The sequence below is a fragment of the Miscanthus floridulus genome, chromosome 8 (genome assembly GCF_019320115.1).
Source record: "Miscanthus floridulus cultivar M001 chromosome 8, ASM1932011v1, whole genome shotgun sequence".
NCBI classification, from domain to species: domain Eukaryota; kingdom Viridiplantae; phylum Streptophyta; class Magnoliopsida; order Poales; family Poaceae; genus Miscanthus; species Miscanthus floridulus.
This window is the reverse complement of record NC_089587.1, coordinates 14,067,877-14,139,388: the sequence shown is the minus strand read 5'-3', so window position 1 is coordinate 14,139,388 and position 71,512 is coordinate 14,067,877. Positions and strand designations below refer to the sequence as shown.

General features: G+C 47.6%; 3 protein-coding genes and 1 long non-coding RNA gene across 18 annotated transcripts; 1 reads left to right on the top strand and 3 right to left on the bottom strand.

The window, feature by feature from the left end:
- Positions 1–13,285: 13,285 nt before the first annotated feature.
- On the bottom strand, positions 13,286–20,096 carry LOC136475793 (uncharacterized). 13 transcript variants are annotated; one of them, XM_066473396.1, is made up of 9 exons: positions 19,655–20,096; positions 17,738–17,875; positions 16,872–16,932; positions 16,575–16,704; positions 16,403–16,459; positions 15,869–15,961; positions 15,271–15,349; positions 14,269–14,310; positions 13,287–13,600 (listed from the first exon to the last, which is right to left on the bottom strand). In XM_066473396.1, the coding sequence occupies exons 4-9, from the start codon at positions 16,698–16,700 to the stop codon at positions 13,596–13,598; spliced, it is 402 nt and encodes a 133-aa protein (XP_066329493.1). In that variant the 5' UTR covers positions 16,701–16,704; positions 16,872–16,932; positions 17,738–17,875; positions 19,655–20,096; the 3' UTR covers positions 13,287–13,595. The 13 variants fall into 13 exon arrangements, 12 of the variants coding, with proteins under 12 accessions (XP_066329496.1, XP_066329493.1, XP_066329497.1 ...); XR_010763286.1 differs by having other exon boundaries at positions 13,293–13,600; positions 14,269–14,431; XM_066473399.1 differs by lacking the exon at positions 14,269–14,310 and having other exon boundaries at positions 13,286–13,600; positions 15,271–15,344; positions 15,865–15,961.
- A 14,181-nt stretch (positions 20,097–34,277) lies between these two features.
- Positions 34,278–36,620, bottom strand: LOC136471166 (uncharacterized). Of its 3 annotated transcripts, XR_010761959.1 has the most exons (4): positions 36,138–36,620; positions 35,315–36,033; positions 34,835–34,918; positions 34,278–34,347 (listed from the first exon to the last, which is right to left on the bottom strand). It is a non-coding gene; the product is annotated as an uncharacterized lncRNA (long non-coding RNA). The 3 variants fall into 3 exon arrangements; XR_010761957.1 differs by having other exon boundaries at positions 35,315–36,620; XR_010761958.1 differs by having other exon boundaries at positions 34,282–34,342; positions 35,315–36,620.
- Positions 36,621–63,480: 26,860 nt separating this feature from the next.
- LOC136475370 (uncharacterized) lies at positions 63,481–64,044 on the top strand. The gene has a single exon (XM_066472888.1). It carries the CDS (start codon positions 63,481–63,483, stop codon positions 64,042–64,044), a length of 564 nt encoding a protein of 187 aa, XP_066328985.1.
- Positions 64,045–68,052: 4,008 nt separating this feature from the next.
- LOC136468599 (uncharacterized) lies at positions 68,053–69,092 on the bottom strand. The gene is made up of 5 exons (XM_066467110.1): positions 69,054–69,092; positions 68,844–68,964; positions 68,556–68,756; positions 68,344–68,477; positions 68,053–68,205 (listed from the first exon to the last, which is right to left on the bottom strand). The coding sequence occupies exons 1-5, from the start codon at positions 69,090–69,092 to the stop codon at positions 68,053–68,055; spliced, it is 648 nt and encodes a 215-aa protein (XP_066323207.1).
- Positions 69,093–71,512: the final 2,420 nt, after the last annotated feature.

The following is a 71,512-nucleotide window of genomic DNA, read 5'->3' as shown; positions in this document are numbered from 1 at the left end:
TTGTATTACCATCTAGTTCGTATCACCCCCACCCCCACCGATTCATCTACTACCATGGGTATACCCCTCGATAGACTATCGACCAGATTTCGTCAACAGTGGCGCCCCACCATGGGGCGTGTGCGTGCTGATCCATGGTGAACCAGATAGGATCTCAAGATCAATGTTGTTTGCGACAACGTCCTTCGACAACAACGACTACGACCTACAGCAGGACTTGCCGTGCTTCCCGCACGAGCCTTCCTGCCAGATCGGATCAGCAAGCGTCTGCTGAAGAAGCAAAGCCGGTGACCTAGAGCGTCTCCATGCGATCCCGATTTGATGGCATCGACTATGACACCACGCAGCACCATGCAAGATGACGTCAAGTACAAGTCATGGTCAACCAGGAAACAAGAGCACATACGCATCAAGGCATGCAAGACAACTAAGTTAGCCTTGCGTGCATGGGCACATGCATCCCATGTACGGATCGAACTTCAAGCAAATTGATCGACGCTTTGCCCCTTGACCAAGTTTGACTATAGATTCGCGTACTCGTCCGACTACGGCTCCAACATGAGATCAAGCCTGTCCGAGCTGCCAAGCGAGCCGCTAAGCGAGCCGTTCGGACTACTTACTCTGACCACCTGCCGCGTCGCAACGATGATCGCCGCAAAGAATGACACCGTGACAATCGCAACCGCCGCCATGACGACAGTTCGGAAAGCTCAAGGGTCGGGCAATTTTGTCAACACCGACCAGATAACGCCATACGCCACCGACCAAACATTTGGTCTAAAGCTAAGTCACGCTTTAATATTCTTCTAAATATTCTCCAATCTTCATATATCGCCATGATGTTTCTCCGAGCTGTTTTCTCCATGTTTGCTCCCCAAACGATTTTCTTTCATGTATACCATCTTAAAGATGACATACAACTAAGTCTAAGGCGAACCCCCGAACAGTCAAGTTGATGCTCGGATGTCCCCAAAGACGGCCCTATCTCCGACTCCACCCTACACATGCACGAGCATCTGCCCTCTGCGTTATGGGTGGTCGGTAGTGGCTCCTTAGCGACGCTTTGTTCTTCCTACACGCACACAGACTCCGTGCTCCGCGTTATGGTTAACGGGCTAGCTAGGGCTGGAGACTCAGCTACACACTAACTGGTCGGACAGTTTATATTAAATATAAATACATCTTCATAATAACATAAAGTGTTCACACCAACTGATCGCCAAGCTGCATATGCTATTTCATCACCATTGCTGATTTTTCTTCGGAGTTCATATATTTTTATATCATGTACTACCCGTTCTACATATTTGTATTGCTGGATCGTCGTCTAGGTGATCGGACCACCTGGTGCTCAGACTTCTCCACCGATCATCTGGTCGAACCGCTAGGTTCATGGACTTCGTCACCAACAGTTGATCGGACTATTTGTTGGTCGCTTCTACTCAATGCTCACTTAGCCACCGACCAGTTGATCGGACTGTTCGTCGCTCGTGCTTCATCGCCAGCTACGCTGGGGACTCCACGGTGTTCGGACATCGCTAGCTATGCTGAAGACTCCTCGGTGTTCGAACATCGCCAGCTACGCCGAGGACTCCTCGGTGCTCGGACATCGCCAGCTATGCTGGGGGCTCCTCGGTGCTCGGACATCACCAGCTACACCGGGGACTCCTCAGTGCTCGGATATCACCAGCTATGCCGGGAACTCCTTGGTTCTCGGATATCGCCAGCTACGCCGGGGACTCCTCGGTGTTCGGACATCACCAGCTACGCCGTGGACTTCTCGGTGCTCGGATATCGTCAACTACGCCGGGGACTCCTCAGTGCTCGGATGTCGCCAGCTACGTCGAGAACTCCTTGGTGCTCGGACATCGCCAGCTACACCGGAGACTCCTCGGTGATCGGACATCGCTAGCTACGCCGGGGACTCCTCAGTGCTCGGACATCGCCAGCTACGCCGAGAACTCCTCGGTGCTCGAACATCGCCAGCTACGCTGGGGACTCCTCAGTGTTCGGATTCTTTATGCAAGCATCGTCAGCTAAGCTGAGGACTCCCTTGATGGTTGGATCTTGCTATGTCTCATCGGTGTGCTATCAAGCTGCTCCATGTTGTTCGGATCAGAGTGCTGATCCTGGGCAGCATGTTTGGGGTCTTGATACGCGCATGTTAGATGACATCGGCAAGCTTTCAGACTTCTTTTCTTTGACCCTGCTACAAGATTCATTCTTCATCTTCCAGCAGACTTGGGGACTAAGTGGCTACACTTCACCTGGCGGTGAATTTAGTGCTTATTTCTTCATTTACCCTCCTTATTGACAGAGTCTAAGTGGCTACACTTCTCCTAAGTGAAAGAATTTTTAAATTTTATCTTGAGCCCCTTACATCCTTCTAGCAAGCCTTTCTTGGCTAAGTCTAAGGTCTCCTAACCAGTTAAACTGGTCGGCATTGACTTTCACCGCCCAGGTCACCACTTAAACTGGTCGGTTTTGACTTCCACTGCTCGGATCACCAGTTAAACTGATCGGCTTCACATCAAACTGCTCGGACTTATTCAAGACAGCGTTGCTCAAAGGATACAAGGCGCTCGGGGACTAGCTGTTGGGGATATGACCCCCGATATCTACAAGACAAGACATGGGCCGCACCATCAGGGGTGGCCCAGCCCACAAGATCAAGGCGTGCACGACACTGGTCGACGTGCACCGTAAGATATTGTATAGTACCAAATATGATACTTTTCTTGTAACCCTACCCCTCCAGAGTATATAAGGAGAGACAGGGATCCCCTAGTCGACATCTACATACATCTCAATGGAATACATCAGAACACAGGATGTAGGTATTACATCATACTGACGACTGAACCTGTCTAAATCTTGTGTCTCGGTGCATGTATTATCATCTAGTTCGTATCACGCGCACCTCCACCGATTCATCTACTATCATGGGTATACCCCTCGGTAGACTGTCGACCAGATTTCGTCGACACTGACCCCCTGCCGCCAACGAAGCTATCCTTCATCGAATCCGCTCGCCCTCCACCGGATCTAGCCGTCCTCCACCGGATCTGGACGGCTTCCACCGCCGTCACGTCCTCATTGCTTGTGTGACCCGCACGCCGCTTGACAACGTTGCTCCGCGCGCCTGTGCCACCGTTGCCCACGTGCCGCACGCCACTGCGGCCCTGCGCGCCACGCCACAGCAACCAAGGTGGAGGGAGCTCGATGCCGTAGGGGGAGGAGCTCGCCCGCCAGGACACGAGTGCCCCAATCGGATCTGCCAGTTCTGCGACGAGGGAGGTCGGTGGGAGGAGAGGTGCGCCGTCGCCGCCGCTTGGGGATTCCACGTGCCACCGAGAGAGGTAGGCCGGAGTGGAGAGGGAGGCCGGAGTGGAGAGGGAAGCGAGCGTCTCGGAGAGGGAGACGGCTCGGTCTCGCGCAGACCGCGCACAGGGCCGCTCTGTGGGAGAGGGAGGCGGTCAGACAGAGGGAGAGAGAGGAGTGAAAACCCTAAAGTCTATGTATTTACACTTGAAGTCAGATCTTGGGCCTGTTGGGCCTCGACCTTTCTGGAGGCTGGTATCTTTAGACGACCGCCTCCGAAAATAGACCATTTTTGGAGGCGGTTGCCTTACGACGACCGCCTCCGCATATCCATTTTTCGTGGCGGTCACTTTCTGCCCGCCTCGGTAAATAAAAAATGACCGCCTCCATTGATTGTAGGCATTAACCGAGGCGGTTAGATTCTATGACCGCCTCGGTTAATAAAAGAGCATCGTCTTGTAAAATCATTTGTATAGTAGTGATAGGAGACGTGGAGTAGAAAAAACCTGCTCTCTACTGCTCCCATTCATTTGCCACAGGAATCACTTCAGAATTAATTTTTAACCTGCTCCACAACTTGCTCCCCATCAGAATCACTAATTCAAAGAATCAGGAAGTGAATCTCAAGAATCAAGAAGTGAAGCCTTACAAAAGTGGTTATAATGCTTTACCTTGTACTAAGCAGGTTTTCCAGCAAACTCATCAAAACTTTGCTTTCTATAAAGCGGGACAATGGTCTTCGGTAAAAAAAAACCTATCTTTCTTCTATCCATACGCACGTGTGGGAGCGAGTGCATGCAGGCCGGGCAATGCCACTTGATGCAGGAGGGGCACACGTGTGAGCGCCTGCGCTCATGCTTTCTTTGCGGAAGAGATCGAAGTCCATGGCCGGCCGGCGGCCGCTGCGGCGCTGCCCGTCCCCTGTGCGGGCAGGCCGAGAGAACAAGACGCTTCATGATGCATGCATGGCTGATATGGCTGCAGCAAGCCTGCAAAAGCCGCTCCACCATTGCTGCGCATTGGCATTGGATTGCACGAGCCTGTTCTCGTGTGCTGCAAAGATTTTTCGTCGACGCAGGAGCCAGGAGCAGCCCTACGCTAGTGTACGCTAGCTTGGCAATGGCAAACGCACATGACACAGGCTTTCGCTTCTGCGCGCGCCGTAGCATGCAGTCAGAAATATGAGCAGTGCGTCCGAGTTCTGACCGGTGTTTTGTTGTTGCTCCCGCTCGAGATCGATTTGTACGTCTGTAATAGTGAGTCTGTTTGATCATCATCCTGATGTTGGCACCTTCATCAGTTTGTAAAAGTTCAGTTTGTAATAGTGCAACGATATCAATTTGACCGGTATTCAGTTTTTTTCTGCCTGAGTCTGTCGCTGACTGGCCTGCATGCTCTAGTCCATCGCTGAGTGGCCTTAGAGCATGTGTGTGCCGTTCTATCTGTTCTTCCAGCGGCTACAAGGAATTGGTGTATATGGTATATCTACAGCCGGTTTGGAACGGAGAAATGCAAAAATGAGAAACAGAAAAAAAAACATAGAATAGAAAACAGGTGTTGGTAGAAAATAGAGGATTGCAAAATACAAGAATCCTCCATTCTAGTGAATAAGGACTTGCTCATCCCTCCATTCACATGTAGGAAAATTTTCCAATAGCTTGAAGTAGTTTTATATTTCCTCTATTGTACGAAGAAAAGCAAGTCTTTCCATAGGAAAGAAAAACTAAAACTTTATTCTTCCATTCCAATCACCATATGAATTGGATTCCTTTGAAATTTCTATGAAAATCCTTCAATCCAAACAAGCCATTACATTCCTATAGTATATGCAGGTGTCTCCGGTCTCCGTGAAGCCGTCAAGGAATCCGAGCGCTGAAGCTTGCATGATATAGAAGAACAAAGAATATTACGTGCATGAATAGCAAACGTCAGTACTCTTCTGGGCCGGAAGAAAATAGAGAAATAAATCAAAGTTGGAGCTCCAATCTGTGTATGCCAAGACGTGACCAAATAGAAGTTCATTTGGATGGTTTATGAAATGAATGATGGGCAGCCTTAGCAGAAACGTTGAGAAAACAACGCCGCGTTGAGGACTCCCAGAACTCTAGCAGGACGGAAGCACAGAATTGAAGTTGTCGTTCGAGCGATGGCTTTAATTGGGCCAATAATTCCGGAACGGGAAGATTCAGCCTGATAACTTTCTTAGGGACGGCCTTGGGCCAACAATTCTGGAACAGGAAGATTCAGCCTGATAACTTTATTCCCTACTCTCTACGAAGTCATTTTTTTTAACTTGGACTATATTTTGTGGAAAATATATTATTTTTTACAAGATCAAATAAACATAATATAAAAATACATTTCATGAGGAATTTAATAAAACTAATTTGGTGTTGTAAATGTTGGTGTATTTTTTTCTATAAAGTGGTCAAAACTAAGACACTGTTTAATAGAGATTCTCCAACAGCATCAGGAGCAGTTTGACATTTTTTTTTTGCCAAACAGGTAAAAAAAGGGAACAAATTCTCAAGTGGAGCCGCGAAAAACCCAGTCTTACAATACGCGGGTGCTGGATAGAGATGAAAAAGGCAGCTTCTCTTAGCTCCGTGGAGTAAGGAGGGGCGGAGGGAGTGCCCTCGCATGTTGGAGGAGGAGGAGGGCTGCGAGAGGAGGTGGGCCGGAGGACGACGGGACAAGAAAGACGATGGACACCGAAGGAGGAGGATGGTAAGTTGGTAACCGATGTGATGTGTGGTGACTCGCAGCTGTCGCCCTCAAGGTGATCGTGCACAGTCTGATTGCTTAGGAGTATTGCTAATCCGGAAGTTGAATGCGTTGCCGATCGATACCAGTTTCCAGCGAGCAAGTTTCTTTCGTTTTCGCTTGTTTACGTGAGCTGTAGTCCTGGGCACCTTGGACGTCGAAATTTTTGGCAAAATGTTACTGTAGTATTTTCATTGTTATTTGATAAATAGTGTCCAATCATAGTCTAATTAGGCTTAAAAGATTCGTCTCGTGGATTTCGTCTAAACTGTGTAATTAGTTTTATTTTTTATTTATATTTAATGCTTCATGCATGTGTCCAAAGATTCGATGCGATAAAAAATCTTGAAAATTTTAGTATTTTGAAGTGGAACTAAACATGACCCTAGTCTAATGAGGGCTCATCTGCTGGCTACAGCGAGTGACCGAGAGCGTTGCTCTCTCGATCTTCCTGACAGTGTTCCTAGTTACGTACATCCAGCCAGCATTTGGGTAAGCATATTATAAGATCGCGTGGGGGGCCGGGTCCAAAGCCCAAAGGCTGGAGACGGTAGTTGGGATATCCAGTCCATGGAGCCAACCATATTGGGGACACCGACACGGGCCATGCGAGAGCAGGCCCAGGCCCATGAGTAATGAGTTGGTGCAGAGCATGAGGTAATGTAGCTGGAGTACTCTATGATTTCTAAAATAAAATAATAATAAAAAAAAAACTGGAGTACTCTATGGGTGGGCTTGGTTGGTTTGCTTCACTCATCCAGCATGGATGGAGCGGTATATAGCTGAGCGAGAAGTCTGTTAGGTGCTTAAATGGACACATGCTTGTGGTGTATGTCCAAATCAAACTTCGCTATCGGGCTAGACTGAGTGGATACAAGATAAGGATGGTGAATCCACGTGTCAGTCTCATAGTCATAAGTTAGGCATGTTGTATTTGCTCATGCGGGCCAGATTTTTTGTGTGGATCCGCTCACACAAACCTCACCAAACATCTTCTTTTCTAAAATACGGCTCTGTATCCTGTCAGCCAAGATATATTATAATACAAGACACATCCACCAACCAAACGCATCATATATAAAGCACATTATTTGTGGGAAGCTGATAGTGCAAGACGGAGAGATTAATGCCCTCAAATCGCCGCAGTATATTAGTGCTATTACCAGACAGCAGCGGCCAACTTAGGGCACCCGCAATTGTATAAGTTAGTTACTAATTCTAAGCCAACTTCTTTAATAGTGCTAACTTTTAGCATATAGCTTATAACGTGGATTGTCCCATATGGCACTCTTACATTATCTTGAAATGTGTGTATGAGCCTAACTCTTGATTAAGAGCTAGCTTTTCCCTCTCTTCAATTAAAATATAAAAAAAATGTTTAGAGCTAGCTTATAAGTCATAAATTGCGGGTGCCCTGTTGTGTTTCATTGGTCGTCGCGTCCTTGTCTGACAATAACGATAGCCAAGGCAGACACTTGAGGTTGACCTTGACCTTGCCACGGCCAGATGGAATGTGTGTCACTGTGTGTATAGGGTCCAAAATTTCACAAAAAGTTTGTCTAATTCGGTAATTTGGGGGGCAAAAGGAAAAATAAATTTTTTTTGTATTACACTTATACCTATGATTTGTTGTAATATAGATATAATTTTAGATTCATATTTCTTCTACTTAATTATTGAATGTGTAGTCATAAATCATTGCTAATGCTTTGCTTATTTCTAAAGATTCCAGAAAACTATACTTCTTTTATTGAAGTCTGCAAGAAAATCTTAGCGAAACTTGATAATTTCAGAGGTAGCCCAAAAATTTCAAATACCGAAATAAAAAAAAAACACGTGGTACATGTACCGAAATAAATAAAAAACACACGTGACCCACGGTTTTCACGCGGCACGGGTCGCGGCGGGAGCCGGGAGACACCAAAATCAACGACATGGCCGGTGCCACTAGCAATTGCAAGTTGCAACACTGCTTGCTGCCTTGCTGGGCACGACAGGGGCCATGTACACTCCAATACAGTAGCAGTAGTTGGGAGTGCCATCGCTAAGCCGGACGAGGAGGAGGAGGAGGAGCAGCCTGTTTGCTTGATCGTATTTGGCAGCCAATGAATAGTATTTTTTTTCACACTAAACCAATTAATAGTACTTTCAATCGTGGTTTATAAGCCAAATGAGCCCAAATAAACAGGACGGAGGACGATGACGAGGGTGCTGGCCGGTGCACGAGAGGGCTTGGTCGTCGTTCTCCTGGCCACCATCGATGATCGACAGACTGACAGAGACAGATGGACCCTACCACACGTTTTCTAGTTTATTTTCTCATAAATCAGTTTTGCAGATTTTCAAAAACTAACTCAAAGACTAGCATGTTTGTTTCAGCTTCTGTCTTTTAGCTAGCATAAGTCATAAAAACTGAAACAAACAGCTCCTAATTAATAATATAATATAAGTATGGGAATCGAGAACAATCCAGTCGAGGGAACCAACCAATAATGTGGGACAGGGACGACACAGGCACAGACCATGCGAGATCAGAGTAGCAAAGAGAGGTCCATGAGTTGATGATGCCTCTGCTCAGTAGTAGCAAGCAGTAACAATAACACTCTCTGTGAAAAAAGTAGAGAGGTAAGGCCCAGTTTAGTTCCCCAAGAATTTTGCAAAATTTTTCACATTCCCCGTCACATCGAATCTTTGGACGCATGCATGAAGCATTAAATATAAATAAAAAATAAAACTAATTACACAGTTTAGACGAAATCCACGAGACGAATCTTTTAAGCCTAATTAGATTATGATTGGACACTAATTGCCAAATAACAACGAAAACACTACAGTGTCCATTTTACCAAATTTTTTGCATCTAAACAAGGCCTAAACAGAGCAACAAGGTACAGAATGGCGCGCAGACAGGTGCAGTGAGCCAGTGGCTGCATGTGAGGGTGCGTGGGCCCGAGCCGCAACCTCCCCCGGAAGCCAAAGGACGAACCTGCCTCAGTCGTGACGACGGCGCGGGGGAAAGGTGACGACGAGCCAAAGGACGAAGGCCGCCAAGGCGAGGTGGGGCTCAACGGCGTTGGTGCAGGCCACGGCCGCGACGGCCATGAGCAGGAGCCGCGCTGCCGCTGCCGGCGGTGGGTCCATGTCGCGGTGGTGGTGCCTGCTGCAGGGCACTGGTGGAAAACACTGGAAACACAGGGAAGGGAAGGGGCAAAGGGGAGAGGTAGTATGTAGCTGGAGTACGAGTACTCATCAGTCTATATATAAATAAAAGCACTTTGTACGTAACGTGGGGAATGAGAAGCTGACAGTGCAAGTACGTGGAACACCTGTTTCAGCACTTAAACCGCAGGCGGTAGGAAGAGGATCCGGCCGGCAGCCCTCTTCTTGGCCCCGTCGGATCGGCCGCTGCAGCAGCCAAGTTGATGTTGTGTGATTGTGTCATTCATCTGACATTGGCCCCGTTGGAGGCCCGTGAACTTATCAGCCAGCTTATCAGTTAGAATCTATAATATTTTTCTCTTACAGTAAAATAGCTTCAATCAGCTTATCAGCCAGCTTTAATACCAGCCACGGCCAGACTGTCAGTTTGTGTACTACTGTAGTACTAGCACGACGCAACACAAACGTGCAAGCAAGCATGCGACTGCATGGAGCAGCCGCAAAGTGGCAACCCACGTGAGAACGCCCCGCAATTTGCCTGCACTTGGATGATGCATTCAGGTATGACGCCCACAGGCCACGGCGCTGAAGACAGAGACAGGCATGGTCTCGATCCATCCATGCATCCATCCATCGGTGCGCTTTTTCACGCGGATGGATGGAAAAGCGCACCAAAATCAACGTCATGGCCGGTGCCACTTGCAACGAGCCAACAAGGCGGCAGCTGCTTGATGGGCACGGCAGGGCCGACCAAGTATGTATTAGCCAATACAGGAGCAGTAGTTGGCCACTACGGAACGGCTTCGCGGTTGCTCGACGCAGCCAGTGATCGATCTGATGGCCGGCCGATGGAGAACGATCGAAGACAAGGATGAGGAGGTGCCAGTACGTAGTGCCACTGCATGCTATACAGCTAGCAGCTAGCTGTCTTAGCTTCGCGGCCACTGCAGCACAGGGCTTGGTCTTGGTCCGTCGTCGTCGTCGATCGTCGTCGTCGTCCTCCCGGCCGCCACCATCGACGAATCATCTGCCTTTCGTGCCGACACGCCCCACCCATGGACGGCGGACTTGGGGCGAGACGACTAGGGAGCGCAGCTAGCGACGTACAAGGTCATCGTCCACGTACGCACCGGCTGGTTGGCTGCCTGCTGGCCGGCTACGCAGCCTGCGGGCGTACGTATTATAATAATATACTATTGTTAACAGATTGCTACAGAACGTACGTACGTAATATAAAGACCAACGACCAATACAAAATTGATCCGCAATTAATTCCCTTCTTCAATTCCTGGATGATGAGCACTAGTAAAACTCTAGGCTAGCACGACCAAGCAGAACAAGGGCGTGCGACGCCCTCGTCGGCGCTGCGAAATTTGTGGCTTTCGGCGCCGGCGGGCGCATGCTAGCGCTGGTCCAGATCGCCGACGCCGTCGTCGACGTTAATACGACGACGACGCAGCTGACTTATCGGCCGTGTGGCGGAGGACCATGCTGTTAGAATCATAGATGTGTATCTTTCTGTCTGTAACCGTAGATCCGGGAAGGCTCCTCGCCTTTCTCTGTTGAGGCATATCGGCAAACGTGGACGCCGATGCCGCGGTGTAGTAGACGTCGTAGTGGCGAGGAGGTGAAGTCCAGTGGCCCGGTGTAGACCTGCAGGGGCGACGGCGGTGCGGTAGGACATCCCGACGTTGGCAGCACTTCTTTAGGACCGGATTAGGGTTTCTCTGTGGGTGGGATGACAGCTCCAGTGAACCTCGTCCTCCGAGCCTTGATCCCCACCTTCCTTTTATGGGGCAGTTCGCTGGTCTGAACTGAAAAGTTCAGCCGGCTGGTTCCCCTCCAATTGCACTGTTCATCAAACCAGCCAACAGTGTTTCTCTCTCACAACAATTCAGCCGGAACAATATTTTTCAGCCAAGTTTCAGACCAGCGAACGGGGCCTATGTGTGCTGTGCGATAGGGGCCCACCAACCGTATTAGAGCATCAGCAGTATATAGGATCGATCCTGGTTCTATCCCATGATTTGATGGCACCTGTTAAAAACGTAGCAATGTATAGAATCGACGTCGAACCTATAAATGGAGCCCACGACATTAAAAAAAGAGTCGGTCTACTTTACACACGTGTGTTTTAGCACAAACCAACACATGGTCGTTGGTTGCATGTAAAACACACATATTCTAACACAGAAAAAACCATGTGTTTTTAGACTAACTAGCACATGGTTGTTGGTTGCCTAAGAAACACACGAATTGAAAACACGAAAAAAAAACGTGTGTTTTAGGAGAATGTAACACACAAATTTCATCAGGCAAACAAGGTCCACGACTCTGTTGTTTTTGTCTTTTGCTGTTGTCTTCTGTCCAAGTTTTTTTGTGGTTGTCCCCTGACAACGCCCAACAGATACCCATAGTTACAAACGAAGTAAAAGCAGGGTTGTTCTTTTCCCTCTACCTCAAATAGTGTTTAACATGAAATACCTGGTCAATCATGGGCATAAGGCCAATTGCTCTTCCTCGGAGAGGACCGAACCAGGAATAACATGCCTCTTGCATGAGATAAATCATCACAAGGTCATGACACTCCTCGTATGATATCACAAAATTCGTTCACAAATAACTACAATTGACTCAACTATAGAGCTGCTAGTCAGTCTGACTGTCTGAGAATGTGTCTACAAGAGAACTAATGTTAGCTATCCTTGAACAGAAACAAGGACCTTATAATCCAAAGAGTGAATACTCTACATTCTTCAGCAAATGCCCCCACAAGACAAAGACAAGTGGAAGAAGGAAGACTAACCTGCATCAGAACCAACACTTCCATTGAGTCATTGTCTTCACAAAGAGTCCTCGGAATGAAATCATAATTGTGAGGGTATACAACTGATGAGTATAGGACTCGATCAACCTACCAAATTATAGCACATGTCAGAAAGAAAGAAAAATAAATTAAACTATTACATTTCATCAGTGCAGGACTCAATCATCCTGTACTAGCAAATTTCTAAAATGTGTCGGGACAAATCACAACTAATAATTTTTTTCTATAGGAAGATAAATATCTAGAAATCTAGCAGATCTATGACAATGCACTAAAGATAAATGTCTGAAATCTCTAACAGCCTCCTACCAAGAATTAGTTAAATTATTATTGAGGGATGTAGCCTGAAATCTCTGAAACATGGTAGTAAACTATATGTAAAGCGCAGGTTAGCTTTGCATACGGCTACAGAACTTAAACAACACAGCAACAACAATACTGAAGGACACTTCTGCCTCTGCTATCAACTTTGAAGAGCTAAATACTGAGCATTGTCCGTGCAAGTACAGCTTTAGTAATGAAAGGGAGAAATGATTTGCCTCTGGCTATTAGAAAAGTACTAGTATTATTACTAATTTAATTATGGTGTGGGCTAGCATAAATCATAATAAACAAAGAAAAAGTTGTGGCCCAGTAAAACATTACACAATTGTAAAAAATGTGAGAAACAGACAAACTATAATTCCCAAACCGCTCAGTTCAACTATACCATGTACAACCCACTACACAAAACTCAGATCAAAAAAGTTGGAAGGATTCTCGTGGAAGAATGATTTCCTTACTAATAGTCAACCCCTGAAAGTAAAAAGGGACATATTGCATATCCTCAACACTAAAATTGCAGTGCTCAATAATTGCAATTTACAGCATTGCTGGTTGCAATTATTAAGTAACTGAATGTTTTATTTGTTTTTTCGTGAATAGAACAGATTAATAGGAACAGAGCACTGCGACTATTATGGACAAGAACAATAAACGCCACTAATCCATTAGTGGATAGGCCTGAGGAGATACTATATGTTCAGAGCATCTATAGCAGTCTATTCACATGCCCGGGAGCATGCAGCAGCAGCAGAGCGCGGTCAAGCTGCAAATCGGACGCACTGACAGAGAAGATTTTAGGATTTTGAGTAAATCAACACAAACAAAAAACAAAAAACATGTTAACATATTTCAAGATGTGTTAGCACAAATCACAAGAGACAATTTTTTTCTATGAAAGAACAAGGACAAATGGTGTGTGTTGGCACAAATCACAATTAACAAAGTTCAAGATGTGTTAGCACAAATCAAAAGAGACAATTTTTTTCTATGAAAGGACAAGGGCAAATAAGAGGTGTGTGTTGGCACAAATCATAATTAACAAAGTTTAAGATGTGTTAGCACAAAACATAAGAGCACAAATCATAATTAACAAAGTTTATGAAATCAACCAGTCCACTTGTCCTGCTGCAAGTATTCAATTGTCTTGTTAAAATCAACTCGACCCACCATCTCAGCTAGACCAATAAACTATCCGCTGGTGTTAACCTAAAAAAATCAAGGAAGACAAATAGATACCTTTTGCTTACTGTCAGTTTTCTAAAGCAAATAGGGTTCACAGGAAAGATGCAGTGTGGTCCTGAGAACCTAGTGAGGCAGTGAAACCAAAGCTACATTCATCATCAGCACCTACTGCTACTGGGAAATGAAGCAGACATGCACAACACTGGTAAAGCCAGCAAGGATGACTTGTTTATCAGTATTAACAAAGATAGATGACAAACTAGGACACAACCACAAAATCATGACAAATATAAAATGCAATTTAGTAACAAATATACTAGCTCTAGCACAAATCACAAGTAACAATTTAGTAACAACGAGGCTAACGGTTCAACAACAGCATATTGCATATGCTTAGAACTAAAATTGCAGTGCCTGATACTTGCAATCTACATTATAGCAAACTGCAATTATGTAACTGAATTTTAAATTGTTTGGTTTACTGAATCTTTAAGTTGTCTTGATCTAAAATAGTTCTTTGGTATCACTAAAGTACAACTGGCATAAGACATAAGTGCTCCTGTAGCAGTATCATTGACAGAAAACCACCTAATAAAATCAGGCAACTATGCACAAAGACAACTCTGAACTATAATCAGGCATTTTTCTCTTATGACTTGTTTAGAATGTAGAAGCAGCCTTCAAAAAAATACTTGGTAACTCCTTCAGTTGAAGCATGAGCTCTGTGTGCCGTGCTGAAAAATACATCATTGACAAAAAAGGATCAGCAACAGATGCTAGCTTCTTAGCAAAACTCAGTGTCGTTCTTCTCTTCCTTCTTGTATAATCTAACATTCTCTAGGAGCAGAACTCCACCTATTGGCAAAGCAGAAGCAAAACTTCTCAACTTCCTCACAAATGCAATCATTGGCCATCACAAATGCAAGAATACAACTGAAAAATTTAACTGCAAAAGATGCTCTAAAACAAGTCAACTAGACAAGGAGGCAAACAAACCTCGATTGACAAAGCCAATGATATTGGCACAAATCAGAATTATCAAAGTTCATGAAGTGTTAGCATAGATCATAAGAGACAATTTTTTTCTATGAAAGGACAAGGACAAAAACTTTGTGTATGTTGGCACAAATCACAAAAAACAGATTTCAATATGTTTTAGCACAGAACACAAGAGACAATTGCCGTGCAAGTGCAGCTTCAGTAATGAAAGGGAGAAATGATTTGCCTCTGGCTATTAGAAAAGTACTAGTATTATTACTAATTTAACTATGGTGTGGGCTAGCACAAATCACAATAAACAAAGAAAAAGCTGTGGCCCAGTAAGACATTACACAATTGTAGAAAATGTGGGAAACAGACAAACTATGAATCCCAAACCGCTCAGTTCAACTATACCATGTACAACCCACTACACAAAACCCAGATCAAAAAAGTTGAAAGGATTCTCGTGGAAGAATGATTTCCTTACTAATAGTCAACCCCTAAAAGTAAAAAGGGACATATTGCATATCCTCAACACTAAAATTGCAGTGCTCAATAATTGCAATTTACAAGCATTGCTGGTTGCAATTATTAAGTAACTGAATGTTTTATTTGTTTTTTCGTGAATAGAATAGATTAATAGGAACAGAGCACTGCGACTATTATGGACAAGAACAGAGTAATGAAAGGGAGGCAATAAAGTTATATCTTACCAGCACCACTTTTACCACCCAGCAAGCATCTTTGCAGGGAAACAGAGAGCTCAGCAGACAATTCTTCAGAACCTCTACCCTAGAAAACTCCAAATAAAGGAAATAAGATGTATACAAAAAGTAAAACAATAGGATTTTCAATTTTCATATAGAATGAAATCTGAAAAGGAACAAAATAAAGTTTTCCTTTCTATATATATTCCTCTCTAGCAGCATCGTTTTACCAGGCAATCGGTAACCAATGTACAAAGGGAACATATATGCAGAAGCACCTGTAAATAATAAAGGCCACTAGTAATAAAATATAGAATAACTATTATCAGAAAAACAATATGCTTCTTCAAATGCATCCCAGTGACTTCTTTATTTTTCATAGTCAACAAGCTTTTTGCTTCTTCGTATTCAACGTCACATCATTAGCATTCAAACATAAAATTTCAGCAAAGTCTATATGCATAGTTCCATAGAAGATCTAAAAGAGTTTGAATAAAGTCCAGGGTCCAGACCACAATGCCAAACATTGGGTATATGATGAACACAAGTAATGTATCAGACTGTTGGTTATTTTCATTTGATCCAGTCACAGCAAATCACCAACCTCAAACATAGGCTCAGCGGTTGGACTACAGTCAACAAAAATGGAAACTTTTCCTTTGTCAGGGTGAAGAATGCTTGGTTTTCCAAGTTCAGCCTGCAGATGCCAACCCATCAGAATCAAAGAAAGTCAGATAAAATGACACGGTGGAGGAGGTACAGCACACTATTTGTAACGGCTTTATTTTATCGAGTTTATCTAAGTAGTAACAATATCAACAGACATATAGACACCAACTTGTTGACTCTCTAGCGTGATGTTTATTGTCACTCAAAACGGCCCAAACAAAACTAGCATTGTGATTTTAGAGTTCACAGCTTAACATAACAAAATCGAATTAAAGCATTAGCTTTGCAACATAGGTGCCTAATGCTTAATAACAATCAATAACTGACAGCCTCACTGTCTTGGGAACATCAGAGTTGCTTGGAAGCTAAGTCGACAATAGAAGATGGCGTACAGAGGATTGAACGAGACATGGAAAAACATTCGCCTTGCCATATTTGCAGCAAAATGCTAGTGAGGACAGACTCTTACCTTGATGCTAGCAATTATTTCAGTGGCCCCCAATCTAACACGCGCTGAGCCATTCGCCTGTAACAACCACCAATCTGAAGTAACATAAAACCGCAGGCGCAGGGGCATTCCAGAAAAGAAGGAAAAGTGAAAGGCATGTGGATGCCTGCCCCAAACAAGTTGTGAAACCTACCTGTGGAATGACTCCAGTTTGGACGGAGAGGGCCCGGAACTGCAGTCGCTTACGTCCATCAGTGCGAAGGTCCTGCGCAATGCCGCCACGGATGAAGTGCTTCTCCCCTTCAGAGAGACCCACCATCGTCCTGGACACAGCGGGATAGAAACGAACACAACCGGTGTCAGAGGCATTTCGTCGAACACCTAGACTGCTACGCAGTTAGGCCTCGTAACTGGATCACATCCCAATACCAATAGCCAAATAGCTTAACAAGTTAGGTCTCGAGAACTCGTGAGAAGAGGAGCAGCATACGTAGTGGATGCTCGTCGCCGGCGAAGGGACTGTCAAACGGGGCACCTGACACTGACCTGGCCTGCCCACAAGAGACGAGAGAGGGCAGGGGTGAAAGGCTGAAAGCAGAGGACCTATTTTTGTTGGGAAGTTTTGGCCACCCTACCGAAAAGAAATAGTCATGGCCCAATTGCCATCCTTCTAAAATTAAGTTCACAGAATTGCAAACCGGTGCCCTAAATTTCTTCTAAATTTGCCACTGTATACTACTTTAAATAAGTGCCAAGTCACCACTTTGCCCATTGTATTCACAGCTTCTTTTTCTTTTAAAAAGAAAAAAAACTTCATATTGAGCTGAAATCGTAAGATTAATTAATGGTATGCGTCACAGCTTCTTTTCAAAAGACGAAATGCATCGCTTAATCAGGTATTCATCATTTGTTAATCACGTATCCATCAGTTGCTAAAAAGACTGCTCTACTGAATACTTTCACAGTAGCATCTTTATTAACCGAACAGAACAAGCTAAAAATTCAGTCATCAAAAGAGATCTGGCACAACTTGAACAACACAAAAACAGATTATGCAAATAAAATTCAATATTCTGGTACTTTATTGAAGGATATGCTCCTTTTTAGAATAAGAAACATATTTTTAGCAAAGCTACTTCATCTAAGCAATGAAAGAAAAACTGAACAGAATCGCATATGAGATTTCAGCAATGCTACTTCATCTAAGCAAAACTTTCTTTAGAAAGAAAAGTGAGCACGAACATATTTTTAGAACCAAAATTGCTCAGATTTCTACATAGGAGTACTTGCCAAATATAAATTCACAAAAGTGCATGCACATGGCTAGATCTATTCCGTGAGGACAAATAGACTTACCAGCTATTCAAAATGTCTGTGATTTAAGGGTGGACTGCAAGGAGATGGCAACTCAACTTGGACAAATCTGAGATCGACTGTTGGGCCTCATGCAAATATAGGTAATAGGTCAGGACAATGCTTCCCCTTTTCCACCTTCTGTACAAGTAGCAGCCTGAATGAGAGGGAGAACTAACCAAATAGTACTTCATTGAGGCTGGTGGCAATTGAACTGAGATAGTTGCATCAGATAAGATCGAGCGAACGTAATTTTTGTACCATACAGCAAGAACCAAGTGGCAAAAGGTGATGATTAACATTAAGGACAACCACTGAGCACTATCACAGTAAGCAATGAAAGAAAACAATTATATTAAGACACAACAGGTAGCAATAACAACTATATCAAGTGAAACAAAAAGATTAAGACGGCAGTAAAATTATTTACAAAAAGATTAAGACTGCAGTAAAAGAACAACCAATTGGACACAACTATACAAAGAAATCGCTAATGCTTGTAACAGAACTAGATCTAACATGAAAAATACCAACATATAAATGGAGAAAGATTTCAAATAATACCTAAAGCTAGGAAGCCAATATTTTAGAACATGGAAAAAAATTAAAAATAACAAGCAAAAACATGATAAAAATTCAAAGAAAAAGTAACAAACTACAAATATCAAATTTTTTCTATGAATTGCAAAAATCATAAACTATCTCAGGCCATTTGGTGAACCAAACAGATAAAAAAAAACAAGTAAAAAACTACAAAAATCAAAAAAATTCCATGGAATGCAAAAAATGAAAACTATCTGCAGCCATTTGATGAACAACCATAAAAAATATCGATAATAGTCAAACATCTTCAAAAAAAACTTATATATAGGAGCCTAATGATCAGCCAAACAATCATAAAAAACATCTTTAGAAAAGAAAAAAATATTTTTATTGGAGCCTAATGATCAGCCAAGCAATCATAAAAAAAAGATAGTTCATTAAAAATATTTGCCATGGCTATCTAACTTTTTAGATAAATAACTAGTTACATCAATGATACCTATAAATTACACCTGATCAACAACAGTAAGTGCAATTGAACTCTACTGTAACTACAAAATTAATTAGTAGTAACAAGATACTAAAAACTAAGTTATCTAGAACCAGAAAACCAATATTTAGAGCTAGAGCAGTAGCACAGATTATGGAATATAACAAAAAACAAGGAAGAAAAACCAATGACACAGAAAGACCATCAGCAACCCCCTCCCCCATCTCAACCTCTGCCTGAACATCTCCACAACTCAAATATCAACACAGGAAGAAGAAAAACAGTGACAACATAGTATCATATCAATATCAACCATAAGACCAAAATCTAACAAAAAAAAATGAAAACTCACCAATGATAAGAAATCAACACTAAAAAAGACAGCACCTCCAACTCCAACTACAAATACCAGAATAACAAAAAAAATGGAGAACACAACTAATTAACAAACAATAAGTATAGTTGAAGTCTACTATTAGTTACATCAATAATACCTAGCAAATACACCACATCTAACTGTATCAGTAAAGTTCAACTCTAATGTAACAACAAAATTAATTCATAGCAACAAGAGAGAATTTGTAAGGGCATTATGATGACAGGGAAGAACATCTTACTGATCTAAGTTCATAAATACAGAAATAAGTAGAAAGCAAAAAAAACTAGGAAATCTGAGGGCATTGCATCAACAAAAAACAAGAACTCAATGAAAATAGTCCCCAAAAAAACAAATCAACACTAGAAATGAATCCGCATCATCCTGCTCAGAGCATTGCATGAAGCAAAAAAGCAAAGTAAATATATAGAAAAGCAAAACCAGAAAGTTTCTATGGATTGCAGAAAAGAATACTTTGGGAAGGATAAACATTACACCATCAGGAACCCACCTCCATCTCATGCTCTATGCTACACTGGAAACATTCCACATCCACCTCCTCCACCACATCCAGCTCCAGCTCAAACATACCAAATAAAAAAATTCAGATAGCAGACAAACCTTCACTAGTGCAACCAAATTCAAACCTTCACTAGAGATTGCAGACAAACAATGTCTGATAAAAATGTTAATAGCAGAATGAAAGCACATAAAGAAAAAGAAATTGAAATTCCTAACTAAAACTACTATCTCATATTGCAAATTGCAAGCAAAGTGAAAGCTCATAACTGATAAAACAGTTGGAAGCTAACTGAAAGCACATAAATAGAAGCAAAATAAAATTCCTAAACTGAAATTACTCTGATATTGCAACTTGCCTCGAATTCAGATAAGCGATTAGTAAGGGAGTATAATGAGGTACCATTAAATAAATTACTTGTCTGTCACAAAAAAAATATTGCTTGTCATTACGACAAAGAGGAAGGTCACAGGACCCTTGGTGGCCATATACATATATTTTTAGCATCAAATGGCTCTGCCTACTGATCCCATAGAGCAACAATGGCATCTTTGCCTGCGTTATATGGAACAGAGACATGTAACAATGTCTGATAAACTAATGTGTACACAGGACGCGATGAGCAAGGATTGTCCAAGTACACAGATGTACCAATACAAAATATGTATACGAAGCGGCGGAATAAAGAAGAGCACCTCAGAACAATGCTGGAGAAGGCCGGCGACGAAGGCGAGGGCGGCCGCCGCTGATGCCGACGGCATCGCCGAGGAGGCTGGCGAAGGAGCCGAGGGCGGCCCCTGCTGATCCCGACTGGATCGGAACCACACTAGAGAAGTGCCGGCGGCGGAGGCGAGGGCGTCGGCGGAGGCGTATGAGGAAGTATATCTATCTATGCAAAGAGGGGAATGTTACATTACATACATATACCAGTGGCCACGGCTGCTGAGATCCCAACCAGGCTGTATGATGCCTGGTGGCCAAGTCGAAAGTGAGCAAGCCTCATAATCCGCCTCCTCCGCCTTGCCCTCTACCTAGGTCCTTGGATTCAAGCTAAACCTCGGCCATAGCCTCACAATCCGCCTCAACAAATCACATGAGCGGAGAGAACATCAGAACGACTAAAATCCAACCATAAGCACCAAATAAACAACAGATACTACAACATCTAATCATGAACTACAACGAAAACTCACCAACGAAGGCAGAATCAACAACGATGTGACCCTCCACCTAGACCTCGAACTCTGCCTCCACAAAATAAAAGAACAAACAGAACATCAAAATGGCAAAAATCCAACCAAAACCACATCCACACCGATGGGATCTACAACATCTAAAGAAGAAATGGAAGGAAAACAAACCAACGATGGCAAATCGATGATGGAGAGCCCCCTCCGCCTCTACCACCTCCATTTCTAGCAATGGCAGACGACGAGTGAGCAGCCGATTGGTGAGGGCGGGGAGACGCACAGAGACGAGGAGGGGTAGAGCGGCGAGGTCACCTCTCCTACCAGGAGAGCGTCGGAGGGAAGGGGCGGAGCGGCGAGGTGGGACAAGACAATGGAGAAATGGGGGAAATTAGACAGCGGCACCGACATCCGGACCCCACAAGACACAAAGCAACTAGCAGATCGGACGTTCCGTTCTTCATCCGATGGCCAGAAAATTCATGTGCCAACAAACCAAAAAACACACATGTGTTGTATAGCATTCCTGTAAAAAAGGCAGCCCAACTTGCGATGTTCGATGACCAATAGGCCAACAGCGCCCAGTGCCGGTGCCCAGTGGCCCTCACCCCTCCTTTCTTTATGAGATGATTCTATGGTAGGAGAGAGAATGGTGGATGGGAGCAGGTTCTATCCATCGCACCTGGTTCTTCGATGAACCAGCGACGCAATGTATCGACCCAGGTCGATAAAAGATAGGACCGGCATAGAACCGCACACTGCGGACGCTCTTAGGGTTGGGCTCTCCCGATCAGGGAGCAGAGACAAGGGCCCAATAGGCTGTTGGGCCTATTGGTGGAGATCAACTAACATTCTCCCCCTTGATCTCATTCCATCTTTCACTTTCATATCATTTACTTTTGTTCATTCCATTACAGATTAGCGCATAGAGCATGTCTCATCGTCACGGTCCATTGCCGATAGACTTAACAGCTACAACACACTACTCTGTTCTAAAATAGATACTTATCTTTGGGCCTTCTTTTGTCCAAGAATTTTATAGGCTTTCCCTTAAACCCATGCTAGCTACATGTTCTCTGAACACATTGGGTGGTAAGACTTTTATAAGTGGATCCGCGAGCATCTTTTCTGTACTTATATGCTCAAGACTTATGACTTGATCCCGGACTTTATCTTTCACAACATAATACTCTTTGTCAATGTGTTTGACAGCACCACTTGACTTATGTTGTGAGTATACTGTACTGCCTGATTATTATCGCAGTATCACTTAAGTGGTCTATAGATGTCGTCAACTACCTTCAAACCGGGTATGAACTTCTTTAGTCAGTTCACCTGCCTGTTGCCACATAACACGCTACAAACCGTCATACATTGTGGATGATGTAGTGATAGTTTGCTTTGAGCTTTTCTATGAAATAGCTCCCCTTTGAGAGATGATAGAAAATACACGTCTAGATATGTATTCACTCTCGCATAATCAGAATCTGAATATCCCACTATGTAGAATGAATCAGATCTTCTATATGTCATCATGAGGCCTTTTGTTCCTTACAAATAATGCAAGACTCTCTTTACTAATTTCAGTCTTCTATTCCAGAATTGCTCTGGAATCTGCCAAGTAAAACCCGGAAACAAATGCCAAGTTAGGGCGCGTACATACTTGAGCATGTTGCAAGCTTCCGATAGCTGAAGCATATGGAACCACTTTTACTTTATCGATTGAGCTCATATTGGTTCCTGGGGCATTGAAAATCCCCATATCTGTCGCCCTTGACTATAGGAGCAGGTGAGGGACTACATTTGTGCATACTGAATTTCTTCAAGATATTTTCTATGTATGCCTTTTGTGACAGTCCTAATATCCATTTTCTTCTATCTCGGTGAATCTCGATCCCTAGAACGAATAAGACTTCACCAAGATCTTTCATATCAAGTTTTGAGGACAAAACTTATTGTCTCCTGTAGTAGACTGACATCACTACCAGCAAGTAAGATATCATCCACATACAGGACAAGAAAGATAAACTTCCCATTCTTAAACTTTGTATAGAAATAATTGTCCTCTATATTCTCTTTAAAACTCAAAATTCTTTATTTGCTGATCAAACTTCAAGTACCACTGTCTTGAAGCTTGTTTTAATCCATAAATGGATCTCTTTAGGTGGCATCCCATTCGTTCTTTTCCTTCCATGACAAAACCTTTCGGTTGTGCCATGTAAACATTTTCCTCCAAGTCCTCATTGAGAAATGTTGTCTTTGTATCCATCTGATGTAATTCTAAATCATAATATGCCACTAATGCCATTATGATTCTGAAGGAATCTTTATATGAGACTGGAGAAAAAGATCTCATTGTAATCAATCCATTCTCTTTGCATAAAGCCTTTTGCCACAAGTCGGGCTTTATATCTCTCTATATTTCCTTGAGAGTCAAGTTTTGTCTTGTAGACCCATTTACAGCCTACTATTTTGGCTCATTTAGGAATTATTTCTAGATCCCAAACTTTATTGGCATTCATTGATTTCATTTCATCTTCCATGGCCTCAAGCCACTATGTGTTATGCCATTCTTTTAGGGTATGCCGACTGTAGTACTCCCCATGGTTAGACCTGACTATCTTAATATTTAATATCTTAAATTTATCTAATACATCTTTTCTTTCTTTGATTTGATAAATATAACCATAATGGGAGTAATCATCTGTGAATGTTATGAACAAATCATAACCATCCACACTCTTTATAGGAAACTGACCATAGATGCTTATGTGAATAATCTATAAAATTTATGTGCTTCGTTTGTCATCTTTCTTAATCTTCTTTACATACTTTCCTTTTATGCATTCCCTGCATTGTTCTTAATTTGAGAGCTATAATGGAGGAAGAATATCATTCTTAACTTATCTTTCTATTCTCCCCCTTGAAATATGGCCTAAACGACAGTGCCATAATTTCAATAACGCATCGTGAGCTCTCTTATGCCACTATTTCTAGAGTAACACTCTGTCACCAGCTGCTTTATCAACTGGGCAGCATATGTCTTTAAAGAGCCAGTGAACTGACTCTTTATTCTCTCGAGGTACTCAGTGACTATGTCACACTCTGAGATTGAGCCCATAATTATAGATTCAATCATGTTCTTTATCACAGCTAAAAACATTTCTTGTTGGTAGTGACCCACTTCCTATGCACAAAAGTCATAGTACTATCTTTTGGGATTCAAAATCCCTCTCTTTAGTTGCCCAAGTGTCATCATTCTCTTTTGTCTCCCTCATCGGTGCCACAAACTCATTGGAACACAGGTGAGGTGACTACCCAGTTCACCTTAGATAAGATGAAAACCAGGTCAAAACTTTTCTTAACATAAAATAACACCATTTGCATGTCTTGATTCCAACGTTGGTCAAAATCAAAACATACAATTATTCTTATACACTAATTCTACATCATCGTTGGAGCAGAAATAGAATTAATGCATAAATCTTTAACTTTCACAACTGTTCTTACACACTAATTCTACATCACCGTTGGGACAGAAATAGAATTAATGCATAAATCATTAACTTTTACAACTGTTCTTATACACTAATTCTACATCACCGTTGGGCAGAAATAGAATTAATGCATAAATCATTAAAATTAACATATGTTCTTATACACTAATTCTACATCACCATTGGGCAGAAGTAGAATTAATGCATGAATCATTAAAATTACGATATTGTTATTAACAACGTTGGTCAGAAAATAACAACATCATAATTCATGACAAATCTCTTTTTCTCCAATTAAATACCACTTTGGTTCAAAATAACTGGAGAATCAATAATTTCTTTAGCAGTAGAAAAACTCTCTTTTTCTTGAATTTTACCCATAGGGAAAATTGCTTTTCCTATTTTCTTTAATCCATTAATCATTTTCAGGAAATAAACATTTACTGGAAAAACTTTCTTTTTCTCCAGTTAAATATCATGTCCGATTCAAAAACACCTGGAGAATATACTTTTCTTTAGCAGTGGAAAAAACTTTCATTCAATTTCTTGAATTTTACCCACAGGGAAAATTACTTTTTTCTATTTTTCTTTTGAGCCATTTATTCATTTTCCAGGAAATAAAATCTTTACCGGAAAATGAAAAAACAAACTGATTCATTTTCTATACTGTTCCTTCGGCCCAAAACGGCAAGGCGGCCCACGGCCCACGCCCGCGTGCGCGCTACCCGCGCTCTCCCCCGCGCCCAGGTCGCAACCTGGGCCTGTGCCGGGAATTCGGCCTAGCGCTCTATCCCGCCTGGGCCAAAATTAGGTATGTATCTTCATCACCGTCAGATCTCATCCGACGGCTGCGCGGTGAGATCGGGCCGATCAAAAGGGCGACGGGCGCCCTCCCCCGAAAACCCTAATTCATTTGCGCCTCCCTCTTCTCTCTCTATGCTTTCTCTTTCGCCGTTCTCCTCTCCTCTCAGCGTATCCACAGCCAGACACCGAGAGCGAGAAATCAAAGTGGAGGAGCGAGGCAGCCATGGCGCCGTCGCCGGCCCCCTCGCCGGCGCGCGTGCTCCCCAACGGGTGAGCACACCGCCGTCGAGCGGCCTGGCCACGGCGCCCCTTTGGCCGAAGCCCGGCGAGCAGCGCCCCAGCTCGGTCTTCTTCTTTCGCGCCGGCGAAGGGTCATCCCGACGCACGATGAGGTAGATCCATCCCCATTTTTCCCCTTTCTTATCCGATTTGGGTCTTGTTCCTCTTTTCCGAACTGGTTAGGGTTTGGATCTTCCCCTTCAGATTTGAGTTGGATTTTCTTTCTTTTCTTTTCGCTTGTTCATCCAAAATGGGGATCTAGGGTTAGGGTTTCGTTTTCTTTTGATTTCTTTTTCTTTTCGGAGTTCATCTGAATCGGTTCCCTTCCCCTTCTTCCCCCTTCCCCTTCTTCTTTTGGGATTAACCCGATTTGGGATGGGGTTAAAATTAGGGTTAGGTCTTAGGGTTCGGCCAAATCCGAACCCACTCTTCTTTTTCTTTCTACTGTTTCTCTTCCCGTTGAAGGCTTTTACGGGTTTAGGGTTTGGCTTGAAGTGCCAGAGAACCCTTCCTTCTTTTCCCAGTTAGGGTTAGGGTTAGGGTTAGGGAACCTCTTCTTCGTTCAGATCCGAAAGGAAGTGTTCGGTTCTTTTCTCTTCTTCTTCCCTGAGCTTTCTGCGTGGGTTAGGGTTAGAGTTCTTGAGATCCTTTCCCCCTTTCTTTACTTCTTCTCTGATCCGAACACGGATCTGTTCTTTCTTGCCATGTCAGTGCGGACACTTTTCCCACGCGGTGGACGGTGGTGACCGAGGGTTCTAGTGACCTCCTGCCACCCCTGGTCCCTTTTTCGTTTCTTTTACCCGATTAGGGTTAGAGTCACACAGAGGCAACCCTAGCTCTGGTACCATTGTTAGGGTTGAATGTGTATACCTTTCTATGTGTAACCGTAGATCCGGGAAGGCTCCTCGCCTTTCTCTGTTGAGGCGCATCGGCAAACGTGGACTGCCGATGCCGCGGTGTAGTAGACTGTCGTAGTGGCGAGGAGGTGAAGTCCAGTGGCCCGGTGTAGACCTGCAGGGGCGATGGCGGTGCGGTGGGACATCCCGTCGCTGGCAGCACTTCTTTAGGATCGGATTAGGGTTTCTCTATGGGTGGGATGGCAGCTCCAGTGAACCTCATCCCCCGAGCCTTGATCCCCACCTTCCTTTTATGTGTGCTATGCGACAGGGGCCCACCAACCGTATTAGGGTTGGGCTCCCCCGATCAGGGAACAGAGACAAGGGCCCAATAGGCTGGTGGAGATCAACTAACACATGCATGCACGGACACGGTCGGGTATGGGGCCATGGGGCGTGCTAGCGTCCGCACAATCGGACGGTAAGCTCCGTCCGGCAGCTTTCCCACCCGCCCGCTAATTAATCGGCCAAGGAAGCAACGCACGCGGGAGCTGATTTGTGCGCGCGGGAGGCGTAGGAAGTGGGCCGGACAAGTAAAGCGCAGATTTTTTTTATCCATTGATTTGCGTGCGGGAAGTTACATGTACCAATATTTATAGCTTTCTATAAACTAAAAAAACTGTAACAGCTAAACGAAGTACCCAAATTAAATTCCAATTGCACCATTATATTTCTTATAATAAATGCTTCAAAATAAGACCCCACATGAATATATTTAAGTAAAATTTCATTAGTGAACATTTATTTTATAAAGATAGAATATTTTCTTTTATTATTGAACAAAGGTGATGTTGTAAGTATAAAAATAATAAGAAAAGAAAGGAAAAGAAAAGAAAGAAAGAAAAAAGAAATAAAAGAAACATAAAAATTGAAAATGAAAAGAATAACAAAAGGTTACATAAACAAAGCAAAAGTTTAAATAAAAATGAAGCACGAAAGGAAAAAAGAAAACGAGAAAAAAATTAAAATAAAAAGAAAGAAAGAAAGAAAAGAAAAAAAAGAAGAAAGCATACGTACCTACCTGGACTTAGTGGGAAATCCCGCGTAGAGGCTGCGCTCGCTCATGCATGTGCCGCGCGTGGGCCTCGTCGTGCAATCCAGCTCAGCACGCGGATGATTCGCGCGGGATAAATCGCGCGCGCCTCGGCACCGTTCGGCGCGTGCATTCGGTCCGGCCGTTCGGACCGGAAGATTTCCGCGCATATGGATAATTGCTAGGACATCGAATATGATTCTCGCGTGCGCGGATCGTCGTCCTCCTTGCATATTTACACTAGTATAGTAGGTTACTATCCCCGCATCACCATCAGCCGCTCCGCTTGTAGTTTCTCTGCGGAAGTAATAATGTAGTGTCCACGTCACGTGTTCGGCAAGAAATGGTGACGTTAGACACACGGATTGCGTACACGAGCCAAGTTTTTCTATATATACATAACACATAGTGTAGGAAAAACCATGGAACGTGCGTGTACGAGAATATATAAATTAAACTATTTTCTCCATGTCTAGGTTTAAAATTAGAATTACGTTTTTTTTCTACACATAGGGAGCACCAGACAGGCCGGCCACTAATATTTAATTAAACCCAGCACAACGTATGCTCTCCAGCTGCACATGTACCAATTCAACGACCTAGCTTTGAAAGGATAGGATGGATGCGATACGACGACTACCTATACTCGCATAACTCGAACAAGTCGTCGTTTTGTATGCCATTGCCTGTAATCATGTGGACATATATATTGACACCGTCATACATAGGGGATGACTGGAAATGACCTTTCCACCAACTATAGTTATACAATTGCTTGTTGCATTGCGTTAGAGAGTCCAGTTTCTCGATTCGTATGCTTTGGACTTGTTTTTATTTTGTTGATAAACCTATGCTTTGTACTCCCTCCGTTCCAAATTATTATAAATTATTTTATTTAAGTCAAAGCATCTTAAGTTTGACCAAAATTATAGAGAGAATTCCAAAGGTTTATCCGTTTATGACATCAAAATAGCTATATCATATAATCAATGAAGAATCTAATAATTCTTATTTGGTATCATAAATATTATTTTATTATATAAATTTGGTCAAACTTGAGATGCTTTGACTCTTCGAGAAAGTTGGAATGCCTTATAATTGGGGATGGAGGGAGTACTTATTTATTGGTTGAGGGCAAACGGGAACCACTGACCTTTGACCACACGGCGCAAGCGGTGGCGGTCCCTGCCCTGACGTTGTTACGTGCACCATCCTGCCAACAAGCACATCATATCCACAGCAGATAGGACACTCCCAACACAGAAACCACATAGTTTCTATGTTTATTAATTATGATGCCATCTGAACAAAAAGAATGATTTCTATGTTAAGTGAGGTCTCTTCTAGTATTAAGTAAGTTACTGTTTTTTTAGCCCGTTTTTGGTTTTCTGGAAACCCCATCACCACAGCCTGTTGATGTGATGTTCTAGGGTAGTGAAAAGAAGGAAAATTATGGGCAAAATAGTAATCGAGAGTCCGAGACTAATCGATCATACACTAGATTAAGGCAAAACACAAGGAAGAGTGGAAGCACCTTATATCATATACCAATATATATAAAAAATATAGATATGTGGACGGATACAATTGTTAGAGGCGGCGTAGATATATGGTGGGCGTGGTTACAGGTGTACAACCGTATATGTAGCACGGCCGAGAGCAGTTCCTTGTTGTGCATGCAGAGACGAAGCGCTGCGTCGACTGATCTTGGCCATTTGGAGCATTAGATCACGTACGAAGGTGATCCTTGCATGCATGTCCAACTCTCAGTCTTTCAACAACTGCCGAGTCTCTGCATCGTGCCTCCAACTCCAACAAGGAACGACGACGTCGGAACGTACGGTGTAGAGAACTGAAGAAAGCGAGGAAGGGGAAATATCCGGCGAGCTAGCTCGATCCACGTGTGGTGTGGGTCGCCGCCTCGCCGGTGAACGCCGGCTGCCGCACGCCATGGCCACGCACGTCTCCGATCCTGCAACGCCAACAAATTCCAATAAAAAACCTCGGAAGGGGTCGATCACACGATCGGTCACCCTATGTCACGAATTCATCAAATACTTCTAAAGTCAGAGTACGTTGTGAAGTACTAAAGTCAGATCAGTCTTGCGGCCCAGCGGCTAGATACGCGAAGGGTCCACGCACGACGAACAGCCGCGCGTGTCGTCGTGGGGGACACGGCACGACGAGCCAAAGAAAAAAAAAACAAGGATGGCCGGGGGTAAAGAAGAGTAGAAGACAAACATGGACGGAAGGACGTGGGGTAGGAGACGGCGGCAGCCAGGGGTCGGCGAGCTCATCACTCGGCGCCGCCGCGGCGCGCGCGCGGCAGGAGTACCGCGAGCGCCGTCGACGCCAGAGCCCACACGACGAAGGCGACGAAGGCCTCCACCGGCGGCGGGCTTGCCTCCGTGAGCGTGGAGACGCAGGCGGAGGCTGCCGTGGTGAGCACGAGAACGAGGAGGAGGAGCCGCTGGTCCATCGCGATAAGATGGTGGAGCTAACAGGAAACAGCTAGCTTGCTAAGCAAAGGCCCCGGACGGGGCCGGTCGTTGGGTTTCCGGTGGGACTCTTTCCCTAGCTTTTATAAGGCCTTGTTTAGTTCGCGAAATTTAGATTTTGGGACTACTGTAGCACCTTCGTTTTTATTTGGCAAATAGTGTCCAAATATTGACTAATTAGGCTTAAAACGTTCGTCTCGCAATTTCCTACCAAACTGTGCAATTAGTTTTTCTTTTCGTCTACATTTAATGCTCCATGCACGAGCCGCAAACATTCGATGTGACAGGTACTGTAGCAACTTTTTGGATTTTGGGGTGAAACTAAACCAGGCCTAATACACCGGCGACGGCGAGGGCCACCAGAACACACACTCACTCTCTCTCTCTCTCTCTCTCTCTCAAAGGGCCTCCAAAACATTCTAGTGCTGGCTGAGGCACCTTCCTGGAAGCTACGCCAACAGAAACTCCCGTCACGTACGTATACGTCATTCCGCGTGGGAAAACACACGCATGTGTACGTGTTCATGTCGACATGCTTGCGTGGTCGCCTGGTCGGTAGGTGGTCATGCATGGTAGATCTACACGAACACGAAAGCTGTGTCCTTTTTCTTTTCACATACCCATCAGACATGGCTCTATATATGATTGTCTTTAGTTATCTTCAAATCTATTGATGTGCTAGCTTGCTGAGGATAAGCTTCTCCACGAGTCCACACATATGTGTTACGCTTCACTTTCTTGACTAATGACTACGTTTGCCGTTTCCTGGAAAGATACGTACACGTACGGTCAATTGGTCCTATTTGCTTTCGGAAGAATCGATGACGTGTACAACATAGGGCTAAAGTTGATTTTTCTTAAAGGACATTCAAGAAAAACGCCATAAATTAACTGTTCCCTCAATTTCAATTACTATACTCACTTTAGTATTGTATCCTAGGTTAAACTTCTCTGACTTAATCAAGTTTAGAAAAAAATATTAATCATTACAAGTTTAATTAAATGGTGCATCAAACATATTTCATGGAGAACTCAATAGAACTTATTTGATGTGCTCTGGATTTTGGTACATTCTATAAACTAAAATAAAGTTCGAGAAGTTTTTTTTTAATTTACACAGTACAACGCAGACGCGCGCCCACAACATGCACGCACACTCATCCCTATGAACACATGTACGCAGATCCTACACGCACGCACACTCATCCCTATGAACACATGTACACAAACCATACCCCTATGAGAACCTCCGAAGGACTGAGCCGGCAGATCTCGAGATTCATGAAGTCACCATTGGCGCCTCGCTGTCAACGAAGACGTCGCCTACCACTAAGAGCATAGCGTCGTTAAATCCTGGAATAAATTCAGGAAAGATACGAGCACCCATACCAAGTCGAGGACATAAACCCGAGTGGACAAGTTCCACCATAAGGAACCTAACCAACTGATCTATGATCAGTTTGCAAAGTTGGAGAAGTTTAACATAGGCTAAAGACAAAATTAACTATAATTTCGAACACAGAGTATCTGTTAGATGTTGGAGGAGTACAGTATGCACCGTAGCAAAATCATGTTCATAAAGTCCTATTTTGGCCCTAGAGCTCGTGGATTGCACATTCCAAAAGTACCTAGTATGTAGGTTAGCTTTTATAATCCAACTACTTAATAAATTATAGCAATATCAAAAGCTGCCACCCCTTTGCACAGCTCGAATGACTAGTACACACGTCCAACTATGGTTTATGGCAATAGTTATAGGGGGCGAAAACGAAATTTTCCTAGCGAACGTGACAGGACGAGGTGCGGATGGACCGGCCAGTGCGGTCGTCCGTGCGTGGTGGCGCCTGGCGGCCCATGTGTGCGAGCGCGTAAGCCATCGCGGCCGCGGCGGTTAGGGCCGTATACAGCTGGTTATTTTGTGTGAGAGAAAAATATTATTTCGGCTAAAATTTATGATCTTTTACGACAAAGCCACGGCCAAACGAATGGGCTGTCGGGCGAGCCTCATTGCCGCTTCATACCATCCTAGCTCCGAACTGGCGCAAAGCTAGAATTGGAACTTGGAACAAATACCAAACTCTGAGATTTCTCAAAAAAAAAAAAAAACTCGAGTCGCTTGCTAAAAGAGATGCTGCGAGCAATTTCTACATGCACAGTTGAAGGACCGAAAACTACGATCAAAGGGAGTGAATGGGAGCCGTAAAAAATTCTCGCGAAATATTCAGCTACTATCCTCAATTCATAGCCAAACACAAGAATCAATCGACGTGATGTCCACAACCCAAATAAGTAAATAGATGTTTCCTAATAAAATAGCAGAAAAACACAAAGCCCAACATAAAAGACGGAACTCAAATCAGCGGCATGTTCGCTGGTTAGTTTCTGGGCTGGTTTGGGCTGGCTGGTGCTGGTTTATTGTGAGAGGAAAACACTGTTGGCTGGCTGGTTTGGGCTGGCTGAAACCAACAAGCGAACAGGCTGCAGAGCTCAAACGAACGAGATGCGCACGAACCAGCAAGCATGGGAGCACTAGACTGGAAATTCCTAGGTGCTGTACTGAAAATCCAAAGCTAAGAAACGAAACTGAAAAATAGTACAGCAACAGGAACACCACACCAATGTTGGGAGCACAAATCAATTACGTGCAATCACTGAGATTAAGGGTGTGTTTAGTTCGCGAAATGAAAATTTTTGGATGTCACATCAGATGTTTCGAGGATGTCGGAAGCGGTTTTCGGATACTAATAAAAAAACTAATTACATAGCTCGCCTAGAAACTACGAGACAAATTTATTAAGCCTAATTAATCCAGCATTAGCGCATGTTGGTTACTGTAGCACTTAATGGCTAATCATGACCTAATTAGGCTTAAAACATTCGTCTCGCGATTTTCAACCAAACTGTGCCATTAGTTTTTTTTAGTCTATATTTAATACTCTATGCATGTGCCGCAAGATTCGATTTGACACTTTGAGTTGAAAATTTTTAGGAACTAAACAGGGCTTAAGTAAATGAGCATGTAATGATTACTCCCTGTAGCTAGAACTAGAAGAGACAACTCAAAATACGAGACCACTGCACTAGCTGCCGGACAGGGAGAGGCAGTGGGCGGTGGTGCTGTTCTGCCGGACCTCTGCTAGATGAGCAGCCCACCAGGGGCGAGCACCCGTGTTTAGTTCCTACATGCGCAGTTGAAGGATCGAAAACAAAGACAAGAGGGGAGTGAATAGGAGCCATAAAATTTCTCGCGAAATATTCGGCCACTATCCCAAATTCACAGCCAAGCACAAGAAGCAACCGCCGTGATGTCCACGACCTATGAAAATAGCGGGACACCACGAAGCCCGACATAACAAACGAACGAGATGCGCACGAACCAGCAAGCATGGGAGCACAAGACTGGAAATTCCTAGGTGCTGTACTGAAAATCCAAAGCTAAGAAACGAAACTGAAAAATAGTACAGCAACAGGAACACCACACCAATGTTGGGAGCACAAATCAATTACGTGCAATCACTGAGATTAAGTAAATGAGCATGTAATGATTACTCCCTGTAGCTAGAACTAGAAGAGACAACTCAAAATACGAGACCACTAGAAACACCGGCGCGGCATTGCCGCGCCCAGCTCGGAGGAGGCCAGCTGCCCAGCCCATTGGAATTTTTTATATATGTCGTTGATGCTTTACTTTTGTAAAGAGTACTCTAATTTTCTGGCTATCTTTGAACGCACCAATTTGTTGCATCGGCTGATACAATTGGATTATAGTAAAGAGTAGAGATTGTTAACAGGGATATTTGTTCTTCCTTTATTCGGAGTGAATTAGTTCGCATATGTTTCATCAGTAAGAGTATTTTGGATGTATGGATTTCACTGAGATTCTTAAGTTTTTTTCTGAACTGAGTGGACATTGCTTTGAATGGGATCCAAGTGAAAGCACTCAACAAACAGAGTTTGCCATCCCATTCAACGCTCGCTGAACAAACTGAGATAGTATGGTCTTGTCGTCAACTCTGAGGTGAAGATAACGTCACCACAGCGGGCAGCCGACGGGAGCAAGTCCGGGGACTGAGCTAGACGGAACGTATTGGTGCCAGTCGGCAAGCGCCTGCTACCATGGTTGCCACGTACCTGTTCTCACTGGGGCTAACAGGCAGGGTGTGTGACAATTCTGTAATTCAATTAACAGTTACAGATTTGAGGGCGTGACTCATGGAGACAGCTGACTGACATAAATGCTACTAACAGAACAGAAGATTTGTTGCATGCAATGGTGATGTAGCAGCAGTCAAAGTTGACAGTTAAGGTGTTCAACCAACAGTTTGAGATGTGCAAAGTACCTTTTGTGGCTTTGAGCAGCCTGTTTTCCCTCTTTGCTTTGGCATGGGCACGGCGTCGACACAGAATGGCATCATATTTTTTATTGTTCACTTAAATTGGTGCTTCTGTTGGCATATTCAGTGGTATAAACATTCGCGCTCCAGGCTGCACTGACAAACACAAATGGTGGAAGATAAGCAATAAGATGTACTTTTATAAATATTGTACAGATTTCCTATTTGAAAATGGAAGCAGTCAAATAAAGATTTCTTTGCAGATCCTCATTTATTAGAAAGCAGGCCATGTAAAAGATATTGCTTCAGCATAGCATCTATAAAGAAATGTCATCAGATTATAGTCATACTATTTGTGCCCACTTAAAATAATACAATTTTGAAGTGGTACAGTGTTAGGTTTTTATATATTTTGTAGATGATAATATTGGTTTTCAGTTAATCATATTCCTTTCGTTTCATAGAGCAATTACAAATGCATTGATCCTTGCGAAAATGGGGTCTCAATTTAGGCAGTGCATGGCACACAAACGCTACAGCAAAAAAGATCTAGCAAGCAAATGGTATCGAATGTGTTAAAAACCATGAATCTCTGCAGAATAGGATAAATGCGTGAAAAGTATATATTATTGCCAGTACTTACCTTGGAAGCACCAAACATATTCGCAGCATAAATATGAAAATCCCTTGGAAGCCAGAGAACATCATTGTCAGGTCCATGGAAGATCTGCAGAATGGTAATATGGGAAACAACATCTTCATCAGGTGCGAAGAAAAAAATGTTTATTTTTTAACTTTAATAGGCAAAAGAATTATGAGAACTCTAATGTAGCCTAATGTCATGAGAAGAAGTGCCGGCACCCTGTAACTAAACAATAGTGTTTTTTTTTTTTTGGGGGGGGGGGGGGGGGGGGGGTCCATCAAATATTTAATATTAAGTTTGACAAACATAGTTGGAAAACAACATCATTAATACTGGGCAATGAAAGTATATGGGTACGTGCTATTTTATTATTAGTACCATGTTAAGTATAAAGTATATATACATTGTGAAGAAAAGGAGTGCATCCCAAAACTGGAGACTGGAGAAACATGCAAAATAGAAAGAGGAGGCATAGCATACCTAAATTCGGCAGCTAACTTTATAGTAATCGAAAATGAGGTAACCGAAGAACTTGGTGACCCAATAAAACTATTTTGCTGCTGGTGCATATGAGGAAACCTTGACTGCCAATATGTGTATCAGTAAATCAGTTTGAGGAAAGCACCAATGCATATATGACTATATCATTCACGCAGTTATCATCCATCAGGTAGAGATCATGTGGAGCATCTTACGATTATTACCTGAAAGGGGAAAAAGCATCACTAAACTATTCAGTGTTGGATTTCCTCTCATTGTAATCATAGAGCACATATTCAGGGTCAGAGTTGTACATGGTAAACCCATAATGATCAAAGCAATTCAGCTAAACATATTTTAGAGACCCAGTGAGAATTGGGGACCGTAAAAACTGACATCATTCCGTAAGCCTGAATGGCCTAGGATTGGGTGATTTCTCTGAGCCTCTCCTTGCTCTTCTGGTTCTGCATTTACCTACCTGCATTTACCTACCTGAATTGAGAAAAGCTCCCTTTTTCAACACTGGCCATTACTCTTGACTCTGAGCCATTCAACTAATCGTTACAACAGAGTCTTCTAGGATGAAGCGGTCCTCCTTGACCTACAGTGTAGCAGCAGAGAAAAGCTCCCTTTTTCAACACTGGCCATTACTCTTGACTCTGAGCCATTCAACTAATCGTTACAACAGAGTCTTCTAGGATGAAGTGGTCCTCCTTGACCTACAGTGTAGCAGAAACACAGGGATTTTTTTTATAAGGTGCCAATCTGAGCAATGTATTGAAATTAAAAAATGTGACTGAAATTGGAAGAACGGCAATTGTACTATTCAGATCCGGCACCAAGGGAGAGGAAGAGTGGGCGCGCGGAGTGGATCCGGCAGCAGGGCCGGCCGCGGAGCAGCGGAGTGCGTCGCAAGATGGAGCCGGAGATGGTGGGGGCGGCTCGCGGCGCCGGCGGCCTCAAGGCTACCAGCGGCGGCATGGCGACCTCGGGGAGGGAGCGTCTGTGCCGGGAGGCAGCCACCGGCGGGGCACCACCGGGGGCTGCGCCGCCCAGCCTGGGAGCCACCGGGCTGGCAGTGCGAAGCGTGCGGAGGTGGCCGCGCGCAGGCACAGGAGAGCTAGCGAGGGTAGCACAGGCCGGCTTCCAACCACGCCTCGTGCTCCTCTGCATGCCCCTTCCACTTCTGCTGCTACAGCCAGGAAGGAAACTGACCCTGATCTGATCCCTATCCCTACTCCCAGAACTAGAGGAGATGCTCAACCTGCTATGGCTTTGTAGGTCACTGGCGTCCTATTTGTAGGCAGGCAAGCAGCCTGCAGCAATGGTGGAGTAGTACTGATTCAGTGGTGCTCGCTCCAGTAGTACTAGCTGGTAGTAGCTGCTGCAGCGCCACCACGTCGGGAGAGAGAGAGAGAGAAGAAGGGAGGCTGCGGCGGTGACGCGAGCGGCGGAGAGGCAGCGCCGGGGACCGGTGGGGGTTTGCCACGGCGTTGGTGCGTAGGCAGCGAGAGAGGAAGCGCCGGGATGGGGAGGATGGATCCGTTTTTTTTTTCGTGTGGGTCGAGGGCTTTTTTGAAAACAAAACTGAGAGGAGGCCTGAACTGCGGGTTGATTCGACTAAAGTTTGAGGGTTTTTTTGTAAAAAGACCGCGGCTCGCCCGATCTGAGCCGTCCACGCGCCCGATCGAACGGCCACGAAAAGCGGGCGACGTGGCACGCTGTCTGGCCGCGGTTTGGGCGCAGGATTCATATAGAAAGATTGCACTAGCTGCCGGACAGGGAGAGGCAGTGGGCGGTGGTGCTGTTCTGCCGGACCTCCGCTAGATGAGCAGCCCACCAGGGGCGAGCACGCTGCAGTGCTTGTTTGCTCGGTGTCGGCCCTGCACAGAGAGAGAACTGACCAGAGCTGCACACGGTCACAGCACCTGAGGGAGACTGACGAACGAACAGAGGAAGAGCTACGGGATGCTCAACGCCGGCGGCCTGCTACTGGACATGCATCCCCACTGGCTAGCGCTGCCTGCCTGCTGGTGGTGACCGGAAATAGGACCGGCGGCCTCGATCAAGACCTGGTGCACCACGACAGCAAGCACAGAGCTGAACGGGAAGGAGCAGACTCGGCAAAAGAACAGAGAATGAAAAGAGGTAGCGCACGGTGCCGGAGCTCTGCTTGAAGCCTCACCGCTCGGCTCAGAGAAGGACACACCTGGGAGGGAACCTGCACTGCTTCGATTCAACACCCACCTGTTCTGTGAAGCATCGACTCGTTGCCTTGACTCAGGAGCAAGCACGCAACGAGCTGAAAAACGACCGAGACGAACAGAGAAAGGGCGACACCAAAAATTCAACCAAAACCGATCCAAAACTCCGTGACTCGCTCCTAAATTTTACACAGGAAAAATTCAACTTGCTACAATCATATCCCCGAGAAATCATCATCTGGGATTAACTCAAACTCAGAAAAATCAGATCCTAGCCATGACGAAAATGGGGAAAAAAATAAAAAAAAAACACATGAACGAAAAATCACAGGCATAAACCACGAATCCCAGACGGCATGAGGAGGATTCGGGCCTTCTTTCCCATTCCAAGTCTTAAAAAATACACTAAAAAATATTTAGATTTAGGACCTCTCTCAGAAATACTAAATGACAAACCCTAATAAGAAAGAGAGGAACGAGAGAGTGCGGAAAGAGGTGAGGGTGACGGGCACCCTCATCCAATTTATTAGGGTTATTACACAATTCTATTTTTACTCCTAGATATATTTTTTTAGCCGAATCATTGACCTGAGGACGTAATGGTCAAACTTTTTTCAGTCGGTCGGACGACCACATTTTCTACACAGATTTGCTTTGCCTCGACGCAACCTCTATGATTCCACCACGTGCCGCCACATTCCTCCTCGGAACATCCGTCCCGGTTTTGAGGCCCAAACCCGAAAACCGTTAAAAGCTCCAGTTTGGTTTTGGTGAATTGATGAAACTCTAAGTGCTAACCTAGTTTATCAAAGTGATTATGAGATAGGTAGCACTACTCCAAGTGATGAAGCAAAGGTGAAGATCATGATGATGGTGATGGCATGGTGATGATCAAATGCTTGGACTTGGAAAAGAAGAAAGAGAAAAAACAAAAAGCTCAAGGCAAAGGTGAAACTTGATAGAAGTTTTTTCGTTTTGGTGATCGAGACACTTAGTGAGTGTGATCACATTTAGGATCGATAGCCATACTATTAAGAGGGGTGAAACTCGTATCGAAATGCGGTTATCAAAGTGCCACTAGATGCTCCAACTCATTGCATATGCATTTAGAATCTAGTGGAAAGCTAACACCCTTGAAAATGATTTGTGAAAATATGCTAACACACGTGCACAATGTGATACACTTGGTGGTTGGCACATTTGATCAAGGGTGGTGAAGTTTAGGGTGAAAAGGAGCTATTTCGTATTGACCGAACTCTGCCTTGGATAGTGACCGAACTCTGACCCTACGTCCGGTCAGTGGTGTGCAGTGAAGACCACCCACGGTACTTTGACCGAACGTTGAGAAGAAATAGGACCGGACGCGCTAGGGGTGCGTCCGGTCAGGCTATGACATACGCTAACGTAAGCATCAGAACAAGCCAGTGAGGACACGTCCGGTCGCAATTTTAACTCTCTGGGAGCTCTCTGGAAACGACCGGACTCTGATGCGTGGTGCGTCCGGTCAATTTGAACAGGAGTGTCCGGTTGATGGTCAGTGAGCGCGCGCGAGTGAGCCGTTGCGAGCCAACGGATAGTTTCAAATGGCTAGGACACGTGGCGGTCAGGCTACGACCGGATGCGTCCAGTGCACATGACCTGCGCGTCCGATCGTCCCGCAGTTAGCCCAATAATTGAGCCAATGGCTCTATTGTTTGAGGGTGTCTAAACATATCGTTTAGCCAGCTCTAGCTCACCCTCTTAGCCATTTGTATTGACATAGCAACTTTGTGAGCTTAGCCAAAGCCCTTCCACTCATCTTCATCATTGATTCTTTATCTTTATGAGATTGGGAGAGAATCCAAGTGTATTGCTTGAGTGATTGCATCTAGAGACACTTGGTGTTCATGTTTTGTTCTGGGATTCGCTTGTTACTCTTGGTGGTTGCCGCCAACTAGACGGCTTGGAGCAGCGAGGATCGTCGAGTGGAGGTTGGTGATTGTCTCCAGCTCCGATCGTGGTGATTGTGAGGGGTTCTTGATCTTTTTCCAGCGGAGAGTCAAAAGGTACTCTAGTGGATTACTCGTGGCTTGTATGATTGTCAGTATGGGACCCACGGGATACCCTGCAAGGAAGGAAGAAGACCTAGTCTAACTAGGATTCTTCCCCTGTAATCTTAGTAGCAGTGTTACTCCGTAATCCTACTAGGAATTCTCATTGTAAACCGATTAGGACTCTGACCTCCTGACTATATAAAGGAGGGCAGGGCTCCTTAGATGGGGGGTTCAAGAGAACAATTGTATGACACAACGCTTGAGAATCAATCCAACGCAAAAGCTAACACCGATTGGACGTAGGGCTATTACTCGATCTGCGATCGAGAGCCTGAACCAGGATAAATCGACTGTCTCTTGTGTTAACCATCGAGTTCTGCATACGCTGAAACCCAAACATACTATCCCGGGTACCCCCGTGGCAGGCTATCGGTGGTCAAACATCGACAACTGGCGCGCCAGGTAGGGGCTTTTGGTGACTTTGCATCCGAGAGCTTGATGGACCTCGACAACATGATCTTCTCGAAGGGATCGACCTTAATCTTCGGTTCATGGATCTGCAAGGCAGGCGATGATGGCAAGCTCCAAGGCCATCTCCTTGAAGATTCAGATCATCATCAGGACCATCCTATTTTGACGATAATGATAGATCAGCTTGTCGAAAGATTCGCACAGCTCAATCTGACTCAGTTCTCGCAAATTCATGTGTCCGATTCAAACTCAAGTTCCACTTCCGAAACGAAGTCTTATCCGAGTTCTTTTGGAAAACCGAGTTCTTTTCTGACAAAGCTCCGGGACATGACGTCAACCTGTCAAGAATACTACTCGGAGTACACCTAGAATACTTCAAAGAAGTCGGGTCTTTTTCTGTTTGGACTCCACAACATGACAACATCCTATCAGACATGGCACGAAGGATCCACTTATCCCATGCTTAGAATGCCACTAAAGGGAGCCTAGGAAGGTCTCGTTTTAACCATAATATCTCAAGACTGCATCATTCACTAGCCAGATACCGTTCCAGAGGATGACGACGCCCAACTAATCGATGACACGACAACAACAATTCTACCCTACCAAGAAGGAGATTCCATCTATGACTTTGAGACCTCTATTGAAGTCATCAACAGCTCTGCCAGTACGGAAATCAACGACGATGACAGAACAACTCACGCTAGAGAAGTACTCATGATTCACCGTCCTCGATCACCATTGATCCCCCCAGAAGCACCCGACGTTAGGTCTTTAGATGAATCCAAGTCCAACATACCACCATTTATCCAGGGACACGATGATGAGACTGAGAGCCAGAGGTAAGCAAGAGAAAGAAAGAACAAATTGAAACAAGGACGACAACGCCGTGCGAAACAGCGGAAAGACACTTGGATCAAATATGAATCAGACCTAGCCGAGTACAATAGAAGAAAATCAGAACGAGAAATCGAAGAAGGACGAGCAGCGAATACACCCTACGATAAGATTCGAGATGCACTAGAAGAAATCAGGGTGACCTCGCATCCCAATGAGAAACAAGAACAGCTTCGAGATTTCCTTCGATCAACAGTCTTTAAAACAAACGACGGAAAGGCAACATCTCATGAATAGAAAAATCAAAATCAAACGAAGTCTGCTTTCAAAAGACTAGGACCAAGTGGAAGTCACAACGGAGGAAGCCAAAGAAATCACAGTCAAAATAACCGAGTCGAACAACCAAGGAAGGACAGAAGCAGAGCACCTACTCGGACAGCCAAACAAAACTACTCTCACCAAGACGACAGTTGGTAAGAAGGAGGCACAGTTTCAGAATATACAGAAGCCAGAACACATGATAGATTTCCCTGTTTTGCAAACAGACTCGCTTCGATTCGACTACCTCACAAGTTCAAACCGTCCAACCACTCCAAGTACGATAGCAAGACTAAACCAAAGCAATGGCTCAGGATTTACTCACAATCGATTGAATTAGCCGGAGGAAACGATGACATCAAAACCTTGTTCTTTCCCATGGCCCTAGAAACTATGCCGCTTCAATGGTTTGACAAATTAAATTCCAGATCAATCAGAAATTGGGAAGACTTATAAAGAGCTTTCTGTGAAAATTTTGCGGGAATTATTGCACATCTAATCACCCACGCAGAATTAAAAGGACTCGAACAGAAAGGGGGTGAAAGTCTCAGGAATTACTATCGACGATTTGGCGAACTACGAGCTCAAGTACATGACATCACACAACGAGAAGTAATCGAAACTTTCTCTCACGAAATCATAGCTAGGTGGCAATTTCAAGACTTCTGCAAAGAAAACCCAAGAAATAATGAAGAATTCAGAAGAACAGTAGAAAAGATGATTACTGCAGAAGAAAAAACAAGAGAAAGATTCCCGGAAAGGAACAACAGAGACAACCCGGACAGGCAAAATCCTCGAAACAATAGACATCAGGAGAGAAAGCGAGGTCCAGACAACACGATAGCGATGGCTGACAAATCAAAGAAATTTACCAAGCCCAGAAGATATGACGACATCGAGAACATGCGTTGCCCTGCACCCCAACGGGAGGTACACCATTGGAAATTGCTACACCTTCAACGAAAGGTACACTAGAAAAGATAGCAAGGGAAACAATAAAGAAGACAATCAGAAAAAAGAAGGAGACATCCATGATGACAAGGGATTCCAAAAATCCAGAGGGACAGTAGCAGTAATCTTTGCCGGGATTCTAGACTCCAGAAGCAAACATCAAGAAAAGCTAGCGCTACGAACAATTATGGCCGCAGAACCCGCTACACCAAGATATCTCAACTGATGAGAGTACCCAATCTAATTCTCAAGAGAAGACCAGTGGACCAGCGTAGGAAACGTAGGCCATTACCCATTAGTTCTAGATCCAACCATTGCCGGCATGACTATTATGAAAGTACTAATCGACGGAGGAGCAGGACTCAACATCATCTTTTTAGAAACTCTAAGGAAGATGGGACTACAACTCGCCGGGATGATCACTCCAACAAGCACACTTTTTTATGGCATAGTACCCGGCAAGGCAGCAATGCCACTTAGACAAATCACTCTATCGGTTACCTTTGGGACTCCCTCGAACTACCGCACAGAGTTCATCAAATTTGAAGTCGCAGATTTCGATTCCTCATATCATGTAATTCTTGGGCGCCCGGCACTAGCAAAATTCATGACAATACCGCATTATCTGTACCTGTTGCTTAAGATGCCAGGGCCTAACAGAGTTCTTTCTCTTCGAAGCGATTTAAAGCTTGCATTTGACTGCGACGTACAGGCGATCCAAATTGTAGCAAAGGCATAGGCAAACGATGGGAGAAAAGAAATAGTCACTATCGCCGTAGAAACAAGCCAAGAAGAACTAGAGATACCGGCTAAGAGACCAAGCATCCTAGCACCACCAAAAGAAGCCAACGTGAAGCAAATCGACCTAGGCACCGGTGATCCCACAAAAACAGCAACCATCAGTGCCCACCTATCAGCAAAATAGGAACTCGCGCTCACCAACTTTCTTCGAGACAACAAGGACATCTTCGCTTGGAAGCCGGCCGACATGTCAGGGGTCCCAAGAGAGTTGGCTGAGCACGGAATTGATATCAATGAAGGCTCCAAGCCTATAAAGCAACGACTACGACGATTCTCTCCTAACAAGAAGACAACAATTAAAAAGGAAATTACAAAACTAATGGCAGCTGGATTCATTAGGGAAATTCTCCATCCGGATTGGCCGGCAAACCCAGTTCTGGTACAGAAAAAGAACACAGACGAGTGGCGCATGTGTGTTGACTACACAGATATCAACAAACACTGCCCAAAAGATCCGTTTAGGCTACCACGCATTGATCAGATAGTTGATTCAACAATAGGATCTGCCCTATTATCTTTTCTTGATTGCTATTTCGGGTATCACCAGATCGCATTAAAAGAACAAGACCAAAGCAAGACATCTTTCATCACTCCGTTCGGCGCCTACTGCTACAGGACCATGTCGTTTGGACTTAAGAATGCTGGAGCCACTTACCAAAGAGCCATCCAAACATGCCTCGATGATCAGATCGGTGAAAATGTAGAAGCATATGTGGATGACGTGGTTGTAAAAATAAAGAACCCGGATACACTGATTGAAGACTTAAATCAAACCTTCGAGAATTTAAAGAGGTGGAGGTGGAAATTGAACCCAAACAAGTGCGTATTTGGAGTTCTCTCAGGACAACTACTCGAATTCTTGGTCAGTCATCGTGGAATCGAAGCAAGCACCAAGAAAATTCGAGCAATGACAGAGATGGGCCCTCCTCGAAACATCAAAGACGTACAAAAACTCACAGGCTGCATGGCGGCACTCAACCGTTTCATATCAAGACTCGACAAAAAAGGGTTGCCTTTCTTTAAACTACTAAAGAAGACAGACAAGTTCTAGTGGACGGAAGAAGCCAATGAAGCTTTCAAGAAACTTAAAGCATACCTAACCTCCTCACCAGTCCTCACACCTCCAAAGAAAGACGAAGACATGATGCTATACATTGCAGCAACTACTACTATAGTCAGCAGGCAATAGTAGTGGAAAGGGAAGAAGAAGGGCGCGTGTATAAAGTACAATACCCAGTATACTATATCAGTGAAGTGCTATCAGAATAAAAAATCTAGTATCCGCATGTGCAAAAACTACATTACGGCCTACTGATCACTTCACGCAAGCTTCGTCACTATTTTGAAAGCCACAAGATTACCATGGTGACAGATTTCCCACTAGGAGACATCTTACACAACAAAGATACAACAAGACGCATATCCAAGTGGGTGGTTGAACTCGGTGCTCTCAACATCGATTTCACCCCGTGAAAAGCAATTAAATCTCAAGCCCTTGCTGATTTTATTGCCGAATGGACATAAATTCAACAACCCATATCAAGCGCCATCCTTGATTATTGGAAGATGTATTTTGGTGGATCACTTAAGCTAGGCGGAGCTAGTGCAGACATCCTCCTAATTTCTCCAGACGGAAGACAACTAAAGTATGTCCTTCAGATATTATGGCAAGCTACCAACAATGAAGCAGAATATGAAGCTCTCATACACGGGCTAAGAGTGGCTATTACCCTTAGAATCAAGCAACTACTCGTATATGGCGATTCAGCAGTAGTCATCAACCAAGTCAACAAAGATTGGGATTGCACCAAAGAAAACATGGGTGCTTACTGTGCTGAAATCCGAAAACTCGAAAAACACTTCCAAGGACTAGAAATTCTACATGTCCTGCGGGATTCCAACATTGCAGCAGATGTTCTTGCCAAGCTTGGATCCGACAAGGCAAAGGTCCCACCCGGCGTATTCATAGAGGAGTTATCAGCTCCTTCTATCAAACAACCCGGTGAGACAACCACAGAACTCACAGCCAAAGACAACCAGATTTTGGTGGTCAACACTTCATGGACACAGGTTTTTATTGATTACATCAAAGAGAATAAGTTGTCAGCGGAAAAACAGCAAGCCACACAAGTCATCCGCAGAAGCAAGAATTATGTCCTTATAGGAGACAAGTTATATAGAAGAGCCGCATCATCAGGAGTACTCCTAAAATGTGTCTCATTTGAAGAAGGCAAACAAATCCTAGATGAAATACACTCAGGCTGCTGTGGAAATCATGCCGCTTTAAGAACACTAGTCGGCAAAGCATTCCGCACTGGTTTCTACTGGCCAACCGCTTTGAAAGATGCAGAAGAACTCGTTAGAAGATGCAAAGGTTGTCAGATGTTCGCAAGACAAGCTCATGTGCTAGCCCACAACCTCATCTGCATTCCACCCGCTTGGCCTTTCTCCTATTGGGGGCTAGATCAAGTGGGACCTCTTAAGAAAGCAAATGGCGGTTTCGAGTACATCTTTGTAGCAATCGACAAGTTTACCAAGTGGATCGAATACAAACCACTCGCAAAATACAGCATAGCCAAAGCGGTCGAGTTCATCCAAGATATTATGCACCGCTTCGGCATGCCCAATCGAATCATCACAGATTTGGGTTCTCTCTTCACAGCTATAGAATTCAAAAGTTGGGCACAGGATTGTGGCTTTAGTATAGATTACGCATCAGTCGCACATCCAGAAACCAACGGACAGGTAGAAAGGGCTAATGGACTCATACTAGCCAGATTAAAACCAAGATTGTATGAAGAACTAGTAGACTATGGGTCAAAATGGATCGAAGAATTACCCAAAGTTGTATGGGGGCTACGGACTCAAATAAGCAGAGCCACCGGATACTCACCTTTCTTCCTGGTATACAGATCAGAAGCCGTAGTACCCGCAGACCTGATCTGGACATCACCAAGGATAGAACAATACGACGAAGGAGAAGTAGAACACACCCAGAGATTAGAACTCGACAGCACAGAAGAAGTCAGAGTAAATGCTACCCTACAATCAGCGAAATACCTCCAAGAACTAAGGTGCCACTACAACAAGAATACATAGTCTCAATCATTACAAGTCGGAGACCTAGCACTAAGAAGAATACAAAAAACCGACAGACGCCACAAACTACTCAGTCCATGGGAAGGTCCTTTTATCATCACAAAAGTCATCGAACCAGGCACATACAAGCTTATAACTGAAGATGGAAAAGAAGTCAACAATACATGGCACATCAGTCAGCTACGAAGATTCTACGCATAAAAACAACTCAAGGGAGAATATGTATACAAGACACAAGAGATCAACGTTCATGATCAACAAAGATACCGCAATGTATAATTGTAACACATCAATATTCATGATTAATAAAGATGATTATCTCTCGATAAACATATGTCTCATGGCTCTATCCGAGTTGTTTCTTAAATGCAAAATGGCTGAAAATACGCCTGAGCATCCCGATCGAGAGCAAAATATTTGAAAAGACACTTGAGCCCGCCGATGAGGGTAGCTAACAAGCTAACACCCAAAATAAAATGCAAAATGGCTAAAAAGACGCCTGAGCATCCTGGCCGAGAGCAAAATAGTTGAAAAGATACTTGAGCCCGCCGACGAGGGTAGCTAACAAGCTAACACCTGAAATAAAATGTAAAATGGCTAAAAAGACGCCTGAGCATCCCGACCGAGAGCAAAATAGTTGAAAAGACACTTGAGCCCGCCGATGAGGGTAGCTAACAAACTAACACCCGAAATAAAATGCAAAATGGCTGAAAAGACGCCTAAGCATCCCGGCCGAGAGCAAAATAGTTGAAAAGACACTTGAGCTCGCCGATGAGGGTAGCTAACAAGCTAACACTCAAAATAAAATACAAAATGGCTGAAATGACGCCTGAGCATCCCGGTCGAGAGCAAAATAGTTGAAAAGACACTTGAGTCCGCCGATGAGGGTAGTTTACAAGCTAACACCCGAAATAAATTGTAAAATGGCTGAAAAGACGCCTGAGCATCCTGGCTGAGAGCAAAATAGTTGAAAAGACACTTGAGCCCACCGATGAGGGTAGTTAACAAGCTAACACCCAAAATAAATTGCAAAATGGCTGAAAATACACCTGAGCATCCCGGCCGAGAGCAAAATAGCTGAAAAGATGCTTGAGCCCGCTGATAAGGGTAGCTAACAAGCTAGAACCCGAAATAAAATCAAAACGACTGAAACTAAGCCTAGACATAGACCAGAGCAATATCAAAAGCAAGACCCTCCAGCTACTTGTACCAAATAGCAAGAGGCTCGGGGCTATACTAGAGATACCCAAGAACGCAAAGATCTACATATAACAAGTTGTTTACAACTCGACAGATCAAGAAAGGTCGTCAACACAAAGATCTACATATAACGAGTTGTTTACATGGCACAAGAGAAGGCCAAACAAGCACTCGACAGATCAAGAAAGGTCATCAATACAAAGATCTATATATAACGAGTTGTTTACTTGAACAGAAAAGTACTCAACAAATCATCCGAGGAATAGGCAGGGCATTCAGGCAAAGAAGACATCAACAAAAAAGACCTTCATTCAAAAAAAAGAAGTATAATGTCATATTACAAGGCACGGGCATAAAAGTCAAATACATCAAGCCTAGCTAAGTCTTCTACTTCAGGCTCCATCCTCTCAATAGCATCGATGTATTCTTGACTATCAGCTTCCTCTGCTGTCTTGGACAAAGGAGCCACTGGAGCAAGAACCCAGACTTGGGCCAGAACATTCTTGGTACACAGTTGAGCACACCTCTTCACAAACTCTTAGAAATGAGTCGGAATTCGAGGAATCAACTGAGCCCAAGATTGCCTGTCATCCGCTGGAGTTCGAAGAACATCGGCTACTGAACGAAAGGATTTTCACAAAGCCTTCCAGTTTTTAGTAGCCGTCGCCAACCTGCCAGACAAGTCTTCAATGGTTTTCTGGGCCTGCACAAGATCTCTATCAGCTCCACGCCAAATCAACTTAGCAAGCACAAGTTCCTCTTCAGCATGAGTAATTACCTCCTCAACCTTGTTACGACTTGTACAAACAAGAGTCTTCATTTCTTCAACGCCCTCCAAGAGTTTCTACTTTTCAACCCAGAGAGCTAGATGAAGTAGCAGACAATAAGTGAGCAGAAAGGAAAGTTTGAATACAAAAAGAAACAAAAATAACCCTTAATACCGTTGCACTCCTTCACGGCCTCCGAGTTCTTTCAAGCCTCTTGAAGAGCGGCATCCCTCTGCTTCTCGATTTCAACAGCCCGGGCATGAAGAGATTTTTCTTCATCCTGATGCGTTTGACGCTCAGCCTCCATCTCGGCTCGGAGGAGATCAAGATCAGCTTTCAGGGTGCTCACTTCCAAAGACAACTTTTTCTCGTTTTTAGACGAGAAAAAGAAGCCGGTATGATCATGAGAGAAGGACTGAGCAAAAAGATACAAAGAAAAACAAAGAATAAGGACCAAAGAAAAGTGAACATCCAAAGAAGGAATGATGAAAAAGCTTACCTGGAGCTTTTCTCCAAAAGAAGTCATAAGGGACGATAAGTTTCCCCAGGCAGCAGTTAATTCCGATAGCCAATGAGTGGCATCGAACTGCTGCACCACATCATCAGCAAAAGGCGGACCGCCGGAGACAAGAGAAAGAGAGGGAGAGGCTGGCCGAGGTGAAGAAGGAACGACCAGAGCGACCTCCCAGGAAGCCGAGGCCAATCCCTCAGAAGGACCCGACGCAATGGCCATGGTCACCTCCGGGGCGGCCAAGTCTGCAGCGGCACCTTCACTAGAAAGCTTCATAGCCCCCGCAGCCACTTCACCAATAGTATGCTGTGAGTCCTGAGGCTCAGTACTCGGTAGCACGACGGAGGGCTGAGAAGAAGTCGACGAAGAAGCGAGAGAAGACGAAGGACTAAAAATTGATAAAAGAAATCGCCGATGAGAACCAGAAAAAAGGAGAATAGAAGCAAAAAGATGAAGCCAGAATCTACTCACCCAGCCACCTTCTTCCTCGCAAAACCAAAAGAAGACCTCGCAGGGGGGGGACCACGGCGGCAAAAATGTCCCCACCACTTGACGACAGGAGCGGTATAGCCGATATTGGAGCCCTGGAAGAAGCCAGGGCTGGAGCCGCGGAAGAACTCGGCACTGGAGCTGTGGAAGAACTCAGTGCCAAAGCTACCAAAGAACTCAACACCAGAGCTTTAGAAGAAGCCGACGCGGGAGCCTCAGAAGAACCCATACCCGACGTCCGGTTACTTCAAAAAGATCAAGACTAAAAGTCAAGACAAAGAGGAGAAATTCAATGGAAGGGGAATATAAAAACAACTCACCACCACATGATGAGGGGTACTTCATCATCCTCTTCCCCCTCGGTCTCAACCAAGGCCACCAGAGCACCCGCTGAAAAAAGAATAAAAGTACTCGGTTCAAGATAAAAACAAGAAAACAAAGGGACATAGAGTATAAAATATGCTCACCTAAGAGCATGCTAGCTACAACTAGAGTACCTAGAAGAGTACTTGGCTTGCGAGACTTCTTGGAAGCAGACAGGCCAGATGAAGACCCATCCGTTCGCCCCCTCTTCGAGACACTACGAGGACCGCGGGGGACTAGACGAGGAACATATTCTTCATATACATCAACAAATCCAGAAGAAACTCTAGGAAGCGCTGTGGAGATTGGGAACTTACTGGTTATGGAAGCTCCAGCAAGTTTCTCCCTAGTTTTCGCCATGGTAGGGAGAACATCAAGAGGGATCAGGTCAACAAAGTTGCACCCAAACTCCTACGAAAAAGAATAAAACAACAAGATAGGGAATAGTTAAACAAAAATGGATACAACAAGAATACATAAAGTACCCAAACAAAGAGAAAAACAACTTACAGCTGGAGGCGGGTTGTTGGCAGAGAACTCGGAGACAGTAAGCGGGATAATGCTTGCTCCTTTCAGCATCTTCTGGAGATGCTCGAGTACCTCCTCATCGGTCAGCTCAAGAGCTGGGACCATGCGTGAAGGATCCTCAGCCCTAGAGTACTCAAAGCCAAGGTGCTCTCTCTCCTTCAAAGGCTAAACTCGGTGACGAAGAAAACTTGAGACAATACCGAAACCAATTAAACCCTGCTGTTTTAGCATACTAATCCTATCAAGGAATGGCTGGATTGCCTGAACCTCAGCGGGTGACACAGGGTTCTTATCCCATTGGTCATTAAGCATGGAACCAGATCTAAAGTGGATAGCAAGGGAAGGGATTAGATTGGTGGCATAAAATCAATCGGCACTCCAATCTCTTATAGAATCAACCAGGTCATAGTCAAAGAACTTGCTCTTAAGACCCTGGCGAAATTGAATTCCACAACCACCAAGAACACTGGTTTCTTCACGGTGGGGTTAGGGTTTCAGGCAAAAGAAGTAACAAAACAGAGAAAGAGAAGGGGGAATTCCAAGGAAAGCTTCGCAAAGATGAACAAAGACAGAAAGGTGAAGAACTGCATTAGGAGCAAGATGGTTCAAGCAAATCCCAAAATAACTGAGAAATTGATGAAGAAAGGCAGAGGCGGGAAGGCAAAGTCTAGTGCGAATGAAAGAGACAAAAAGAACGATCTCACCAGGACCTAAAACAGGGACCCGATGCTCGCCTGGAACTCTCCATTTAGCAAAAGGCTTGCTCTGGATCAAGCCGTCGCTGACAAGCTCATGGAGCTGCTTTTCGGTGGTTGTCGGAGTCAACCAAGACTTTGGGGCATCCCTCATGGCAACAAACTCCTGATTCTCGATCACAGAGAGTGATGACTCCTCGTCCACGAAAGAAGACTGGGACTTACTTATGGTTTTCTTCTTACCCATGTACTAACGGAGGCAAAAAGCAATTAGGGGAAAAGAAAGCCTAGACAGTGGCGCTAAAGACGGCGGCGACAATGGCGACGGCGGATGACTGAGAGCTAGGGTTTGAAGGCAAGAGAAAGACAGTAAAGAAAAAGAAGATGAAGGGTCTTTAAATAGATTTTACAGCGTTAAAAATGACCCACCAGGCCCGTTAAAGCACCATGTGAGAATGCAACGGTCCATTTACTGACACAGCTAAAATGACGGAGGGCACAAATCCACACAATGATACAATTCAACGGGCAGATTTTAGACTTATCCATCCAGCACTACTGCGGAGTTATCAGATAACTGCAAGAACAACCCGTCAACAAAGAAGAAAAGAAGGGCAACTTCACAAGGAATATAAGAACTTGGTTCTTATGGAAAGAACTCAGGAATATCATGAACAACCAGAACTACAGTAGAAAAGTAAATAACAACTCAGAAGACAAGATTCTTTTCATTACAAGCGACTTCAAAAATAGAAGATTACAAATCTTACAAGACCCAACGTATTCGGTACCACAAAAAGCAAAGTAGCAAACAAGAACACGGACACGGCTAGGCTCTGGAACGACTACGTGTCCCAAATTGCTACTCGGAAGGACAAACCGCCATCGGCTACACTATTTTCTTCAAAGGACGGACACAGTGCATCCAAGGCGAAAATCAGCAGCATGGCAGGACATGGAGCAGAGAAGGCCGGCAGGCATCTGTCTACCCAAGACCAATGTGATGCTGGATATAGTGTTGATCTGCACCGGACAGTCTCAAGACAGGCGATGAGGATCAACCCAGAACTACCAGATGAATGAACGAAGTCCACATCACAAGACTTCCTCCAACTACCGCCACGTATATCCTGGTACATTGCTGCCGTGGGATTAGCCTACCTCTAATCCCTATCACAAGACTTCCTCCAGCTACGACAAGACACACAGGAACTACGAAACATGCCTAGGGGCTGCTCTACCTCACAAACCACCATGTTAGTGATCACAAAGGTTTCAACAGAATATTCAATGGATGAAAGGAAGCACTCTGGGAGGGTATTTATAGATCAAAGGAGCGGTGCATATGGACTAGGAGTACCAACAAAATAAGCCTAACAAAGGACACAGTGAAAAGATAGGACTCAATAATGGAAGACTCAGGCAAGAGGGAACAATACTCGAAGACGGGCATATTCGAAAGAATATACCGACACAGTACAACCCGTGAACAAAAGGCATTCACACTCAACCACCACCATACAACTACATCTGACAACAGCAGACTACAAGAGAATATGCCAAAACCCTGCTTCCGAGTTCTTCCTGAACAAAACAACCCGGATATATACTCGGGGGCTGCAAAAGGAGAGGTATACAGTTCTATCAAACAACTCAGATTCAAGACCTTTCAACTTTTTGTTCTAAATAGCAACAGGCTCGGGGGCTACACTCAGTGAGTGCACTTTTTTCTCCAAAAAAGCGCAAACCACTCAGAATGCTTCTTCAAGACAGACGACGTTAGGGCCATAAGACAAAAAGAACCCGAACACAGCTAAATCAGAGCCCTTTTTCAACAAAGAAGTCGGGGAGCCTTTCGACAAAGAATCAGGAAGGTTATAAGAGAAGACCCTCAAGCTCCTTGTGCCAAACAGCAAGAGGCTCGGGGGCTACATTCATATGGGAGAACTTTTTTTTTCAAAAAGGTACACACCACACAAAGATCTCATGAAGCGCTACACGGTTTCGATCAAGAAAGCACTCGAACGATGCTTGTTCCTGCTCAACAAGACTTGAAGGAATAAGACGATGCTTACAGAACTTAACAATGAAGTGCTCGGGGGCTTGTCAGTACGGGACCCACGGGATACCCCGCAAGGAAGGAAGAAGACCTAGTCTAACTAGGATTCTTCCCCTGTAATCTTAGTAGCAGTGTTACTCCATAATCCTACTAGAAATTCTCATTGTAAACCGATTAGGACTCTGACCTCCTGACTATATAAAGGAGGGCAGGGCTCCTTAGATGGGGGTTCAAGAGAACAATTGTACGACACAATGCTTGAGAATCAATCCAACGCAAAAGCTAACACCGACTGGACGTAGGGCTATTACTCGATCTACGATCGAGGGCCTGAACCAGGATAAATCGACTGTCTCTTGCATTAACCATCGAGTTCTGCATACGCTGAAACCCGAACATACTGCCTCGGGTACCCCCATGGCAGGCTATCGGTGGTCAAACATCGACAGTGATCCTCATCTTGTGTTGGTTGTGCGGCAGTCTATTGAGGGTTTAGCGTGTGATGCTAATTAGCACGTGAATCTCTAAGTGAGTAAATCACCACAACGAGGACTAGCTTGCCGGCAAGCAAGTAAACCTCGGTAAAAAATCATTATGTTATCATTTGATTTCGAGGTGATTGATCTTTTATTGGTATTCATTCTTGTGATTGATTGGTTCATTCTTGACTCGGCGGTATAACCATCTTGCTCTCTCTTTTTGCATTACCACAAACTAGTTGTCAAGTTTTTTGGTGTAGCCAGTCGTGAGAGCTTGTTAGTTTGGTTAGTGTGGCTCTTTAGTTAGCCCTTGAGAGCACATTAACTTAGTGTAGTGATATAGCCATTGTGTGGATAGAGACTATAGAAACTAGAATTATGGTAGGTGGCTTGTATTTTTAGTAGGCTAGCCCAACACTCGTTTCGCCTCATATTTGTCTAACCGGTTTGCTAAGTGTTGTTGTAGAAATTTTTTAATAGGCTATTCACCCCATTTCTAGCCATTAGGACTTTTTTAACCGTCCTCCTGATGGTTTTGAGGACTAAATCATCAAACCGTTGCGAGTAGCATACTCTATACGCGTCCCCCGCCACTCGACGCGTGTCACCGCCGTCCTCGACCGGCCGGCTGCCAAATCTTCCAGAGCCCTGCTCGACTCGCTCGATCGCCGTCTTAACTCGGTCAATACGGTCACTCCACCATGTACACTTGCGCTTGTCGATGTCCCCAGATGTCAGTCACCGCGGCTGGTCACCCGGTCTTCTGGTCCCTCGGTCCAAGCGTCACGTCCATCCTTCACCGCTCCCGGTTCATCGGCACGACATGTCCCTACTTGACCTTCACCTCGCTGTCGACCACTGTCTTCGAGCTCCACACCTGCGCATCATAAGCCAAGAGACATGTTGCACAACCCAACTCACGACATGATTAGTTCACAAACTCAACCCAAGACGCGAATCACGTTGACAATCACTCATCATAAATCCGAACCACAAGGACACATATCAACATTGTGCTCGCAGGGGTACGGCACCGCTCGGCCCCCGACGGTGGCGACTCCGGCTAACATTTTCGGCTTTGTGCTACCAGGCGGATCCCCGGATGCAGAGGCCGAACCGGCAAGACTTAAAGGCGCCTTTTTTCTACTCCCTTCATCTAGGAAAGAATGTAACTATGGAATTCGTGCCGGTCAAACTAGTTCAAATTTAACTAAGTTTATAATAAATAATATTAATGTCTATGTTTCCAAATAAATTTATTATGAAAATATATCATATAAAGATACTTATTTTGTATCATGAATGTTAGTACTTTTTTATATAAGTTTAGTCAAAATTAAAACTGTTTGACTTCTTGAAAAACGAGAATTGTATTCTTTCGTGGACAGTGGGAGTATTTTTCTACTACTATTGGTGTTTCTTTTTTGGTACTGGTGTTTGTATTTGCATGTCTAGGCGTTAACGTTTTAGCGTTGATGAAAGGTCAACGGAGCATGTGCGTCCTCATCGACCAAGGCCTTGTTTGGTTGCCAAAATTTTTGGCGAAATGTTACTGTAGTATTTTCGTTGTTATTTGATAATTAGTGTCCAATCATAGTCTAATTAGGCTTAAAAGATTCGTCTCGTGGATTTCGTCTAAACTGTGTAATTAGTTTTATTTTTTATTTATATTTAATGCTTCATGCATACGTCCAAAGATTCGATGTGACGGAAAATCTTGAAAAATTTTGTAAAGTGAAGTGCAACTAAACGGTACCCAAACCGAAATTTCCTGAACCATTTTGAGACACTGAGCATATATAGGCGTACTTTATTTACTATATATAGTACACATTCAGATATTCTATACAATCAGTCAATCGGATCAGATAAGAGCCACTGCATCTCTATCGCCGACGGACAGAGAGTGATAAGGGCCCTTGCAGATATACACGTTCGACGTTTCCGTTTGGTTTCTGGTCCAGGGGACCAGAGCTGCGGTGTTCGTCTTTCCCGGACGCCGTGGGCCCAAGTCGTGCAGTCCTCCCCTGCCTCGCCGCGCCGGTGCGGAACGCCGGGCGGGGGCGCGGCAGCAGTATGTCTGCAGGTACGTACTATCGCCTCGCGGGCGCCGCCGCGCCGGCAACGGGGGGGGTCCGCGTGTCTTGCAGTCCGCCCGTGCGGGAGCGGCCCGCGGCACCGGCACCGATGGACCACGAGTTCAGGCGTTCAGCACACGAGCACGCAGGCGGGTCCCCGTCGTGGCCTGACCCCTGCCAGCTAAGCCGGTCCTTGGCGTCCGCGCGACATGAACTGCAGTCGCGGCAGGCGAGGAACGGGAACCCATCCGATCCGTCGCACGCCGCACGACGTGCGGGTACGGCCGCCAGCCGGGCGGGCCACATCGCATGCCCGCTTCGCTTACCTCGGCAGAGCAGAGTGGGCGTGCGACTTGGGAGTCGCTGTCCGTCCGTCGTAGGCACCTCCCGGTCAGTTGCGGAAGGCGGGTGCCGCTCCTGCCTCCCGGGGGAGCAGCCGCAGTCCGATTCGCGCGGCACCAGCTGGTCCTCCCCCCGGACGGGCAGACCCTGGGCTCGGCGCAGAGCTGAGCAGCCAAGCGACTTGCTGCGCGGGGCCGCGGCGCAGTCCGTGCGGAAACCTGGCGCGCGCAGGGGCTGCTCCCGCTGGCCCTGGCCCGCCGCCTGGCCGATCGCGCGCGGATCAGACGTCGCCGCGGCGGCGCGGGGTGCAGACGGCGAGCGAGCTGGCGACGAGCCACAGGACGAACGCCAGGAGCGCGACCGGCCACGGGACCCGCGTAGGTCCCGGCGCCGCGGCGTTGGTGCAGGCCACGGCGGCGATGAGCAGGAGCGCGAACCGCGCTCGCGCGTCCATGGCTAGCGGCTAGCGCTAGCGAAGCCCGGGCGCGATGGCCGGGCGGGGGTGGTCGACGATGACGATTAAGGATGCGCGTCCATGGCTTGTGATGTGCCTAATGATTTTGTTCCTGCCTGAATAGGATAATTAGGAGGACTACTCCATGGGAAAACAGTTGAGGCTTGCTTTCATTGTGCAGACACACAAGACACATACGTAGGCCGAACCATTTGTATGGACGGGGGCGATTATTGCGGGTGTTATTAGTTTGTTGAGACAAGAGGGGGAAAGGGCTAGTCAGTTATATAGGCTCGGGGCTGGGTGGTTTTGCCTAGACAGCGCAGCAGGACATGGTTTTACGGTTTCCCGAAGCTGCCGCGGAGCTCCCTTGGTTTCGGTTTCCCGGAAGCTACCGCGAAGCTTCCTTGGTGCAACAAGGGCTTTGCAAGGGAAGGGGCCAAGGGGTCGGTTTGGGCTGCCGCTCCATCGTCCGTCGCCCGGTATTTCGGTTCTGCGTCGGTGTATGCAGCGGAGCCAGCCAACCAATGCGTCTGCCTGCGCAGTAGTATAATATGTCGTTTTTCGACAAGTCAAAAAATTTAAAACACAGTAGTACTGAGCATATATAGGAGTACGGCTCGGTTCGGCTTACTGAATCTTGGCTGAAACTGGCTGAAAAACACGGTTGTGACTGAATTGTTGTGAGAGAAAAACACTGTTCTAGCGGAAAAAAACAAACCGAACAAGTTAAATATGGGGTAAGCCGAACGGAGCCTACAAATTTTAAAAACATTAATAATACTATAAATGCCGATAATATCTTTGTAAATTTAGTTACTTTTGGAAAAAAAATTATAGTTAATTTTAGAACGCCTTCCCATGGATCGAAGCGAAAGCGGAGTACCGGACACGGCGCCAGGCCGGCGGTCGCTGTGAATGTGTAGGTAGCTGCGTCATGCTTGAGTCATGCATCGTGCCTGCCTGCCTCTGGCCTCTGCGGCTCTGCCGTGTCCAGTTCCGGCGTCAGGTTCTGCAAGTGGATGTGGGCCCAGTTTAGTTCCCCAAAAATTTTGTAAAATTTTTCACATTCCTCGTCCCATCGAATCTTTAGACACATGTATGAAGTATTAAATATAAATAAAAAATAAAACTAATTACATAGTTTAGACGAAATCCACGAGACGAATCTTTTAAGCCTAATTAGACTATGATTGAACACTATTTACTAAATAACAACGAAAATACTACAGTGCCCATTTTACCAAAAATTTTGAAACTAAGGCCCCGTTTAGTTCCCAAAAAATTTTGCATAGTAACCGTCACATCAAATCTTACGGCACATGCATAGAGTACTAAATGTAGATGGAAAAAAAAAACTAATTGCACAGTTGGATGAGAAATTGTGAGACGAAACTTTTAAATCTAATTAGTCCATAATTAAACACTAATTACCAAATACAAACGAAAGTGCTACAGTAGCCGAAACCCAAAAGTTTTTGGATCTAAACACGCCCTAAACTGGCCCGTGGATCATCATCACGGTAATCCAGAAGCCGTACGTGACGGACACACACGAGATGAGGCGTGGCGTCCAAGCCATCGAGCTACTACTGCTAGTAGCCCTCTCCATCCGTACGTGACGGACACACACGAGATGAGGCGTGGCGTCCAAGCCATCGAGCTACTACTGCTAGTAGCCCTCTCCATCCGTACGTGACGGACACACACGAGATGAGGCGTGGCGTCCAAGCCATCGAGCTACTACTGCTAGTAGCCCTCTCCATCTCCCTGTCACCGCCCCGAATTTTTTATATTTTAGTTTTTTTTCAAAAGTTTATCATAAGTAGATCCTTGACTGAAAGATTTTAAAAAATAGATCCTTAGTTCGGTGTTATTGGTACTGGCGCCGAGATAAGACGTCTCTAGCGCCGAGCTCCTGGGCACGGTAGATGACATGGCAGTGAGCTCGGCGCCAGTCACTCTGGCGCCGAGCTCGGCACCGTAGATCTTGGCGCCGAGTTCGGCACCAGAGTGACTGACGTCGAGTTCACTGCCATTTAACCCCGGCCAACCTTTCTGCCCAAGCGTTCTTCCTCTTCTTTCTCATCCCTCTCGGGTTTTTTCTTTCCCCACTTCACCCTACCTCACGAATCGGCATATTGGACCTTAGAAACTTTAATTTGATCCGTAGATCTTCGAGAACAAGGTATCCTCGCTCCCCTCCTAGTTTTTTCGCATCGATTTTTGAACGTAATAATCGTCATCACTTAGGGTTTTATTGTATCCATCAATATATGTATTATACAACCGTAGGATAATGCCAAGGCATGGAAAAGCTAGCAAATCTAGGCGCATGTAGTTATGTTATGGGTTCATTTTTGTGCATCAAATGGAAACCTAACCCTAGGTTTATGGTTTAATGTTAACTGCTTTGGGTTCTTAGAACGAAATTGGTTGTATTGTAGTTATGGTTCTCATTGACATTTATTTGTGATGTTTTGATTTATGTTTGTTAAATTACATCTGTTTTGTTCGATGCAAGAAATATTTCGGAAAGAGTTTTGGCGAAAACGGGGTCGTCCTCGAGAATTATACCCCGACGCGTCTAGCAAAGATGCCCCCGTCCCTCCTGACCTCCATGTCCCTAACTGTGACTGTGGTTTTTCGGTCCATGTTTTCCAATCGAAACATCCAGACACAGCGGCGCGTTGCTTCTACACATGCAGTCGTTTTAATGTAAGAAATTGTTTCCACTATCCTTTTTCTTTATTTGTGTAAGTATGCTACTAATATTTTATTGGAATCTCATTGTGTAGGACCATGAGAGGTGCTTTTTCTTTCAGTGGATCGATGGTACAGACAAGTTTGATCCTAGGTACCTCCTTTTCGATGATTGATTTAGAGGGAGACATCCACGTGAGCACTTCAAGCGGTGGGTTCCACCCCCCTAACCCTTCGCCAATGACGACTACGGAGAAGCACCTAGTGTCGGATACAGTGAGAAGGGGTACCCTAAGCACGAACCAAAAAATGGCTGCTTAGACATCGAAAAAGTCGAAACCAGCTAAACACCACTGGCCTCGGCCGATTCTCCGACTCGCCCGAGGCCCCCTCACTGCTGGCCTCGAGCGACCCCCCACCGAGGGCCTCGGCCGGGCCGCCGATTCTCCGTCTCGCGCGAGGCAGGCTCGGCAGTACTCCGCTGCCTCTTCCTTCTCCCACCCCTCTGACAAAACGTCGTGTCACGTTAACTCGGCCAACTGCTGCCCTGACATCGACCGCATGCTCGGCACAGTACAGCAGAATGGCCGACGGGACAGGAGGCAGGACTGGGCAGGAGTTACCCACCACTGTGCTAACCACTAAAGCACATAGTTGACGCCCATGCCTCACTGTGCTACCAACCCCTGCCCCGAGAACAACGCAGCGTGGGGAGCCACGTCGGAGATACTGTGGCCTCGGAATCAGCACCCAAGATCAATAATCCCCCCAAGGCCTCGACGGTATGCTTCAGGGGCTCGGCAGCCTGAGGATCCATGTCCGCCGAACCCCCCACAATGGCTCGGCCTCACCGTCTGCGGAGCCACAGCTCCCTACGACGTCATCACACGATGACCAGCACGACGCCCGCCATGCCCTGCATCAAGCTGTACTGGAGCCCCACGACGCACAAGATCAAGTACGACCGGCACGTCACTTCTACACAACAAGGACGGGGCCACTCCATCAACCATACCACAACAGTGGCCGGCTACAGGGCTCGGACACACCGCCCCCGTTTATGGAGCAGGAGGTCTCGGCATCCCGACGCCAACTCCGCTTCGTGCGAGGCACCCCAGAGGAGGCCCCGGCAAGGGGCCTAACCTCCGTCTCGTGCGAGGCCTTATTCTCTGTGTCGCTCGGGGTCGGCTTGTTCGTGGTCCGACGGCCCCCACCTCGACAGCACGTCACGTCTCATTAATACTTTCAACGACTCCCGCAATCTCCGCCGGACCATGGCTCAACATCACAGAATGGCCGATGCAACCCAAGGTCGCATCAACGCCGTACCGGCTGGGACAGGGCACGACGGGGGTTACCGACAACTGTGTCCACGATCAGCACCTGGGACAGAGCGTGACGGGGGTTACCAGCCACTGTGTCCTAACGCTGCACCCGTGACTCGCCGCCCGCTCAAGGCCTCGGCACTATGCACCGGGGCCTCGGCAATCTCAGGGTTCGTGCCCGCCAAGACCCCACCGCAGCATGAGCCTCAGTACCAACCAGGCCTCGGCCTCGCACACAATCTGCCCACCAGGGCTTGCACGTTCGCCGTCACATCCGCTCCGAGACATTCCCGGGGCTCCCACGACGCACAGGACCTAATGGGACAACCACGTCGCTCCAGCACTCCAAGGATGGATCGCTCCCACGGCCACACCACCACCAGAACAAGCCACAGGGTTCGGACGTGCCACTTCTATTGACACTACGTCGCATAGTGATACATGTACTACCCTCGTTCTCCCTTCAACTATAAAAGGAGAGGACTTGGGCCTCGTAGGGGGGACGAACACACCAATAGAACAACACACTACTACGCTACTTGAGAACAACGCCTCAAGCAGTCCGCACCACCCTCGCCGAGACCTGGGGCTAGCTCCCTCTCTCACTTAGCTTGTAACCCCCTACTACGAGCACTCCGATGCAAGGAACATAAGATCGATCTCTTAGACTGGACGTAGGGCCTCGATTGCCTGAACCAGTATAAACCTTGTGTCTCTTCGCATTACCATCCGGGATTAGGGGCACGCAGCACAAATTCACTCGTCGGTAGAGGGACCCCCGGTTCCAAAACACCGACAGTTGGCGCGCCAGGTAGGGGGTCGCTGCGTGTTAGCTTCATCGTCCCAGCAGGACCCGGATGGCAGACCCTATACGACCATTGCGTCTCGGCACCATAGTTTGGTTCGAGAGCCTAGAGTTCATGTCTCTGGGGCATGAGTACGACATGGTGCTCCTCGCCCCTCGAGCCCCATCATCCAACGATGAGGTCACGCCCCGGCAGCCCAGGCGCAGGCGGCGCCCGGGCAGCCGCCCTCGCCGCGCCCGCCAGGCACGACACAATGAATGCCACCCCGACGCTACGCGAACCCGGGGCAGCACGCCACTCCCCACCGACGTCTTACGACCAGCTGTTGGTACGGGGTCCCTGGCTAGGGACCTGTCTGGCCTGAGCCTGGACAAAGGAAAATCGCTGGTAACTCGCGGCGACGCCCAGTCGTCTAGTTCTACTCCACCACTCCCCGAGGGGTCGACCCCGGCGGGGCAGAATATGGAGACGGCACCGTCCTCATACCCCTTTGGGTTGCGGGATGCCACCGCCTCTTATGCCTACGCCTACACTGCCGCTCACGAGCACCCCTCGGAATGCCGCCAGCGCTTCGCTCTCGACCTGAGCACCCACTTCGACTCCTCTGACGAGGACGAGGCATGGCCCGGGGTGGATTTCTCCGAACTCCACAACCTCGGGGCGCTGCGCCAATTCTTGGCCGCAAGCAACTACTGCCTCGGCTATTCCGACTTCGACGACGAAGGGACTCACGATCCATCTCGTGAGTGCTTCCACGTCGGGCTCAGGATGCCAAGGGCGGGCGAAGAAGACGAAGGGATAGGCAACCATCCCCCATCCCAGGCAAGGGCGGGCGATGCCACGCCTCCGCGTCTCGTAGCCCCAGTGGCGCGAAACGAGAACCCTGTCCGCGGGGGGCATCGACGCCCAGACCTGGAGCAGCTCCACGAGCTTCAAGCCAAGGTCGAACAAGACCGACTCCTCCTGCAACAGCTTCGGGACTCTCTCGAGCAGGAACAGCAAGGATGCGGTGAGGGCGGAGGGGCCCGAGGGAGGGCCCGCAACGTCCATCACCGCATCAACGACAACAAGGGGGGAGAGCCGCCCCCAATCTTTAATCGGGCTAGCCAGAACGTCACCGCGGCCACGATGCTGGTCCGAGCAATGCCCGAGCCCTCCACCACCGAGGGGCGATGGGTCCGCGAAGAGCTCCGTGACCTCCTCGAGACCGCTGCGGTACAGCAGGCCAAAAGTTCCGCCTCCCGCCGGCACGGAGGCACTTCAGAGCAACCCACGACGCGACCTCGCCGGGGCCAAGATGCCTCGGTCCGTCCCGAGCTCGCTCGCGCGCCGGCGGCCAACGAGGCCCCCTCGGTGCGCGATCGACCTGGAGACCAGCACGAGGCACAAGGCGACCACGAAGTAGTTGGTAGACGACGACGTCGCGGCGACGGAGCCGCCCGGGGCTACCACCCACATCGAGGCGGTCGCTACGACAGTGAAGAGGACCGCAGTCCTTCTCCCGAGCCGCCGGGCCCTCGGGTCTTTAGCAGAGCCATTCGCAACGCTCACTTCCCAGCCCGGTTCCGACAACCTGCCAACCTCATGAAGTACAGCGGCTGAGACGAACCCCAAGCTATGGCTGGCCGATTATCGTCTGGCTTGTCAGCTAGGCGGGGCGGAAGGTGACCTGCTCATCATCCGCAACCTCCCTTTGTTCTTATCAGACTCAGCCCCAGCCTGGCTCGAACACCTTCCTCCCGCACAGATCCACGACTGGCGCGACTTGGTGAGGATCTTCGTCGGGAATTTCCAGGGCACCTATGTGCGCCCCGGGAACTCCTAGGACCTCAAAGGTTGCCGCCAGAAGCCAGACGAATCTCTTCGAGATTTCATCCGGCGCTTCTCCAAGAAATGCACCGAGTTGCCCCGCGTCGGTGACTCGGAAATCGTCCAAGCGTTCCTCTCTGGCACCTCCTGCCGAGACCTGGTCCGGGAATTGGGCCGGAACATACCAACCACAGCGGCCGCACTCCTCGACATCGCCACCAACTTCGCCTCGGGCAAAGAAGCGGTTTGGGCCATCTTCCCCAACAACGACGCCAAAGGGAAGCAGAAGGACGAGGCCCCCGAGGCCTCACCCACCCGCGTCCCCAAGAAAAAGAAGAAGGGTCGCCCAGGGAAGCAGGAGGTCTTCGAGGCCGTCCATGTCGCCGCGACAGATCGAAGGAATCCCCGAGGCCCCTGGGGCCCCGGGCTATTTGATGACATGCTGAAAAAGCCCTGCCCTTACCATCAAGGTCCGGTGAAGCATGCCCTCGAGGAGTGCACCATACTCCGGCGTTACTACGCCAGGCTTGGGCTCCCCAACGAAGACGAAGCCGGGAAAAGGGGCGCCGGCGAAAGGGACGGCGATAAAGATGATGGGTTCCCCGAGGTACACAACGCCTTCATGATCTTTGGCGGACCCTCGGCATGCCTCACGGCGCGCCAACGAAAGAGGGAACGCCGGGAGGTCTTCTCGATCAAGGTGGCCACCCCCCGGTACCTCGATTGGTCTCGGGAGGCAATCACCTTTGATCGGGATGACCACCCCGATTATGTTCCAAACCCCGGGCAGTACCCGCTTGTCGTCGACCCGATCGTTGGCAACACTTGGCTCACCAAAGTTCTCATGGACGGAGGCAGCGGCCTCAACATCCTCTACGTCAACACTCTAGAGCTCCTGGAGCTCGACCATTCACGGCTCCGAGGCGGTTCCGCACCCTTCCACGGCGTCGTACCAGGAAAGCGCACACGACCCCTCGGACACATCGACTTACCCGTCTGCTTCGGCACTCCCTCCAACTACCGCAAGGAGGTCCTCACCTTCGAGGTGGTTGGATTCAAGGGGGCTTACCATGCCATCTTGGGGCGCCCGTGCTACGCCAAGTTCATGGCGGTCCCCAACTACACCTACCTCAAGCTCAAGATGCCAGGCCCCAACGGCATCATCACCGTCGAGTCCACGTACGAACATGCATACGATTGCGACGTCGAGTGCATCGAGTATGCCGAGGCCGTCGTGGAGGCCGAGACCCTCATCGCCAGTCTCGACCAGCTTGATAACGAGGTTCCCGACACCAAGCGGCGCGCCGGGACCTTTGAGCCCGCAGAGGCCGTCAAGCTCGTCCCCGTCGATCCCGCTGACCCCGATGGCCGAGGTCTGAAGATCAGCACCACCCTCGACAGCAAATAGGAGGCCGTGCTCGTCGACTTTCTCCGTGCGAACGTCGACATGTTTGCGTGGAGTCCCTCAGACATGCCGGGCATACCAAGGGAGGTCGCCGAGCACGCCTTAGATATCCGAGCAGGCTCCAGGCCGGTAAAGCAGCGCCTGCGCCGATTTGACGAAGAGAAGCGCAGGGCCATCGGCGAAGAAGTTAAGAATCTCGTGGTAGCCAGGTTCATCAAGGAAGTATTCCATCCAGAGTAGTTGGCGAACCCTGTACTAGTCAGAAAGAAAAATGGCAAGTGGAGGATGTGCGTGGACTACACCGGTCTAAATAAAGCGTGCCCGAAAGTCCCATTCCCACTACCACGAATCGACCAGATCGTCGACTCCACTGCGGGATGCGAAACCCTTTCCTTCCTTGACGCATATTCCGGGTACCACCAAATCAAGATGAAAGAGTCCGACCAGCTCGCGACTTCTTTCATCACTCCATTCGGCATGTACTGCTACGTAACCATGCCGTTGGGCCTCAGAAATGCGGGGGCTACCTACCAACGGTGCATGATCCAAGTCTTTAGCAAACACATCGGGCGAACCGTGGAGGCCTACGTGGATGACATTGTAGTCAAATCCAGGAAGGCCGGTGATCTCGTCGGCGACTTGGAGGTTGCCTTCACATGTCTCAGAGAGAAGGGCATCAAGCTCAACCCCGAGAAGTGTGTCTTCGGGGTTCCCCGAGGCATGCTCTTGGGGTTCATAGTCTCGGAACGAGGAATCGAGGCCAACCCGGAGAAGGTCTCGGCCGTGACCAACATGGGCCCGATCCGAGACCTCAAGGGGGTGCAGAGGGTCATGGGATGCCTTGCGGCCCTGAGCCGCTTCATCTCGCGCCTCGGCGAAAGAGGCCTGCCCTTGTACCGCCTCTTGAGAAAATCCGAGCGCTTTTCTTGGACCACCGAGGCCGAGGAAGCCCTCGCCAGGCTCAAGGCACTGCTCACCAACCCCCCCGTCCTGGTTCCGCCCACCGAGGGCGAGCACCTCTTACTCTACGCCTCCGCGACAACCCAAGTGGTCAGCGCAGCCGTAGTAGTCGAAAGGGAGGAAGAGGGACACGTTCTACCCATCCAACGACCTGTGTACTTCATCAGCGAAGTGCTCTCCGAGACTAAGACACGCTACCCCCACATCCAGAAGCTGGTCTACACCATAGTCTTGGCTCGACGCAAGCTGCGTCACTACTTCGAGTCCCACCCTGTGACTGTGGTGTCGTCTTTTCCTTTGGGAGAGATAATCCAAAACCGGGAGGCCTCGGGTAGGATAGCCAAGTGGGCTAGTCGAACTCATGGGAGAAACCTTGTCTTTCGCGCCTCGGAAAGCAATCAAGTCACAGGTCCTGTCCGACTTTGTAGCCGAGTGGACCGACACGCAGCTGCCCCCTCGCTCAGATCCAATCAGAATGCTGGACCATGTACTTCGACGGGTCTCTGATGAAGACTAGGGCTGGCGCGGGCCTGCTCCTGGTCTCGCCCCTCGGGATACACATGCGCTACATGATCCGGCTTCACTTCGCCGCCTCCAACAATGTCGCCGAATACGAGGCCCTCGTCAACGGCCTGTGGACTGCCATCGAGCTCGGAGTGCGACGTCTCGACGTACGGGGTGATTCCCAGCTCATCGTCGATCAGGTGATGAAAGAGTCAAGCTACCATGACCCCAAAATGAAGGCGTACTGCGCGATGGTACGTCGCCTAGGAAAACAAGTTCGACGGTCTCGAACTCAACCACGTCGCGCGAAAGTTCAACGAAGCCGCGGATGAACTGGCAAAAATGGCGTCGGCACGAGCCCCGGTCCCCCCGAACGTCTTCGCCAGAGACCTCCACAAGCCATCCGTCGACTACGCCTCGCCGACGGAAGAGGGCACATCGGCCGAGCCCAAGGCAGGGCCCGAGGCCCCCTCGGCCACCGGGACCCCGCCAGCCGAGCCCGAGGCCATGGCGATTAACGCAGAGCCTCCCAAGGTCGACCAAGGAACGGACTGGCGAGTCCCTTTCCTTGATCGCCTCGTTCGAGGAGAGCTTCCTGCGGACAGAACTGAGGCCCGGCGGCTTGCGCGACGAGCCAAGACTTATGTCCTCTACAACGGCGAGTTGTATAGGCGTAGCCCATCGGGTATTCTCCAACGATGCATCACCGCCAAAGCGGGGCACTCCCTACTTTGGGACTTGCACGCGGGAGTCTGCGGGCACCACACGGCGCCTCGGGCGCTCGTGGGTAATGCCTTCCGACAAGGTTTCTATTGGCCAACGGCGGTGGCCGACGCCACGAAGATAGTACGCTCCTGCGAAGGATGCCAGTACTACGCTCGACAGACGCACCTCCCGGCCCAAGCCCTCCAAACCATCCCCATCACATGGCCATTCGCTATGTGGGGGCTGGACATGGTTGGGCCTCTACAGAAGGCACCCGGGGGCTATACCCATCTGCTGGTAGCCATCGACAAATTCTCCAAATGGATCGAGGCTCGTCCGATCACCCAGATCAAATCCGAGCAAGCGGTGCTGTTCTTTACAGACATCATCCATAGGTTCGGGGTTCCTAACACCATCATCACTGACAATGGGACGCAGTTCACCGGTCGTAAGTTCCTAACGTTCTGCGACGACCACCACATCCGGGTGGCCTGGTCGGCCGTAGGACACCCAAGGACGAACAGCCAAGTAGAACGTGCCAACGGCATGATCCTACAGGGCCTTAAGCCGAGAATATTCAACCGGTTGAAGAAGTTTGGCAAGAAATGGCTTGACGAACTCCCGTCAGTCATCTGGAGCCTACGAAACACCCCGAGCCGAGCCACGGGATTCACACCGTTCTTCCTGGTCTATGGAGCCGAGGCCATCCTCCCCACTGACTTAGAGTACGGTTCACCGAGGCTATAGGCGTACAACGAGCAAAGCAACCGCACCGCCCGTGAAGACGCCCTCGACCAACTGGAGGAAGCTCGGGACGTCGCGCTACTACACTCAGCCAGGTACCAGCAAGCCCTACGATGTTATCAAGCCCGGCACATCCAAAGCCGAGACCTGAAGGTGGGCGACCTGGTGCTGAGACTAAGGCAGAGCAACAAGGGCCGCCACAAACTGACCCCACCCTGGGAAGGGCCGTACATCGTCACCCAAGTGCTGAAGCCCGGGACCTACAAGTTAGCTAACGAGAAGGGCGAAATCTTCACCAACGCTTGGAACATAGAACAGCTACGTCGTTTCTACCCTTAAATTTCCAAACGTCATTTACATTGTTTCTCGAAATGCAATAAAGAAGCGTTCTTAGTTGTTATAATTTTTTGAGAAACCCCCATCAAGGGGAACCTCCCCCCTTATAGACAAGTCGACTGTATATAACCTAAGGACAGTACGATCGTCTCAAAGGCGAAAAGGCCGGCCGAGCCGTGAGAACGGCCCACGCCTCCGGGCTACGGCAGCTCCCTCACCACCTTTTCACCCAAAGGACAACGTAGGCTCCGAGGAGGTTCCATACAGAGAGCTTGTCTATCAATAAGGGCTCGACGTCTCAATAGCGCTATAAGGGAGACTCGGCTCTGCCTCTGCAAAGCCGAGCCTCCCTCGGGGGCTAAAAAGGGGGAACCCCCCAAGTCCCGAACATCGTTTGTTAATGATCTTTCAAAAAATTTCTATGCCAAACTCTCTCGCGCTCCGACGGGACCTTCATAAAAAACCCAAAGACCAAAAGCTTATCTCGAGGCCAAAGGGCCGGTCGAGTCATGAGAACGGCCTACGCCTCTAGGCTACGGCGGCTCCCTCACCACCCTTCGCCAAAGGACGGCTTAGGTGCCGAGGGATTTCTTTGCGGGTTCCCAAGATCGAGGCAGAGGGCACAGGCTCGGAAGTAGAATAGAAAACGGATAAAAGACCCACGTACGCAAATACTTTAAAGGCCTCAACGGCCACAAAAATGTCACGATACGGCAACTAACTCAATTCGGTTACATGGCCCCTTTCGGCCCAGGTCAAAGCTCAAGGATCGACGGCCGTCGCGGGAGGGACCACCTCTTCTTCAAATAGACCGGCCAGCGCTATGCCAGGTGCCTCGGCCGCCTCCAACAGCTTCGTGACCTCCACGTCTGCTTCCTCGTCATCTTCTGGCAACACGTAGCCGTCGCTGACAGCCTCGAGGTTGATAGCATAGTGCGAGGAGACGATGGCCAGGGCGCGCTTGACGCCCGTATGCAACGCCCCTCGGAGCCTCTCGTGGACGCGGCCGCTCAACGCAATCAGGCGGCTCCCAAGGGAGCTGGCCGATTGGACCCCCTCGACGTCCAGGGCCTCGCAGGCAGTACGAACTGCGCCGCGCAGCACCTCATGCTCCCGGACCTCAACATCCAGCGCCGCCTGCGCTGCAATGGAGGCCTCGGCCGCCTGGGAGGCCTCTTTCTCCAGATCTACGTCGCAACGAGGGGTCGGAAGTCAAACGCAAACCAGAACAAAAAGAACTAAGAGCACGATTCGGCGGAACTTACCCTTGGCCTTGCTCTTCCAATCTAAGGCCTCGGCCCGAGAAGCCTCGGCCGCTTTGGTAGCCTCGGCCAAGGCGACTTTGGTCAGCTGATGCTCGCTCTGCTCCGCACCCAGCTGCCCGGCTAGGGCCTTGACAGAGGCCGTCGCTTCTTGGGCCCGAGACCTGAAGGCGTCCCGCTCCTCCTCCAGTTCCTTGATCTTCGCTACCAGAGGGGCAGACTGCTCCTTAGCCGTGGCCAACTCGGCCTAAATGTCAGCACAACGAAGGCGAAGGTCCTCCACTTCCGCACTCCGCGCCGACAAAAGCCCCTGAGCATCGGCGAGCAGGCCTGTCTGCCACCGGAGCTGGTCCCAGATATCCCTCTCCCTTCGTAGGAATACCGATTTCCCAAGGGATCGGGTCTCGAGCTCCTAAAGAGGCAAAGCAAAAAACGCGCGTCAAACATTGCGAGGGGGCTCGGAGAGGAAACAACGCGGCACGGGAGAGGAAAAGTACTTACCTGGGTGACACCGGGCAAGTCCCGTCCCACAATAGTCATCGCGGTCTGCAGCGACCGCACTGCAAGTTGGCGATACTGCTCGAGGGTATCCCACCGCCCCCCTCTGCAATATCTTCAAGGGCGAACACCGGCTCCCCCTTGGGATCAGCCCGGTCCTGCCAAAAAACACATGGGAAGTTCCACCCACGGGGCTCGGGCCGCAGCCGGGCAAGGGCCGAACTCCCCTCGGCAGGATCTGGGACTGACTGCTCCACGGTACTGGCCGCCTCGACGTCCGCCGCCTCCTTCCCGGGGGAGGAATCATCAGACGAGATTGTCTGAACCAGGGGCGGCACCAAAACCTTCCCCGTCTCCACTTCCATCGCCTCAGCCTCGACAGATCCAGGGGCTCCGGCCTCCGCCATCTCTACCTCGGTGGCCCCGGCATCCACCGCCCCCGACTTCGGAGGCCTTGGGGGCTCCGGCCTCACCCTCAATGGCCTCGGTAGTGGTGGACGCCCCAGCCTCCTTCGCCCCAAGACTCACGACATCGCGTGGCGTGGGCTCCTCCTCCTCCACTCGCTCTGCGGCCGCCTCGGCACCCTTTTCCTGGGCAGCCGCCTCCTCCGAAACGGCCCCTCCCGACGCTGCGCCACGCTGCACGCCAGCCTGCGCCTCCGCCGCCTGATGGGCAGAGGAGCTAACGTTCACCTTGAGCGCCTTACGGGGCACCAAGGCAGGATCCTCCACCAGATGCTTCTGGCTGGAAGCAAAGACACTCCCAAGGTCAGCATACGACCAAGGGACAAACAGGGAGTACTATGGACTCCACAAGAAAAGACGCTTACCGCGAACAGGGATGCAGCCACTTCGACACCGCCAGCCTCCTCTGCAACGGCGCCGGTGGTGGCAGCGGCGCGGCCTCGGTATCCACCGGAGCCAGCTGGCCTCCGTCAGACCCCGGCACCTCCTCGACCGTTCGTGGAGACGATGGGGTTGGCCTCCCCCATCGCTCGCTCCACCTCCACCGTCGGACCCATCGGGCTGACGGCACGCTCCTCCGACACCCGCGCCTCGGGCATATCGGCCTCAGCCCCAGGATAGGCCGCCACCAGCCCCGGGACACCTCCTCCTCCTCCTAGGGGCATCAGGCTCCTTGTCGGCGCCCCGGGCACCATCTCCCTAATGTCGGGGAGATGTTCCAGGCAGGCCATCCCCACGTCGTGCCCGTCGCCGTCGCCCGAAGAATCCGACACCGACGATGAGGGAGATGGCTCCAACGGGAGGCCGTCGAGCTTCTGACGCCGGCGACGGGCGTCCAGCTTTTCACGCGTGAGGAGCTTCTTCGTGCGTTTCGCCTCCTTGGCATCCTTCTTCTTCTTCTCCTCCTCGGCACGCGCCCTGTTCACGGCTCGCAGCTAGGCGTCCTCGGGAACAGGCGGCAGGGAGTCTCGCACGTCCCTTATCCCCTACGGGAACGACGAAGTAAGACAGCAGACAAAAAAGGCGAAAAACAAGAAGGCCGCGAAAGCATCGGCAACATCCGACTCACCAGTGAGATGTACCCCCGCGAAGGGCGCATCGGGAATGGCGCCAAATCATCGATCCTCGGCTTCCCATCTAGGGCCTCTCTCACCCGACGCAGGGTCTCGTCGTCGGTAAGGGCGAAGGCGGACATCTTGATACCGGCAATCGGGTCGCGCGGGGTCATCTCGAACAGCCGCCGCCGCCAGGCCATCAGCGGCAACACCCTCCGGCGGTGAAAGGCCGCCACAACCATGGCCGCCGAAAGGCCGCGGTCACGTAGCTTCCCCAAGGCCCGCAATAGCGGCTCCAGCCTGGGCTGATCAACCTTGATGACGCCGTATCCCCACTTCTCTGGTTGACTCTCTACAACCCGCCCGGTATAAGGAGGAAGCCCTCCGTCATCATTGCGGAGGTAGAACCAGCTGTCGTACCAACGACGGTTGGACGATGACAGCTGGGCTGGGATGTAGAGGGACTGCTGGTCTTGGCGCACGTGAAGGGTGCAGCCGCCGGCCCTCTGCACCTTCCGAGCCCCCCTCGTTCCCCCCCAGCTTGGTGGTGAACGTCGCGCGGAACAAGTGGAGCCACAACTCCCAGTGGGGAGCAATCCCCAAGTACCCCTCACAGACGGCGACGAAGATGGCCGCCTGCGCGATGGAGTTGGGGCTGAAATTGTGAAGCTCCACGCCGTAGTAGTGCGGGAGCGCCCACATGAACTTATCCGCCGGCAACCCGAGGCCTCGCTCGTGGAAGACGACGAAGCTCACCACGTAGCCGTCGCGCGGCCTCGGCTCCGACTCATCCCCCGGAGCAATCCACTCCGGCTCGTCAGGGTCGGTGATCGGGCGAAGAAGACCGGCCTCCACGAGCGACTGTAGCTTCTCCTCGGTGACGTCGGACCGCTCCCAGGGATCCGCCGAGAGGATGATGGGACCACCAGCCATTGCGCGGTG

Excerpts from the sequence above, each read along its gene's own strand:
- LOC136475793 (XM_066473393.1), bottom strand. The coding sequence starts at position 16,700 with ATGGTGGGTCTCTCTGAAGGGGAGAAGCACTTCATCCGTGGCGGCATT. Across the intron at positions 16,460-16,574 it reads AAACTGGAGTCATTCCACAG|GCGAATGGCTCAGCGCGTGT; the intron begins GTAGGTTTCACA and ends TGGTTGTTACAG. Across the intron at positions 14,311-15,270 it reads GGGTGGTAAAAGTGGTGCTG|CACGGCACACAGAGCTCATG; the intron begins GTAAGATATAAC and ends TGTATTTTTCAG.
- LOC136475370 (XM_066472888.1), top strand. The coding sequence starts at position 63,481 with ATGGACGGAGGCAGCGGCCTCAACATCCTCTACGTCAACACTCTAGAG.
- LOC136468599 (XM_066467110.1), bottom strand. The coding sequence starts at position 69,092 with ATGACTATTGTGGGACGGGACTTGCCCGGTGTCACCCAG. Across the intron at positions 68,478-68,555 it reads TTGGAAGAGCAAGGCCAAGG|ATCTGGAGAAAGAGGCCTCC; the intron begins GTAAGTTCCGCC and ends GTTGCGACGTAG. Across the intron at positions 68,206-68,343 it reads AGGCCCTGGACGTCGAGGGG|GCTGTCAGCGACGGCTACGT; the intron begins GTCCAATCGGCC and ends ATCAACCTCGAG.